The following is a 68913-nucleotide window of genomic DNA, read 5'->3' as shown; positions in this document are numbered from 1 at the left end:
AATGATGCCGTTATATAGGAGACTTAACAGGCTGAACTCTAGACACAAAGATGGAGACACCCTGGATAAAGTGCACAAGAACATATGCGTGCACGCACGCACGCACATACACACACACACACACACACAATAGACATTTTGGAAATGCCAGTTAGCCGGCATGTCTTTAGACTGGTGGAGGAAACCTGAGAACCCTATGGAAACCCACCAAGCACACGGAAAACATGCACACTTCTGGGACTCCAGCTCAGATGTAAAAAAAATAATTGGCTCCCTTCCCCCTACCAAAAAAAAAAAGAAAGAGAAAAAGAGATATCAAGCCCTGGGTGTGTTTTACATGTTTGAAAATAATAAAAAGGATTTTTTTAGGTAATCAGGTAAAGGGTAATTTTGCAGATTACAGTGTTACTGAACCAACAGAGGAACTAAACATCCGACAGCTTTAGAATGAAGATTTAAACAAGACCAGTTTTATTTTTCATGTTAATTATGTTTAAAGAAAAGAAAACATGGCTGCAATTTTGATATTAGAATGAACATCTGGCATGTTACATAGTCTCTCTCTCTCCCTCTGTCTCTCTCTCTTTCTGTCTCTCCCTCCCTCTGTCTCTCTCTCTCTCTCTCTCTCTGTCTCTCAGTAAAAGCTCAACTGAAAGTTTGTAAATGTAACTCTCACACCTTCATGTACAGTAGTAAGTTTTGGCACACTTTCCCCCCTAAACCAAAGTCCCATTTTGTTAAAAATGTTTGTTTTGTTTCTACAGATATTCACACACACACACACACACACACACTCGAGCTGCTTTGCTCCTCCGGGCTGAAACTTTACTAAGAGACGTTTTTAAAACCCCATAAATCTCCCTCAAACACTTTTGTCAAAACCCGAGAAAAACATTCAGCGAGCGCGCGACAAGTCCGCGCTTTTGATCTTTAATGTTAATAACAAAAATGTAACAAACCTGAGGAGTGATCACGAAACGCACGCGCCACGACTCGGAGCACGTGGCTTGTTAAAAAAAAGGGAAGAAAGAAAATCTCACATGCATTTTTTTTTTCTCCGTACGAGTTAAATGCCTCGGGGGCCCGTCCCAAACTGCACACACACACACACACACACACACACTTTGACTATGTAGGATGTGCAAACAACAGGACGTTACCAACGGTCGTGCGCGCTTACAGCCATGTTGTAACAACATATATAACCCATAATGTGTGTGTGTGTGTGTGTGTGTGATATTTAATCTCTTGTGCATATTTGCATCCAGCCCATGAGGAAGCTCCTGCATGCATTAAAGGCACGTGTTCACGAAGGTGTTAAGTGTTTATGTAAAGTGCAATTAAGTTGCCGTTAGTGTAACGTTTATCAAGCACGTGACAAAGGTGAAAAACGCACCACGCTCGCGCAGTTTGCGCGTGACTGCTCAAATGTGTTACAACTCACACCAGTTACAACAGTGAGTAAATAAAACACACACACACACACACGTGTGGAGAGAAAAAGCAAACGAAGCTGCAATAAGAATAAAGGTGAAAGTAGCTCCAGGTCTCAGGAGTTAAGATCAGATTATCAGCAATCGATGTGTATTGGACTAATTGCAGCACTGATGAGTTAATCACTTTCCCCTAGTAGGAATACACACGTATTCACACACACACACACACACACACACCTCATGCATTTAAAAACACACCAGAAGACCAAAAGAAAAGTAAAGCAAACTCACCATGAAGTCCTGTTAGTCTTTGCATATTCTGAAGCTGAATGTAAATTGTTAACTTGCTCAGCAGGTCTCTGAATGCTACAGCAGATTAATGTTAAAGTAAAAAAAAAACTAACAAGTTTCTACAAGGGATTAAAGAATTTCATGATGTCTGGAAGGAAAAAAGAAGAAAAGAAAAGCTGAGTCAAGAAAAATGCATCTCACAGCCAAACGAACCGTGACACTGCAAATTCATTCAAGACTGAAATCACATGGAGGAAAAAAAGTTTCTGTCCATCTGGGGCCCCTCCTTAAGTGTCTATTGCTTTTAGAGTTTAAAAAGAGGCAGAAAGAGGAGGAGGAGGAGGAAGAACCAGGGCTGTGGGGCTGAAGGAAAGTGTGGAGTGGAGTTTCATGGGAGCAGAGGGGTTAAATTTTTTTTCAGTGATGATGATTTTAGGATTTAACAAGAAAAAAAAAACAGATCACACTTTTAAACCTCTACTGTAAAACATTTTTAAAAATGCTTTTATGAAATTACACAAATATAATAATTGACTTAAAGTTATTAGAAATTAATTATATTCTCTGACACGGATAAACATTTTCATTAGTCCCAACACACCCTTTTTCACTTTCAGGAAAAATGCTTTCGATTTTATATTTGAGTTTTATAATAAATATAATTTTTTACTCTTTCATACGATTTTTTTTATGTAAAATTTATTTGAGACATTCATCTTCATTAGAAAAATATCAGCAAATCATTCTCAACAAATAAACATCTAACCATGTCTAATCCACATGCTTGTCTGGTTAAAGGTTCTGCGAGGTGCAGAGAGAGATAAATGCGAACCACCTTTTCTACAGGGTGAGAAAGAGTTAAAGAAAGACTTCCAGCCAGAATAAGCTTAGAGATGCCAAATCAATGGTCTGTAATAGTATTATTATAGAGCTGCAACTTCTGGGGCAAATCTCAAACTCTACAGATAAATAGCAGTAAGTGAATTCAAGGAGAAATGGTTCGAGAGACCAAAACTTGGTCATAGGGCAAATGATAACGAGTCAGAGTAAATACAGAGTCAGAGCTCGTGGAGAGTCAGAGTTTATGGAAAGTTATGTTGGATAATGCGGTAAAACCCTGTCAGGAGGCAGGTTTTTTCTGGATCATCATGGGGGTTTATGAGCTTAGAAGCTTGTAGTGAGTAAGAACTTGTTTTTTATGCAGAGTCAGGGCTTGATTAAGTCAGTTTTATGAAGAGTCAGAGCTTTTAAAGAACTATCATTGATTGAGAATTAGGGCATTAAAGGCTACATTACGTCAGAGCGTGTTTAGTCTTGCTCTGTGCTTGAAGCGTCAAAGCTGGAAACTTTAGGTCAACAGAGTTGAGAACTATCCCGAGTGTGATCTTGGAGAGAGTTAGAACTTCTAAGGGCTTATATAGAGTCACAGCTTGTGCAGGGTTAAAGCCTGCGGGGAGTCAGAGCTCATATTCTAAATTCATGTCAAGTTTGTTGGGAGTCGGGATCTTAAAATAAATCAGTTTATGGAAAAATCATAAAAAAATCAGGGTATGTGAAGGGTCAGAGGTTTGAGAAGGGAGTCGGTTTATATTTAGATGTTGTAGAATACGGAGACAATGTGCAGATAGAGCCAGAGCTAGCGGAGAGGAAGAAGGTACAGAATCAGTTATAGAATACATTTTTATTTGTTGCAAGTCAGAACTGATGGGTTGTCACTGATTACATGCATCAAGAAAATAAAACAATTGGCTGGAGACTGAAGTTGAGTGAAGAAGTGTCCAACGCATTATTAAAAACCTGGAAGGACAAAGCTGAACCGTGAACTTTAGGGAAGAACTGCGGTCATAAAAACAATGAGCGTGATCTGAGTTCACTTAAACAATTGGGGAAGTTGCATCAGAATAAATCAACGGTAGAAATCATAGCCATGTTTAATAATGAAAGTAAGGGCATTTCCATACACACACACAATGTGATGTGAACTCAAACAGCTGTGTGTCCATAAGAAAGCCACTTCACAGAAATCTGAAGGCTAAAAAAAAAGTTCAGACTTTTTTTTTTATTATCATTTATTCTGCATCACTGCAAAAACAGTACAAGAAAAACAAACACAGCAAACAGAAAACATCCAGTGACAAACAACAACAATCAGAGTGTATTTTATTGGTCCATGTGGCCTTAATGAACTTCACCGATCAGTGAATAGTGGTTATGATATTTTTTCTCCTCAGAGATACAGTACATTCTGGATCGAGGACCTGTATACACTGCATGTGTGTGTGTGGTTCGTTGTTTGTAATAAATCAGTCCAGATGTGCCTATAAACTGTATAAGGTCTTTTGATAATGTAGTCCAGGATACCGGCTTGGTAATGGTAGTGTCTCAGCAGTGAAGCCATTAGTAAAATGGAGAGCTAAGTGCATGATCAATAAGGAGGCAGGGTTACGGCGACATGCACCAGACATCCATCGACTAACCGTAAACGTCTGAGTGTAATTTCTTTTTTCCGCCATTTTACCTCTACCGTAGCTTTCGTGTTTGTATCCGGACTAAGATGTACTGCTGCCATCTTTAATCTCAAACTTAATAAATAAATAAAACAGACAATTCCATGATTGAAAATATGTTTGAACCAACATGAAGTAAAATAAATAAATAAACTGATTTAGACAGACAAGGATGTCGTAACACAACGCGATGCACTGATCGGAGCAAATTAGATAGATTTCTCATAAACATTGTCATCTATGCTGGACAAACACGCTAGGAAGGTGAGTGTGTTCTTTACACTGTTTACACACTTACAGCTTGCATGCTTCCTTTTATCAGCGGCTACGTTTCGAGGAATACTTTTAACCTGAGGAATGCTAACAATGCTGTCGCGTACAGGAGCGACGTTTAAACCCACAGCACTATCGGCATTTTCCACCAGGGAACTCCTTTAAATTTTGTAAAATATTTTCCTACTAAAATCAACCACATGTTCTCAGTTTTCAAGCCCCTGCAGATCCCCCCCAACCCTTCACACACACACACACACACACACACACGCTGTAACATCCCGCTGTGCGTTTGCCCTCGTTGGAGACGGCAGGAAGCTGGAGACGAGGTCAGTCTCTAGGTCCGCACCTGGAATTTGCCCGCTTTGGTCATGTACTTGATGCCTTTGAACGGTTTGTATTTCTCGCCGTACATGTCCAACCGATTTACCTTCAGGCCTTTAGGACAAAAGAGGAGAGAGAACAAAGTGTCACCGAGAGTCCGTACTGTATAATACGTTACCATGGTGCCGGGATGTGACACGCATAAGATACATTTGCATGTGAACCCGGACGACCTGCGAAGGACTTAAAGGGGTTAAGGGCGCCATCTAGTGGTCAAGTCAAAGCAATGCGAGCCATAAATTAATAAAAAGAACCTTAGTGATATTGTTATTTTACTGAGCCTCTAGAGAAATATATAGGTGAGGGAGTAAAAAACAACAGGACATGGCACATGGAGGGAAAAAAGATTTGGAAAAAAAATAGGAGGAAAAAAATGTGACTCACGCTTTTGGATCAACCTTCTAGCACTAATATACCGAAAGGCCTCGTTAAAAGAAAAAAAAATGTCTTTATATTTAAGCCCAAGCTGACAGTAAAACTCAGTAATTCTCTCCATGCCTGTTTAATGACGCACATTTAACTCTAATATGGGTACTATCTTTAGTTTATTTTGCCTGTTTGCTTCTTCTTCCTTCCATTTTTTTCTTCCTTCATTACTGCCACCTGCTGAACTACATCAGTACTCTGAAGAGTCAAGTCAAGTTAAAGATCTCGCAAAACATGACTCGGGTCCCATGTCCCTTTTTTTTGTTTTGTTTTTTGCCTCCACCCATGTCCCTTAAGAGGCTCCGTATGATTCTGATTCTTGATAAAAAATTTTTTATAACTGCAGCGGAGCAGAGAGGGGTGGGTAGAACCTGTTTCCTGAACATTTTACAAAATAAAATAATAAATCGGTTTTATTTTAGATACCAACATCATACCAAGATAACAACAGTCCATCCAGTAGCTCCGTCAGTGTGTCTTTTTTTCTACATTTCTTTTGGTTTTTATTGCTTGTTTATATATAATAACCTTATGTCAATAAGGTTCAATCTATTAATCTATTCAATAAATAAAATACTGTTCCTGATATATTCTGAAATTTGTGTTTAAAGTTTTTTATCTAGATTTACCCCAAAAATCTTGGGTTAAATCTAGATAATCTAGTTTCTCATCTCTACTCAATTAAATTGAATTAAATTTTATTCGTATAGCGCTTTTAACAATGATCATTGTCGCAAAGAAAATTATGGAAATCAGTTTAAAATGTGTGAGGATGTGTGTGTATCAAATCAAAATGATCAGATTGTTCCTCATGAACAAGCCGAGGGCAACGGCAGCGAGGAAAAACTCCCTGAGATAGGAGTCAATAGGAAGAAACCCATCACCATCTGGTAACCCTGGAGACGTGAACCATGAACTCACTTCTGAATAGGGTTCAGTTCAAGCAGCTCCTTAGAAGCCGTGAACTCAGAAGAGAAATCATTTCATGTCACCACATGGTTTTCCTGGATGTGTTCAGCGGTCGTACCTGAGATGGCCATCTGCTGGATCTTAAACTGGATGTTGATGGTTGGATTCTCGTCTGGTTTGGAAGCTCCGGCCTGCAGACACATGGTGCCCTTCAGACTGGGCAGCTTCTGAGGGTTGATCTTGCCTACGTCCCACGTCAGGAGCTGCACACAAACACACTCATACAGTTTGAGGACATGTGAAGCTATTCATATATAAATATAAATATTCGAACAAGAAACTGTTTGTGGCTCAACATTTTAAAGAGCCGAACGTGAAAAGACTGTGTGATTATTTTAGAAGATTGGATTAGAACTTTAACACATCTGAGAAAGGACGTGGAGATTTATATTAGTATGAACACCAGCCTGATGAGCAATTCCCATTGGATCAAACCCACTGTAGTGCTGTAGCAGGTGCTTTACCAGTGTGACTGTAAGTTCAAGCGCGGTGCCTAAAGTAATGACACCAGGCGAGCTTACGTTAGGTGTGTGGTGTTAGTGTGTTACCTTGGTGACAGGGTCGAAGGTGTAGGTGCCCTGTGTAGGGTTGAGGCTGGCGTTCAGGACGCTGCGCGGGAGCTGACTGCTCACCAGCACTGACTCCACGGCCTTCCCCATGGTCTGTTTGGGGCCGAGTGTCAGGTCGAAGCGGCCCTGAGAGCTACCCTCGCGGAACGAGATGTTGTGTTTGACGTACACCGGGATGGCCACCAGGCTGAGAGAGAGAGAGGAAGTGAGGGAGAGCAGGAAGTTTAAAGACATCAACATTGTTGATCTGGAGGCATTTTTGTCTTTGTACAATGTGAGACGTGAACACACACGTTACTGGTTTTAATGACAATGCAACAAAAAAAAAAACCTCATTTAACAAATATGTTTTTATCATAAGACATTTGTTGCGTTTGTTAGAATAATTGATATTTTTTGTAATGTAACATTTTAAATTAAAAAAATGTCTTGGCTCTGCTTTGAACTATATTTTTAACTCTTTTTGATTAATTTTTGGCTACATTTTTTTCATTTGGATTTATTGTTGGCTACATATTCTTCTCTTAATTTATTTTGGCTACATTTTTTTATTTATGTTTAGCTACTTTTTTATTTTTATTTATTTTTGGCTAAATGTTTTTATTTTGATTTATTTTTGCCTACATTGTTTTTATTTAAAATTGTTTTTGGCTAAAAAATATTTATTTTTGGCTACATTTTTTAAATTTTTATTTATTTTTGGCTACTATTTTTCTTTTTACTTTAATTTATTTTTGGCTACATTGTTTTTATTTCAATTTATTGTTGGCTATATGTTTTTTATTTTAATTTATTTTGCCCTAAAAAAATATTATTTATTTTTGGCTACATTTTTTAAATTTCCATAAAGTTTTGGCTACACTGTTTTAATTTCGATTTCTTTTTTGGCTAAATAGTTTTTATTTAAATTTATTTTTGGCTAAATAGTTTTTATTTAAATTTATTTTTGGCTAAAATGTTTATATTTTGATTTATTTTTGAGTACATTTTTTAAATTATTTATTTTTGCCCAAAAATTATTCACATTTTTTTATTGCCTACATTTTTTTATTTTATTTTATTTTTGGCTTAAGTTTATTTATTTTGATTTATTTTTGGCAAAATTTTTACTCTGTCTTGTACATTCTGCCATTTAAAGGATTAAATCTAGGATTAATCTGAAATCTTCATTGCCTCATCTCTAAACTTCGCTCGCTGCTCATCCAAACGGCCCTGGTTTAAAACTTCACCTTGTGTTTGAGCTGTACAGTAAATGCTTTGTATAAAGGGCTGACAAACATCTGAAAAAAGAAGAAGGGAAGAAGTTTCTCTTACTTCTGAGAGCTGACGTGGTAGGAGAGAAGCCGGAAGTTTCCGTCCGGCGGGATGAAGGACAGAATACGCTCGGCCTCCCATCGTTTAAAGCGGACACACGGGTGGAAACTTACATCGTCCAACAGCCGAGGATTCTGAGAGAGAGAGAGAGAGAGATAAACAGATAAACCTTGTATACTTCCTTTTCCCGTGTTTAATAAATAATTTTTATATGAAGGTTATAAGTGAAGGATGAAACGTGGCGAGGTGTGCTGCTAGAGAAAACCTAAAACTTCGCTTTGATCATTACCGGCTGTATTACACATCTGAATATTATGATAAAGAAAACATCCAGGGGTTAAACGATATTTCTCTACCCGACTCTGTTTATAAGAAATGGGCGGGGCTAAAGGTGTGAGAAAATGAAGAGAAGTTAAACTGAATGCAAATGAGAAGCGAAGAAATTTAAAAGCAGGTGTTAGGACTGAGGGTCAGTTGTGTGTTTCTTTCTTTTTTCCACTCACATGACGTTACAGCCATGACGTTCGTTCCTATTTGTGGTTCCTATAAAACAGCCGGCGGTATCCGATGATGTTCAGAATGAACAAAGTACGCTGTGTGTGGAACGAACTGCTTCTACACTCATGACTACGCTCCCACTCGTCCCACCAACACTGTCATTAAGTCTGATGATGCAACTCTGTTGTCAGACTTACCATAAAGGAGAGCGTGAGATCCGGCATTCCTGTCAGCTTCACACACGCATCAATCACACCCTGAATCTCTGCCGTGATTGTGGAGCCTGAATGAAGGAGGAGAAGAAATTCTGATTTTACAGTAACTTACTACTACAACTTACTACTACAGCTACTACTAATAATAATAACAGCACGAGGATCACTGAAGAGCACCTCACTTTTGCGAGCACTGAGTCACATGCTCTACACATCCTTCGCGTGCAGTGGTGCACTCTCGCACTCAAGACCACATCAGAGGAGATACTTAATAATATTCTATACATGACATAAATCTCTCACTGTCTATACTGCTTTATCCTATATTCAGGGTCACGGAGACCTGGAGCCTATCCCAGGAGGCTTAGGGCAGGGTACACACATATACACTCATTCAAACACTACGGGCAATTTAGCCTAACCAAAACTGCATATCTTTGGACTGTGGAAAGAAACCAGAGTACCCAGAGGAAACCCACCAAGCAAAGTCCATGCACACAGAGACGGGAATCAAGCCTGGCCGGGAATCGAACCAGTCGACAGTGCTAACCATTACACCACCGTGCCGCCACAGAAGCACGCGGCAGGAAGTGACACAGACAGAGCTAAGAGCTAAATAAAATGTTCAGTGACTGTTCTGATTGATGGAGTATTAGACTGGACAATAACAGAAATGCACTAAAATATCGGTTATAGTGCCGTTTGGTTATAGTGCCTTTAATAGGATATGTTGCTTTACAATGGAGAAGATAATTATGAGAAAGCAGGCAACTGATGGTGAAGGAGATTTTCTTCTGCTTGATTAGAAAATTTCTCAAATAATAATAATAAAAAAAAGCGGACCCCAGAATTAATGATTTTCAATTAAGTAAAAAAATGTTAAAAGTTTTGGCATAACTTTCTGTACCTATATTTGTAATATACTATATATATATATTTTCATATAAAGGTACTTCTTTTGCATTACTGGATATTTATAATAATATCTCAGTTTCAGCAATAATCACACTGGTGAATATTTAACCCTTTAACATCCTGCTCCACTTTTTGGTAGAGCACATTTAAAAGGTATATTAAAGAGTATGCTAAAACAAATGCATTAGATGTTGCTTAGTATAAGTTAAATAGTACGAGTTTTTAAATGCTTCAAGACATACAATAAGAAATAATGTAGATGATAATGATAATGAATTTTAGTTTATTTGTATAGCACTTTTAACAATGGTGATTGCTGTAAAGCAGCTTTAAAGAATCAACAAATTAGGGTTCAAAAACTGTGAGGAGATATCTATATCTACTTATTATATTATATGTTATTATATATGATATTATAATTATAAATGTTTGGAGTATTTGTAAAAATATTGATAAATTTACCATGTTGTGACATCTCAACCGTTTGGAAGAGGAGTTATATGAGACGATACTGCGTTCCCCTTATACAGGGGTCTGTTAAAATAATTGAATGATTGTTCAGTTAACTTTATCCCAAGGAAATAACAAATGAGTTAAAAAGACTTTTTTTTTCTTATTGAGGATGTTAAAGGGTTAAAGATGGTCTTTGCTATTTTATGTCCTCGCCTGATATTTAAACGCGGTATACGCTCAGAACATGACGTGTCGAATGTGACCAGGTTTCGTACCCGATTTGTCGATGATGGCGTCGATCTCTTCCACCACATCGAAGTAAGCCTCGTTGTTGGTGTATTTGACTCCTGTGCGTCGCCATGGCACCACCGAGAGTTGACCTGTGGGGAGCTGCTCTCCAACATTAGTGCTTCCTGTTTAAAACACACAAATAAATAAACATAATCAAGATTTCAACTGTATAGAATTAACGCTGTTTAACACATAAGTGCTGAATTTGGTTGTGATTAGAATTTACTAATACATGTTTTGTGTTTTATCCACTTAAAGTTATATAATGTTGAGTAACATCCCGTTGTCACTGGTGTTATATAACAGTTATCAACTGTCGTTCCTTTACCAGCCTCTCCCTTTTTCCTTTTGAAGTTTATTAGTATACAGTACACTGTACATACAATTAAATACTTAACCACATTAACATTGTACAAACTCCTACTACAGAAACAATAACGATATTAAAATGTGTGAAGCTGTGTTACTGTAAAATTCACTGTTATAGAAAACTCATCAACACCTCCTGACCAATCAGAATTCAGCAGTGTTACAATATAAGGTTGACTACTGGGTCGTGATCCTTACCCGTGATGGTGTTGACGACGGTGCGCAGGATGGTCGGAGGTTTAATCAGCTCTTTCAGGATGTTGGACTCGGTGGCCAGGGGGAAGCCGTTATCCAGCATCTCCTCCAGGAGCTCGTACACCACCACCACGTTGTCTTTAATAGCCGCCTCGGTGCAGACGCCGAAATAGTCCTGGGGATCGCAACAAGGGAATGAAAGAGTTGGATATGATGCCACAATCTACAGTACAAGTTATAGCACAGACATTCTAATTCAGGGTTTCATCCTTATATTTATTATTTCCTACATTGTAGAACATTCAGAATATAAACTAATCCTCCTTGGATGGATGTTAACAGATGAGATGTTGAGATGTTTCTGTTACTGTGAGCTCTGTGAAACTCTCATGTAGGGTTATTCATTGGTGATTTCTGAAGCTGAGACCTCTCTAAACCAACTTCTCATCTGCACCAGATGTAAGTCCTGGACTTTCTTTCCTGGGACGCTCAGGTTGAAGATGGTTTTTGCGACTACACTTGGTGAATTTACTGTACATTTAAAGCTCTTGAAGTTTCCTGGACAGACTGAGCTTCATGTCCTAAAGGAACAATTGACTGCTGTTACTTAATTACCTAATTCCATATGTTTTATTACACAGGTTTGAGGTATTTTTGTACAATGCAAAGAAAAAAACACTGAATTAGAAGTTGCATCCAAACCACTGTACTAAACTGTATAGGAATTAAAACGATCATCACCATCCAAAACCACATGGTGTTTATCTTTAAGAGAACAGCTAAGGGCTGTGACTGGACAGGGATTTCATTTCAGTGTGCACAATACAACATTCACTTTTGGTGTGAAGTTCCAGGAAACTCCCGATACAATATTACCACGACGCTGATTCGATCTGTATTGCGATTCTGTAAGTATTACGATTTTATGTATACATTTTTTGTTACAATTCGAAACAAACTTGACAAATAATTTGCTCCTACCGCACATGCCGTACGGGAAAAAAACTTTTTTTAAAAACGGGACATGCCACATGGGTGGAAAAAAAGCCGGAGGAAAAACAGGACATGGGACGGAAAAAATAACAAACAAAAAAAAAACTGAAGAAGAAAAAAAAAAAAACAGGACATTGGACCAGAGTCAAGTTTCACGAGATCTGGCACCATCTGCAGGACTATAGAAGAACTGCAACATTTTACCACTTTAAATGCAAACACATGAACTATGAAATTATTATTTTTTAAATAAAAAAAAGGTTTTGGAGTTCAGTGTGGCGACACATGATCTCATGATTCCATCTCTAATGTTTTTCACTAAATTCATAAAAACAACAATAATTTTGTATGCTTTTTTTCCTAGCATGACTTCTGTTGTTACTTAGCAACCCGAGATCAGAGGAATAATACACATTCATTTACAAAAAGTGCATCAGATATAAATTTTATCCAGAATGTGTGTGTTTGTGTGACAACTGTAAAAATGATGTTGTTTTTTTACGTAAATATTTACTACTCACGCTTCGACTGTAGAGTACATGCCTGATTGGCTGATTACTACATTTGGTACAATATTTAAAATGACCTTTAACATAAAGTTTTTAATGTATGTGAGCTGATAGAATGTAATTAGATGAAACACACACACCTGAAATGTGTCGACGACGCGATGCAGGAACTCGATGACGAACAGAGGAGGAACCTCGCTCTGGATCACGGCCACGAAGTAGATGCGATGTCGGAGCACGTTGATGAGGTAGTGGTGCGGCGTCGGGATCACCGGGGGAACGTTCTCCGGCTCGCTGGCTCGCTCCTGCGCCTCGAAAAAGTAATCACACACCGAGCGGCTCACCACGCTCTTCCAGTGCTTCTCCAGGAAGATGTCTCCCGTGGAGTTCACCAGGAACAAACTGTGGATCATCTTCGACAATGACGCGACTGTCTGAGAGATGAAACAATGGAACCACGTTTGAACAAACGTTAAACACAGATCTAGTGCTGGGTCAGGGAACTGGGGAAACCTTTTGAAGACTTCAAGCATTGTTTGATCTAATGTAATAAATCATGTTTCCATTCAATGCTCATTTAGTGACAAAAACTCCTGCAAAGCTCCATATCAGGTCAAAGGCCCACAGCTGTGAGAATGAAATAAGCCCTCAGGGTAAAGCCTGTAAGACTGATGTGACACTATTTTGACTTATTTGACTACAATAATAAACAACTTTTAATAATCGTTAACAGATTGTTCTACATTTACACACAGCCACTTAATCATTTATTTTATTTTATCGTATAATTGAATGATGAGTTTAATTTGTATACATTTTTGGAGTTTCTTAAATTTGTCGCTGTTGGTCTTTCGGCTGCTCCTGTCAAGGGGTCACCACAAGAGACTGCACACAACTTAGAGTGCACCACCTGTAGGACTGTGGAGGAACTGCAACATTTTACCACCTTAAATGCAAACATATTGCAAATTAATCAAAAAAGGAAGATTTTGGAGTCAGTGTTGCGATACATGAATTGTCACACAAAATAATCATGATATGTACCTGCACATAGGGGGTCAGGGGAAGTTTAGTGGTTAAGGTGCTGGACTGCTGATCATGAGGTCTCTGTTTGTGTATGAGATTGTACTAAAAATTAATTTCTATATCCTTAATATTAATTATAATAACTGATTGAGTTGGTCTTTTGACTTCCAATTTTTGCTGTTGTTTTATATATATATATATATATATACACACACACACACACACACAAAATTAACAGCCAAAAAATAAAAAATAAAACACTTCAGGCAAAAAAACTTTTATGAAAATATTTTAATGCTAAATTTATTGCTATAGGTTATATATTGATTTTAAATATATATATATATATATATATATATATATATATATATACACACACACACACATCAATAAATCATACTTTTTTTAAGTATGTATATATTTTTTGTTTGACTGTACTTTTGACATTTTTCTGTCTGACTGTGTAATTTCACACTTTTTTTCTTTTTTACACACATTTTTCTTTATTTTTCTTTATCATTTTTTATTATTATTTAATTTCTAAAGATGTGTTAACTTTTTAGGCTGGATTATCATACATTAAAATTTTCTTATCGTACGTCATAGCAATTAGTCCTTACTTTTAAAATACTTTTATTATTGTTATTATTATTATTATTTATTATTATTATTATTATTATTAAGAGAATAAAATATAATTTATATATTTGTTAACAGCAAAATGCAAACTTACACCTAAATTAACGTTTTGAAAACGCATTCAAAGGTCAATAAAAATGTATGCAGGTCCCATTATTAGGTAATGGTAGAAAGAATTTCTTTCGCAATAGTTTTGGCACCCCTGATCTCTCGAGGAGCTTGGTGCAGGGCCCGGGTGGCACCTGCACTGGGAATCTGATACATCATGTAATATTTAATACTGCTTTAAGTTCTCCTATAGACCCTGCAGAAGTGTAGATATAGTTGTACATCTTTCCTCCTCTCCCTGACATCACGGGATGGTCTTGTGACCGCCTGCGTCTCTCATCCTCTCACCAGAACACGACATTTCCCTGTTTTTACCGCTGTACAACACACGCAAAGGTATATCATATCTAAAAAGCGTAAGACTTACAGCAATTCCAGGAGATGTGTTCTGGTTTCCGCTTTACTCTTTTGATCCTCTGCTAAATTGTAAAAAAATAAATAAATATATAATAATAAATAACAAGCGCAGATGGGAAATATCCCTTTCCTTCGCCGTTATTCTGGTTTCGGAGGAAATACATGACAGACAGTTCTCTTCAACCAATAGAAAAGGACGCCGCCAGGTCAGCCCCGCCCCTCACCTAACACGATTGGTGCAAATCACGGAAGTAACTTACAATAGCTTCGTGCCGGCCGCGTCTCAACATGGCTGCCTGTCTCTTTCACAAAGTGTGTGATGTCAAGAGTCTGGTGCTCCCTAAGTAGTGCACTTGATATCTAAAAAGCTGTATATTTGGATTAAACCTCCTCAATTGTGTCAAACCCAGAACATCGACGTCAAAAATGGCGACAGAGATTTAATTACAAAAGAAAAACACCACAGTGCATCATAAAAACAAATGGGTGTTAACAGTACATTTAATAAGATGCTTCATGTGTTACACATTCTGTTTAAAAAAAAAAAAAGGGAAATAAAGTGTATTTTATACGACAGTTGTAATCCTAAAATTGAACAGAACTTTAAATACAGAAACGCATGAGTCATTAAAAAGCAATAAATACCCTTTATTATTATTATTATTATTATTATTATTATTTTATTTTTTTTAAATAAAACAACGTTTAAAGTCGTACATCTACGCATGCGGTACGAGTGCAGCGCTTCTAGTACTGTGAACCTTTTTACCAAATTTTCACGTGAAGACCTGAAATTTTGATCATTTAGCAGAAGAAAAAAAATTCAGCATACGAGCAAAGCACCGAACCGAGCCAAACCCCGGCTGCTCTAAACTTGTCTGTGTCAGCAGGCTTATTTTTTTGTTTTTTTTTACGTTTTGTGTAAAGTTTAGTGAAGACATAAAGCCATGGACTGTTAGCAAGGACGGTAGCAAGAAGAAAAGGGAGCCGCTCTAGGTTTGGTTTTAAAAGCATCTGGTTCCAAGAGGAATTATAAGGTTAAGTGAGCATTAATGTCTATTTATTTTTTATTTTTTTTTACATTTACATATCTTTTCTTAATGTTTTGATTATGTTAAAATGCTCTTTTTCAACGACAGCTCATCTACCTGTCAGTGGATCTCCAAATTCCTAAGTGGCAGACCACATGCAGTAATTAATGGTGGGGGGACATGTCTCAGCCTCCCTGAGTCTCAGCACTGCAGCCCCCCAGGGTTGTGTTCTGAGCCCCCTGCTGTACTCTTTGTACACATACGACTGTGTGGCCACTACCAACTCCACCACCGTCATCAAGTTTGCTGATGACACCGTAGTGGTGGGCCTGATGATGAACATCGACGAGAGGGCCTACCTGGAGGAGATTGGAAATCTGGAGAAATGGTGCCAGAGGAACAATCTTCCTTCTGAACCTCAGCAAGAAAAAGAAGCTGATAGCGGACTTTTGTACAAAGCAGGAGCGGAGCTACCAGACCCCCGTCATCAACAGGGGCCCAGGGGAGAGAGTGGACAGCTTCCGATACCTCGGTGTTCACACCGATTATGACATTGTCTCTTTGCACTCATCCTGGACATTCATGCACACGTACATAACTAAATTAAATAAAATAATAATTTCTTGGATCATTGCACACAAGTCACTTTAATATGACACTTTCATGCATATTTGCACACCCCCTGTATTTTTCTATATTGTTCAGAATATTTTCATTTGTACTGAATATTTTTATTTTATCCTAGCTAAATTTATTTTCTATTGTATTTATTTTTTATTCATATTTATTTCCTATTAATAAGCTTTTATTTTTAAGGTCATGGGTGGTCGTATAAGCATTTCACCGCATATCGTACTGTGTATGAGACAAATAAAAGTTGAATTTGAAGAAGCTACCTGGATGAGTAAGTAGTGAAACGTATCTAACTAACAAAAAAGAAGTCCAGTTGTCATGACTCAACTTTCAGATGACCTCACCTGGATTGCTGAGAATCTTTACAGACATTATTTTTTATAGAAGCACAAGCAGCTAGAAGTAATCTTTCTGATCACACTGTAACTTTAGATGGCCTTTCTGTTCCATCAAGTGCAACAATGAAAGACCTCAGTGTGATTATAGATTCCAGCCTTTCATTTGAAGCTCATGTAGATAATATTACCAGGATAGCATTCTTTCACCTCAGAAATATTGCCAAGATAAGAAATATATTGTCACTAAATGATGCAGAAAAATTAGTTCATGCTTTTATCACCTCTAGGTTGGACTATTGAAACGTCTTACTGTCTGGTTGTTCAACTAGATGCATAAACAAGCTTCAGCTAGTCCAGAATGCAGCAGCGAGAGTCCTCACTAGAACCAGAAGATACGAGCACATCACCCCTATCTTATCCACACTGCATCGGCTCCCTGTGAAATTTCACATCGATTACGAAGTCCCAAAGTTATAGAATAGTCTTCCTATTAATGTTCGGAACTCAGACACAGTCTCAGTGTTTAAGTCTAGGCTAAAAACCTATTTATGTTGCCAAGTATTTTTGTAAATAGATTTGCCTTGGGTAAGGAAGCAGATCTGGAATTGAATTGAAAACTTAAGAAAATGCATTTTGCAATACGAGATTTTGCCCTAAGAATTCGCATCAGGGACGAATTAAATTTGTATGCCGGGGTACAGCTGTATACGAGTAAAACACAGGTTTTTAATACAGATGTAACTCAGAATTGTGGCTTTGTATTTGCGCATGTAGTTCCTTCCATCACAGCTTTTCGGTTTTCAGTTTCGCCCACACACTCCATGCTTAGGTAATGGCAGCACATAGGCATTAGGATCTGTACATGGGTGGGATACCCTCTAGTTATTTATAAACTTTTCAAGACAAAATAGTCAGTAAAAGAGCTTTAGTTGTTCATTCATTTATTCATTCATTGTATGTCTTTAGTGACCTTGTTGTCCTGGACACTGCGGTGGTTAATGTGAGTTCTATTTTAGTAATACTGGATGGAATGCCAATATCTACTGCACGGCCCAAACCGGGAGAAAAAAAATAATTGGCAAAACTCTACATGTATGCAGAAAAAGGCATGTAAACCTATATGTAACCCAATATATAAGATCAAACATGGGAGACTAGGATTTTACCTTTTTTCACGAAATTACACTTAGTAATTCAAAAAAGAAATAAACTTGCACACTTTTCATCTTACACAAGTAAAAGGAGCGATTCTCTTGAAAATCACATCCTTGAACATTCATATTTTTTATTTAATTTCAGCAGTGGAGCTCAGGATCAGCCACAAATAAAGATATGATAGTCGGACAGTCGTGGTTTATCGGTTAAAGCTCTACGTATTGATCAAGAGGTTGAGGGTTCAAGGCTTAGCATTACTAAGAGGTCACGATGCGGTTACATACATCTGCCCGAGGGGTGCTATATTATGGGTGAAACTGCACTCTGACCCCCTGACCTCCTAAACAAGTCGGGATGTGGAAAGGAAGTAACCTTACTGTGCTGTACAGTGTGTGTGACTGACAATCCTTAGGCTAAACCTATCTAGATTTCAACTTGCAGAAAGTTAAATAAGAGTTAGGATGCAAATTTTAGGATTTGCTTTTATATGGTAGGTCCAGGATTTTCCTTAAACTTCCATTAACAGTTGAATCGAACTCCTACATCATTACACGGTGACAGAAGCAATAGCGACGCAGAAACTAGTAAAACGGCTCAACATAATTTATTTTTGTTTCATGTTAAAATGTACAGAGTTCTTTGAAAGTACTTGCTAAGAAAGAAAAAAAATAAGAAACAAATAAATGGAAATACATACAAGGAGAAAATAGAGAGGAGAGAGAAGGAGACGGGCACGCTGTCGCTCGGGCTCTCTCTCTCTCCGTCTACCGCGCTCTCTCTTAGCTTACAACTCACCATGTACAATTACAAAGGATACTAAAAAAGGGGAAGCAATATAAACAGACAAACATACGGAGCTCATTTTTACATGCCTCTTAAATGGAAGTCGTCCTATACACACATGGGAAAAAAAAATTATGAGTGGGGGAGGGGGGAAGAAAAAGGGGAGAAAAAAAAAAGAACGGCTAAATGACCTTTAGATATTCGTCATCTCCTTTTGTTTTAAAATATCATTAATATACTACACAAAGATAGAAAACTCTAGAGATGAGATGGAATGGAAAGGTTAAAGGCATCTTATTCACTAGAAGTGAGCTGCAATTTTTTAGTTTTGAATTTCTTAATAATATTACCCCAAGTTGAGCTAAAAAATATGTAGGATCTTTTTTTTTTCCTGAAACAGAAGTGAAAAATGACAGTACCAATATCCATGTCAATCTTTTTGTTTTATATTATAGAAAAAACATTTTCTCTACAATAAGTTTACTAAAGTCAAAAAGAGTCAGCTTGTGTCATAAAAGAAAGCTGCCCAGTCTGATAAAATTCAGAAAAACAAACAAAAAAACAAAATTGAAGAACATTAACAAAAAACAAAACAAAAAAAGGAATCCACACAAATAATATATGAAAACATCAGATCTTTTAAGAATTCCCATATTGACACTGAATACTGGACATACAAAGGAATACAAAGGAGTTCACTCGCCCCTTGTCCTATACTGGTATCCGTCCCTGTACGACATGCACTTTAACCAAGATGTTAGCACGTGTCTTGGTCTGTGTTTCGCGTGCACGAGCACGCCGCTGTGAATTACTGTCCACCTTTCCTTCATCGCTAAAAGCTAACAGCGCTGTATTACCAGCTGAAGCTTTGAAGGTCCATGATTGGTCATGTGTCAGTAGGCGTCAACGTGTATACAGAGTGCCACTGGTATTAGTGTGGCTTTTTATATAAAAGGAAAAAGAAACCCGTCCACTCTTGTGGTACACTGTGCAGTTTGAAGAACCAAAAAAACAAAAAACAAAAAAACCTTAAAAAGAAAAGAAGAAAAAAAAAATCTCTTTCGATTTGAGTGCCCTCTACTGGACAAAGTGGAGTGTGTTTTTGTGATCGGGAGGGGTGATGACTCGCTTTGCAGATAGGGAGTCTGTGCTGTGAATCAGGAAGTACCAGAATATTTACATCTAGAAAGTTCAGAGGAGCGCTACTGGTACTTTCTTGCTACTTCCGGACATCTACGTACAGTCTTCGTCGTCCATCTGAATCTTAATACATGCGGTCCTATACTGAGAACTGGGAAGACACGGATTACTAGATACGTCTCGTGGTGTCTCCTTAGTAGCTCTGTGTCTCGCACACGCAGAAGTGCCTCCACCTTGACTCTTAAGTGGCTATTGAAATGCGCGTGGGAGTGTGTATGCGTCTGATTGTGTGCATGTGAATGTTCGTAAGAGCAAAGATGTGTGGATCACTTTCCCCCCTGTATAGCTGCACGCACACACACCCACACACACATACATTTATATATTTAAACTAAGCATGAGGCTAGACTGAAACACAAGCATTTTAACGCTCATCCAAAAAAAGAGAACATTTAAAAATAAAAATGTGGTGGTAATAATAATAATATAACAATAATAATAATAATAATAATAAGAGCCAAGTTCGACTACGACTGTTTTTGTTTTTTTTAAGGTAAGGCTTCCTATGTCAATTCCAAAGACTGTGCATGAGCCAGGTTGTGTCCATTAAGAACTTCGGTTTGTTTCTCCGTTCATTTTTTTAATCCTGCAGCTGCTTTGTTTCTTCTTCAACCCTGTGCTAAGCAGTGAACACCAGGGGAAGGAAAGGAGTGCCCGGTTTTTTGCATGATGTGGACAGATTTGTTCCTGCCTCACATCGTTTACCCTGGTCAGCTTGATTACAGCTGCACAGCTTCGGTAGAGAGAAACCGAGTGAAAACATCTCCACCATAATGTACGAGTAAAGACATGTAAAGTAAAACCTCTCCAGTCGCTGCACCGTCCTGTTCCTCCACACTGCAAACACTGTTCTCCAGGTCTTGGGGGAAAGCAGGTGCCCTCTGGTAACACAGAGTATTGTGGGAGTCTGTTTCTGGAAGGGGTTAAATGTCTTTGTCTTTACTCTCCTGTTTGTCTCTGCATATGTACTCCTTTGCTCATCTGCTCATGTAAGGCGACTGTTTGGGGACACCGGCATAGCCGTGGTGCGAGGGACCAGCATACATCATGTTGCCATGGTGATTCGGCTGCATAGGCTGCTGCGGATATGCCTGACCTCCCATCATGCCCATCTGCATTTGCATGGGGTACTGGGCAGGCTGGTTCATGTAGTTGCTGTGGTACCCACTGTTCATCATGGGCTGAGGCATTCGGTATCCAGCTGACATGGCTGCGTTCAGTGGATTCATGTTCATGGAGTTGTAAGTTGGAGTGGGCATGAGGTTGGTCATCATGCCTCTTTGCACTGCCAGGGCTCGAGGGGGACCTTGCATTGAGCTTCGACCATAGAGCTGCTGCTGGTGTGGGGAACCGGCCGGGATTTGGGAAGCCTTGGAGCGAATAGCGATGTGGCCTTTTACAGTGGCCATCTGACCCTGAAGGCGCTGGGTATGGGGTGGAGGTAGGCCAATGTTGGCTCCTGGCATGTTGCACTGGATTAAGGGCGTGCCAAGGTTCATGGAGCTAGAGCTGAGATTTGGAGGTGGCGTCATGGTGGCCTGAGCCTGAGGCAAAGGAGGATGTGGGGAGGAAGCAAGCTGCGCCAAACTGGGGTTGGGCAAAGTGGCGCTTGTGGCATAAGATGTGACAGCAGCTGTGTGCGAGTAAGTCATGGCATGAGGGTCCATGATGGTGTTAGTAAGCTGCTGGAGTTTGGCTAAGCTGAAGGTGGCTGATGGTTGAGCATAGCCGCCTGCACCAAAGTCCTGGCCCATTCGGTCGTAAATGCTCCGACCACTTCCACCGCTTCCTGCACTCTCGGGAATCTCCATGATCATGGGTGTGGAAGCAAAGCTATTTCCCATACTGCACTGAGAAAGTGCCTGCTGCTGAGGGGGAGGAGGTGGTGGTGCTGAGGGTGCGGCCTGGGGTTGAGGGTTTGACTGTTGCTGCTGCTGAGAAACCTTCTTTTGTTGTTGCTGCTGACTTGCACTTGGTGGTCGTTCAATTACACAGCTTTGGGGGGGCTTGATGCCACAGCTTGGGGTGTTAGCTGAAGGTGGAGGAGGTGGAGGCGGAGGTTGAGGGACAGTACTACCACCATTCGACCCAGGACCACCATTCGGACCAGGACCAGCCTGCTGAATCAAGCTGCAGCTGCCCATAGAAATTTGAGATCCGACAGAAGCACTGGAAGACGACATGCCAGGAGTGGACACAAATGAACAGCTATTGCCTTGTGAGGAAGAAGAGGATGGAGTAGTTGACGAAGAAGATGCAGATGAGACAGCCGCTACCGTAACAGACATGCTGCTTCCGCTGCCACTGTTCCCACCACTGCCACCTCCTCCACCCATAGTGGAGTCATAACTACTGGGGTTATCATAGTTCTCTGTGGTACTCTCAATGCTGCCCAAGTCACTAAAACCGCTGTCCACCACCTGTTGAGAATGATCAGACACGGATGGCACGTCCATCATGGGTGACGTTTCCATGTTCTGCAACGATGGTGCTGAAAGCGAGCTAGGGTGCTCTGGAGTTATTTGTGTGTAGCCTCCACCATTTCCACCGGCTGAACCAGACACACCTGGTCCACTTTCAAGAGGTCCTGGAGTCATTCCAGGGCTGTTGACTGAGCGTACAGATTGACTGGCTAAAGGGGGCATGGGAGGGTTGGGCATAGGGCTGCTATGTTGGGAGGCACCACAATCTTCCACCAGGGCAAGAGATTCCTCCTCTCCCTCCCCATGGCTATAGTTCTGCAGGGTTCGACAGGCAGCTAGTGTCTCTTCACAGTCCTGGTAAGCACCGTGCGGCTCAGGTTCCTCGTCCTGGGCCTCTCCTTGTGTGAGGGACTGAACAGCCTGGACCGTCTCGAGGTCTAGCTCACTGCTGTGGTGGTGGTCATGCGAATGTTGGGTCAACTCGTCCTTGAACTCGGAATTTGCATGAGGGTGCTCGGTCTCCATCAGCAGGTCAGACTTGCTATCCATTGATTGCATGTGTGGGGGATCAGAAGGAATTGCAATGGAAGTCACAGTCTCCACAGCAGCAGCTGCAGCTGCAGATTCCTCCTGTTCCCGTCGCCGCCTTTCATCCTGTGAGTCAACAGAGCGGGTCTTTACCTCTTGGACCTCATCTTCCTCATCCTCATCTTCCACCTCTTCCTGCTTGTGGATATACTCCCGTGACCCACTCTCTTGCATGTCTAAAAAACCTTCCCCACTCTGCGGTTCTTCTTTAACAGGTGGCGATCGTGGAGGGGATGACGGTTCCTCCTCCTCCTCTTCTTCCATCTCTTCATCGTCATCCTCTGAGTCCTGGTTTTTTCTCCGTTTGTCAGCATCACTTTTCTCCTCCAGTCGACCATCTCCTTCGTCATCTGCATCATGATCGTCGCTTCGCCGGCTTCCTGAGCTTGGCATTGTGCCTGTTCTCCTGTTGCCCGAATTTTGATCCTCATCCTCTTTTTCCTCATCCTCCTCTTCGTTTGCCATGTCACCATCTTTGTTTTGAGGAACGCGGGAACCAGAGGCCTGGGATACGGTGCAAGAAGGTGAAAGGCTTGGCTTCTCTTCAGACCATGCTTGATCTTCCTCTTCTTCCTCCTCTGGCTCAGAGACGGGTGCTGGTTTGGAAACAGGAGGTTCAAGGTTTGGTTTTTTTGGTGGCCGACCTCGTCTCCTGGGCTTAGGCTGTTCTCTCATTTGATGAGAAAAAGCGCCTTCCTCATCAGAGCCCTTACGCTTTTCGCATTCGAGATCAGATGTCGGAAGTCTCCTCTTGAAAGTTCGGTCCTCTGGCTTTTCTGAATGGAATTGAGACATGTGGCTTCTGTTCAGCTCTTCTCGGGCACCCACACTCTGAGCCTGTTGGGGGTAATGATTCCTACGCTTCCTGCCAGGTTTGCTCTGGACACTTCGTCTCGGAGGCTCTTCTGAGGACTGGGCTGTAAAACTGTTATCAGCATTCTGGTCTCCAGACCCACTTCCTGGCTTCCTACCAAGGCCTGTTGCCCAGTTCTGGGGCTTACGGCTCTTTCCCTTAGGCCAGCCTTTCTTCTTTTTTAAGGGGACCGCCGGTGTCAGGGTAGAGGGCTCCACTCTTTCTAATGATGCCGTCTCCTCCGGCCTTCTCAGGCCACTGACTGGTTTCAGCACAGGAGTGTGATCTGGGTAAGGCGGGAAAAATGCCATTAATTACAAATACAATGAGGGGGAAAAAGAACAAAACATAAACAAACCAGAATACTACTAACCATCATCATCAGACTCAGAGAGGTTGGTAGGGCGAACTGTTTTAAGCGCAGCGTCCAAATGTTTGCGGGCAGGTGGGTAACAGCGGAGGCTGTGACCAAACGGGGTCTCCTCCTCCAACCGGGGCATGGGTCTCTCAGAATCTGAGTCTACGAAAGGCTCATCGAGAACTTCGGTGGTTTCCGAAATGGTTTCTGTCACCACACTGCTGTGCGGGTGGCTACGCTGACGTATGCGCCTTTTACGGGGAAGTTTCTAGAAAAAAAAACAAAAAAATAAAACGTGGAATTTATTTTAAACACAATACACACATCTGGTACACGTTAAACACCAAGGAATGCTGTAAACTTTTATCACGTTATACGAATCCTGGGATTGTTTTAACTAAAATAAAAACCTCTCTCGTATCTAATTTAAACCTTACCTTGCTTTTAAGCCCTAATGTTGGCTTGGTTAGGACAGGAGGAGAGCAGGCACCCATGTCTTCATTGTAGTCAGCATCGTCCTCACTGGTTTCACTCGAGCAAGAACGAGGGACCGGAGACTCGCTCAGTCTAGCTGCCGTGGTTAACGAGGGCACATCATCTCCTGACTCCTCGCTCAGCCTTCGCTTGGGGCCTCCTCTTTTCCGTGCAGGGCGCCCTCTGTTGCGTGGCTGAGGAAGTGAAGAGTGCCTTGAATCCCCCATCAGCCGTCCTGTACAGTTCGATTCCTTCTCAGAGGTAAAGACAGATGATGGAGACATGGATACTGGCGTCATTTTGTTTGGAGATTGATATTCGTCATCATCGTCGTCTTTGGGCCTGGTTTTCCGGGGTCGCCCTGGACCGGGACGAGGTTGATCTTTGACTTTGCCCCACGGCCAATTTTTAGGAGGCCGGCCACGGCCCCGGCGCTCCCCATTAGCTTGAAGGGGCGTGGCTTCAGGGCTCGGCAGAGTGTGGCGTATTGGGGATAAGGTTGGGGAGCTTTGATTCCTGGGAAATGTTGGGAAGCACTTTTTTTCTTCATTGTCCTCCTTGTCTATTTTTGCATTCCATGGCAGCGGTGAACTTTTGCGATTTGATTTCACCTGTGGCGAACAAAGTATTTAAAATCAGCTCTGTACATGTTTAAATAAAAGTGGCTGATAGGCAATCACATGATTACGGTTGTTACTCACATCTTTGTTATTTTCCTTCTCTCCATCTTCTTCTTCATCCTCATCGTCGTCTTCGTCCCCATCTTCATCAGACAACACAGGGTTGGCGACAATGACAGGCGTCCACCGTAGGCAGTCCGGGTCGACTTCCAGGAGCCGAGGTCGGGCACGAAGACGGGCCATGTGAGACGACACCACCTTTTCCCTGCGAACCAGAACCAGTCTGGAGGGACAAGATCAGAGGAGGGAGTTAAAGCAAATGTACATTTTATCAAATCAAGCTGTATTTTTCTGTAAATCTCTACCGTACTCAGGACTAAAATTTAAGAAAATGTGTCCAGTTTTACCACTTTCCTAACGAGGGATTAACCTTATTAGCATAAAATTATACACCGTGTTGGCTCCCACTACTGAGACTAATACTGCAGCTTAAAAATGTGTATGCGGTCTCTCTCTCTATCTCCATCTGTTTCTTACCGGTCCCCTCTGTGCTCAAGCATGTTCAGACTCTGCAGAGTGGCCGTGATGTCCTGAGGGCAGATGCCGGTGATCTTGCTGAGGCGGCGGATGGTGAGCTTTCGGTCTCGCACCTCGTGCAGGCACTCGAGCACAACGCTCCGCCAGTAAGCCATGTAGGACAGGCGGCCCAGATCGGACAGAGGCTTCTCTGGAGACCCGGGCTGGCCTTCCCGCTTAGACAGCAGGTAACCTAGAGAAAGACAAAACAGACAGACAGACACCAAGTGTTAGTCTCAGGGAATGGATTATTCTCATGGAAGAAAAATAAAAATTGGAAAAACAATCACACTAGAAAAGAGATGAAAAAAATAGATCACATAACGATGTGATGGTGAAGAAAAAGAATACTGGGTTGATGAATTGATGGAAATATGGTAGATGACATGGATGAATGAAAAGTAAGCCGACTGGACAAAAGATCAGATGAATGTGAGACTGAAGGGAAAGAAAACTGGACAGACTTTTGTGAGAACCATAACTTCACTTCATTACAGAGCTCAACATTTACTCAAAAAAAAAAAAAACATCTTTTTTCACTCCTCCATGTTCAGAGGTTCAGTAAAACTAAATAAGACGTACTGAAGTCAATGAGGAAGCGTCCGTAGCCCTTGCGCTGGTACTGTGGAAGAATCATGATGCAGGACACGTTGTACTTTTGCTGGCAATGTTTCTCCTGTGAAGAAGTGAAAAAGGACAGGGGGGGGGTTAAGTAAAAACAAACAACTCGACTACACCCTTTCTATTCTCCAGATGATGACTTGAGCTCACCTTGGAGAAGTATCCAACCAGATGACATCCTTTGGAGTCGTTCTGCGTGAGCACGTAAAAAAGGAACGGTTCCACGTCATAGTAGAGAGTCTTGTGGTCCAAAAAGAGCTTGGCGAGAAGACAGAGGTTCTGACAGTATATTGTGCTGACGTTCCCATCGACCTAAACAAAAACCAAATTTGCAATTTTACATGACTATTTTTTACTTCTCATCAAATTTTTCTCTCTATGTGATTGATTTAAGTGTCTACTATGGATTTATCTAGTTCTGTTGTCAAATTATTTTCTGATATACTGAGAACATTTCTTTTTAAATCTATTTTTTATTTTTGTTACTAAATTTTGTTGAGTCAGCTATAAAAGTTTACATCTATGGACAAGAGAAAATAAACATATATATTATTTTACAAGCATTTTCAAGGGGACTTTGCTGCCCCCCTTCTGGTGCTGAAAGAAACAGTACAAATAAGAACTATTATTCTGTAAAAACAGTTTTAAATAACAAAAATATGTATGTACACACACTGCTTTTTTTTTTTTTTTGTTTGTTTATTCGTTTTAAAGGAAAGCATCACTCTAATGCCAACATTAAACACTCATATGAGTAATTCCATCTCAAATCAACCAATGAAAGAGAAATTTTCCACCATCACCTCTCAGATTTTGCTGATTTTTTCACCAATTGTTGATATTGCCATGACAATAAAAAAACCCAATTTTTTTGTCCCAACTCCCACTCGTTAAAAAATGGCAGCCATCTTAATTTTTGGCCTCAAAGTGCTTTAAGACATGCCACGTCCCTTTTTGAAATCCTTTTTTCCTTGATAACTCACTTGCTATATGACATATGGAGATGAAACTGGGTATATTTATGTAAGTTTTTATGTAGATTCAGATTCTGCAATCGGAATTTGGCTATCTGCTGTGGTTATGGAGATATTTCTGAAAAAACATTTTTTGGGGTACCCCTTTTCGACCCCCCAGAACCCAAGGTCTGCATGTATATATGTTACTCAAAAAAATAGGGGTTACTTCACATCACCTTATCTTGAAAATAAATAAAAACCAGGGGTGTGTTATGCCCTGTTTTATAGAAATCATCAAAAATTAATTGTCCAGGTTTTGCAAATGTTTTACGATTTGATACACATTTTGTATACAGAGAATGTACATGGATGTACACAATAGGCCTTATCTACCAGTAAATGTGTCATTTTATGGTGGTACATGTAAGATACATGTATTACTGTCAAACAGTATCCTGTAACTGAACCATTCAGGTTCATACTGATCAGAAAGTTGAATTATCTCCAACCAACTCCATGAGTGACCTCGCACTCAAGGAACTTGGTAATTGCATCATCTTTTTCTTGGTGCTAATTGAGTGCAGAAAAACAAAAGCAGGTGAGTGTGTTTCATTTATGTTAATTTATTAACTGAAGCTTTCCAATGTAGTTTGTTATCTTAATCACAATCTGATTACAAAGACTTGATGGCAAAGCTTGTCTGTTCTTTGGATTCTCGTGACTATATGTTGCACAGGTGTGAGCAGTGCCCCCCTAAATCAAAACTATCTAATTATCTTGATTAGGGCAGGGCAATATGGCCAAAAATATTTATCACGATATATATTTGAAAATTTGCGATAATGATATAACTGACAATATGATTGACACGAGACAAAGCAGCTGTTTGTATGTGCATTAAAGCTATATAAAATTTTAACAGTGCAAATGCAAATTCCACACCACTGAAGTTGCACCATTTTTACAAACCAATTCTGGTTCATCTGTTTCATTTAACGATCCGCTTTCGCCTTTCTTATTTTCCGCCGCCGCCAAGCTTTTTCCAAGCGTTTGGAAACAAAGGCACTGCACATGCGTGTTTTACCCATATTCTATCGCGATATTTCATTTTCTTATCATTGCCTAACATTGTACCGGTATTACCGTGAAAGGTATAATCTGGCCCAGCCCTAATCTTGATGGTATATTTGAAAATGCTAATTTGGACCCAGATGACACTGTTCAGTTCAAGCAGTGGATTTCATTATGAGACTTTGTGAAAAATGTGACTCCTGCACAGCTCATCACTATACAGCCAAGGCCCAAGCTGCTTATTTGAAAGAACTGAAAAAGAAACTTCCCATTGGAAAGGAGGCTGTTATCCTCATGGATTTTGCCGAATGTTATTTTTTATTTGTCAGGATGCTGTTCAAGGTTTCCATTGGGATACATCCCAGGTGATTCTGCATCCCTTCGTGGTTTACTATAGGGGTGGTAGTGAAAACGATGGTTCACTAAGTTGCAAAAGTTTTTGTGTTGTCAGTAATGAAAGGGAACACAATGCTATTGTTGTTCACAAGTTTATTAAGGTTCTCATGAATCCACTGAAAGTTCTTCTACCAAATTTAAATCATGTGCATTACTTCTCAGATGGTGCAGCCAGCCAGTACAAGAATTATAATTTTTTTTTTTTACAAATTTGTGGAGACATTTCCTATCAAAATGACTTTAGTAGCTACAAAGTGCATGCCTTTCCTAGTTGATATTATTTGTGTCACTGCAACTTGACAGGTCTCGTACATGTACATGTACCTTTTTGTCTTATTCCATGAACTCTTTTTTGTGGGCTTTGTTCTTTCAGAATCAGATACCCAGGGTGATGAAAAAAAAAAACTGTGATTAGTCCTTTTAGTGTAGAGAGATGAATAATGTCATTATCAGTCTTTGACTAGACATGCATTACAGAAGAATTTGAGGTAACTTTTACTTTGAAAGGAGCAGATTTTATGAGTATGCATTAAGTTTTCCACAGATATTGCAGTGCATTTCTGTGTGTCAAATCATTTAATGTTGCAAAACCTGGACAATTAATTTTTGATGATTTCTATAAAACAGGGCATAACACACCCCTGGTTTTTATTTATTTTCAAGATAAGGTGATGTGAAGTTACGCCCTATTTTTTTGAGTAACATATATACATGCAGACCAAATATACCCAGTTTCATCTCCATATGACATAAAGCAAGTGAGTTATTAAAGAGAAGAGGATTTAAAAAAAGGGTTGTGGCATGTCTTAAAGCACTTTAAGGCCAAAAATTAAGATGGCTGCCATTTTTTAACGAGTGGGAGTTGGGACAAAAAAAATTGGGGGTTTTTATTTTCATGGCAATATCAACAATTGGTGAAAAAAATCAGCAAAATCTGTGATCATGTGGTGGAACCCTCTGGTTGATTTGAGATGGAATCACCCATATATAAAAACATTTATCAGCATTGTTAGTCCTGGATTTAAATGTTCTGCCATTGAGAAAACATACTGATTTTGCTGCCATCATATCATAAAACATTAGTATTTTATTTAGCGTTTATTATTGTAATCGTGGTTGTACTTAATATCTGGGTGTCTCTGACAGTAGTGCAGGTTTGATCGAATGTGGCTCAATCTATTACATTATCGTATCCATGGTAACAGCTCATTTACATGGGTGGTGATGTAATGTAAACAAGAACAGGAGCTGCCTAGTTTCCAAAAACGTTCTATAACATGAAGTGGAAACGTCAACAGATTAAATATGTGTTATATATGTGCTTGTGTTCTGCATTTACACCACAGTAGACTGCCGGTCTGATTCGATTCAGTAGCAGTAATGTTTGTTTTTATGCGTACTTCACGGTAAAACGTAGAAATTTTTATTTATTCCAAGAATTCAACAGACCGTGCTATATTTTTTTAATGCGCTTACGAGTGTGCAATTAAATTCCACGTGAACGAAGTCGTGGGCACCACTATTATTTGATTAAAAAATTTAATTCTTTATAACTTTTGTTGTCGGATATAGAAATACATGTGGGGAAACAAAATAATAATAATAATAATAATAATAATAAAAACTCCAGTCCAGTAGGTGGCGGTAATGAACCATCTAACTGTTAAAACAAAAAACAGAGCAAGCCGAAAGAAGCCGGGGGGATATTTTCTGCAAAAAATGTAAGGTATCCATCAAATAATTTAACATTTGTAAGGCTGCTAAATAAAGAATTTAAAAATTAATCTATTATAAATTAAAAACTTGCAAATCGATTTACTGAATTGTACTGACCAAAAGAACTGCATCATCAGTTTAATCGTAATGTGGTAAGGTACACGTGTGTGTGTGTGTGTGTGTTAGAGAGATATTAAGCATAAATCATTAGTGCTGTTGTGCGCTGTAGAACAAAGCAGTTAAAAACCATTGTTTCTGGAAGATGGAGGGAGAAAAGAGAGAAAGGGGGGGAAAAAAACCCAGACCTGTTAACACTGCTGAGTCAGAAATTGAAACCTGAGCTTCTTGAAACCAGCCTGGCCAGAGTGTGTGTGTGTGCGCACACATTCAAGGCAGATGGCTGCCAGGAAAAGGAGGAACCACAATTTAAAAATAAACAATACCAAGAGCAGGTCCCAGCAGCCGGACTGACTTTCTAACATCACAAAGAGAGAGAGCACGACCCACTGGGAGGCGCGTTTACTTCTCCTCCAAAGCTGCTTCTGTGCGCTTCAGTTCCACAGTGATAATTATAGAGGACACTTTTAAAATAAATAATTATTTTACATTCTCTCCCTCATATATATATATATATATATATATATATATATATATATTTTTTTTATCCCAATACCGTTTCACCTTGTTACCATCAACTCTGTGACGCGTCATTACAGCAGCCTTAAAGAACAGGATATGGGCGTAGGCCGCAGACAGGGCCCTGTGTGTGTGTGCGCGCGTGTGTGTGTGGTTTGTGGCTGGGAGGAGTTCCCGGAGCCGCACCTCAAACACGGAGACGTCGTCCTTCCTGTAGATCTCGTTGGCGGGCGGGTGAAACCACGTGCACTTGCGCATGTGCTGGTACAGGATGCTGCGGCTCTTCATGTAGCGCAGACAGAACTCGCATAGGTAGAGCTTAGGAAGTCTGGGGGGAAACGCACACACACGTGCACACACACACACAGGTGTTTTTACTAGAAGTACTTATTACAACACTCCAAAACAGAAAACATTCTTTGATGTTCAAAAGCGAGTTCCTAAAGCAATAAACTAAAGTAATAAAGAATAACAACAATAATAAAAATAATAAAAGGAAGACTTTATGAGCAAAACTCCTTGCTTGTTTTCTTGCCACATGATTGCTCGGTATTTATATAAAAAAATAAATAATAATAATTAGACACGGTGTGTGTGTAGGTGTTACCTGCTGTACTCCTGAGGGTACGGTGACGAGTACCACGTCTGGATCTCGTACTTCCCGAACTCGATGACGGACGGACAGCGCATCTGTGAATCCGGAGGCCCCGTCACACCAACTTTCTGCAGAGGTAGAGGGGAAAAGAAAAGGAAATTATATTTTAAAAAAAGGTGAAAAAGAGAGATAAACATACATACACACACTCCTCCTCCTCTCTCACAGAATCTCAAGATTCTAGTATTAGTAGTAGAACTAGTATTAGCAATATTAACAGGAGTAGTAATATTATATAAAGTTATACTGAACTGCTTTGAACTACGAGAGTTAGACGTTTATAATTAGAAGTATTATTATTAATAATAGCAGCACTAGCAGTAAAAGAAACAGTAATAATACAAGTATTAATAGTTGCAGTACTAAATGTGTTAGCAATATTAAAAGTATTAATAGTAGTACTAGCAATAAGTATAGTAACGTGTATTAGAACTTTTACTAATATTAAAATTTTTATAAAAGCAATGCCAACAGAAAAAGTAATAGTACTATAGTAACAAATAGTATTGGTAGAACTAGCAGTAAAATAAGTAGTAATACTAGAAGTAGTAGCAGTAAACAGAGCAGTTGTAGTACTAAAAAAGTTAGTACTAGCAATTAAGGTTGTTTTAGCAGAAGTAATATTTTGTAAGTAGCATCAAAAGTATTAGTGTCAACATGGTTAGTATTCTAGGTATTACTCAAAGTACTAGCAGTAAATGTGTTTGTAGTAGCAGTAGTAGTAATAACGTAGCAGTATCAGTAATAATAGCATTAGAGGTTTACCAGTAATAGGAGTGTTAAAAGTATTACAATTGGAAGTATTAATTGTAATGTCTAGCAGTATTACTAGCAGAAAAAAAGAATAAGTAGTATTAATAGAAGTTTTAGCAGTTAGTATTAAAAGTAAATGTAGTACCAGTTGTAGTATTAGCAATAATGTAGCAGCAGAAGTATTAGTGATGATTAGTATTAGCAGTAGTATTAGTAGTAATAATAGCAGAGTATAAGTGACTGCAATCTGATATCGGAATTTATTTATCAAAATTGTAAAAAAAAAAATTTAACTTCCTGTTTCATGAAACTTTCTTAAATGAAATTACAGCAAGAATTGCAGCTGCTTGAACATGAGCAGAAATTTTTCGATATAAACATATTTATGTTTTATAATATTTATGATGAGTGAGATTCCTTTGTTGTTTGCTTTAAGCAAAAGCTCGTTATGGAGCTCGTTATCAGAGCAGCGGCCATGTTGTAAATATCACTTACGCACAGTTCTATTGTGCGACTGGTGTAGTGCCGTGCGGTCTGTCTGCCAGCTGCTGTTGAAACGAACCTTTATAAAAGGCCTGTGTGTGTGTGTGTGTGTGTGTGTGTGTTTGTGTATAATGTTTTCTCCATGGAAGACCTAAAGCCTCAGGCAAATTCACAGGCCGTTCCTGCGACTTACATACACACACACAAAAACTCAGCTTTGTATACCGTGAACCTTTTCTCGGAGGCAGAAAAGATCAATCAGGTGGACTTTAAAAACTCCTTTCCAAAAAAAAAAAAAAAAACTAGTTTTAAACCTGTCTCAGGGGGGCGGGGCTGTCTACAACTTTGTGATGTCAGAAAACCTAAACAAGCAAGCAATTACATTAGTGACCAAAAAAAAAAGGTTGTTATGGCAACGCTGGTGCAGATCTCCTTCTCCTCGGCTCTCTCTTTATTCCTCCATAGTTTTTTTTTTTCTTTTCCTCCGTACCTGTAGTGCCAGCTCCTGGATGTGTCTGAAAAGCTCCACGTCCTTCTCCGTCAGGTTCTCGTGTCCAGGCAGCTTCTCCTCGTCCTCCTTCCAGTCATCGCTGCAATCTTGATTGTCTGTGGGTTCACCAAACACAGAGTTAGTCGTGAAAAGCGACACTAAGAAGCTCCTGTTTGCAGTTGACGCTAACACACGCCCTCAGTGTGGCGCTGCTATAGGAAACTAATCACCACTTCCCTGCTGTGCCATATCTGGAATACTAAATAATAGAAACGACCACGTTCTCGTTTAATACCGCAGTGGTAAACATGTTGTTGTTTGCGGTGGTGCTCACCCCCTGTGCGCTGGTGCAGGTCTGATTTCCGGCCGCTCTTCTTGCGGATGCGGTGCTGCTGTGCGTAGTCGAGCGACTCGGCGCGGGATTTGCGTCCGTCCGGCGACGGCGTGAAAAACTTGCTCAGGGCGTCGATCAACCCTTTGGTCTTCCTGTTAAATCGAGCCGAGCCCTGAGACTCGTCCTCCTCGTCCCGCCGCGAGAACAGGAGCCGATCGTCGCCCGGGTAACCGTCGCCCAGGTAGCCGTCGCACGACGAACTCGAGGACGAGTGAGGGGAGGCGGAGCCGCGCGAGTGACTCGGCCCCATGCCCCGCCGCCGCCGGCCACGCCCACTCCCTCTGAGTTTCTTGAAGGGGCGACCCGGTCTACAGTTTCACACACACACGGAACACACACTTACTAATTATTGACACAGTCAGGGTCATACACACATCTACAACATGAGAAATAATATAAATAATTAAACAAAAACACAAGTTGCTAATTGTTTTAAACGAACTAATTCCTTGGGAATTAAAATTTACTTCAACTAGTTAGAACAACGCAAACTGAACACGTAAGACTTAAAATATTATTAAACAAGTGGTTTTGTGTAATGTAATGATGTAACGTAAATAACTAACTGTGTAATTACATTATATTTATTAGTTTAAAAAATAAATAAATAAACCAGACTCAATTAAAATTTTAAACAAAGAACCAAAACTAATGAATGTAGCTAGAAAAAAAATTAAGGCAAGCTTATAAAATTAATCAATTAAATAAAAAAAATAATAAAAAACTAACGGATGTCCATGAAAAAAAAAAAAAAAAAAAAAAAAGAGATCTTTATTTGCATTTATATAAATAAAAACAAAAGAAAATGTAACAGGAATCAAACCATTAAAAACTATATATAATCTAATAAAAGACAAAAAAATAAACACTTTTAATTTCATAGTTCTTAGTTTTCTTATTTGAGAATATAAATAGAGAAGAATTTTGATTAATTGATAAATTAATCAATGAAAACATAAGAGAAAAAAATTATTCTATGGTATAGAAACAAATGACTTGGGTCAATATCAAAAAAAAAAAAAAAAGCTTATTCAAAACTAGTCTTAATTGTAAATACTTTGTATAAAAATTCCTAATTAATATTCAACACCTGTTCTGCTCATGACTGGACATCGCTTTTATATTTTAATTCCATTTTATCACTTGTAAACTTTACATAGTGTAAACTTTACAAATTAAAGTTTTCTATATTTTCTATCATTTGTATTATTATTTTATATTTTATATTCTTTAACTGCCTATTTGAAACTCGACTGAAAACTAAAGCAATAAAACATCAGATGAGGAGGAGACGCAGTGAGAGGGCGTGGCGTGACGTTACCTGCCCTTCTGTCGACTCAGGGGGGCGTTGTACCGCCGCTTGATTTGTGCTGCTTTCTCGTGTAAGACGTTTCGCCCCTTTTTCCTCGGCCGACATATCTGACAGATCCACATACCTGAGGAGGAGGAGGAGAGGAGGAGAAGAAGAAAAGACGATAAAGCTCAGGTACGAGTCGGCACAACAGACCAACACGTAGAAATAAAATGTTCATGTACAGAAGAGACAGGAAGAGAGAGAGAGAGAGAGAGAGAGGGTGTGTGTGTGAGTGATGTGTGTGTACCTTTTGGCATCCGTGTCAGTGGGGGGTCGCAACACTCCATGTGGAAACCTCGATCGCAGGAGTCACATAGCAACAGATTTTCCTACACACACACACTTTATTCAGTTTCTAATTACAACTTTTGCAATTAATCACCCATCATCTATAAATCAATTCAAAATAAAACAAACAAAACAAAAAAATATATACAGTGGTGTGAAAAACTTTTTGCCCCCTTCCTGATTTCTTATTCTTTTGCATGTTTGTCACACAAAATGTTTCTGATCATCAAACACATTTAACTATTAGTCAAAGATAACACAAGTAAACACAAAATGCAGTTTTTAAATGATGGTTTTTATTATTTAGGAAGAAAAAAAATCCAAACCTACATGGCTCTGTGTGAAAAAGTAATTGCCCCCTGAACCTAATAACTGGTTGGGCCACCCTTAGCAGCAATAACTACAATCAAGCGTTTGCGATAACTTGCAACGAGTCTTTTACAGCGCTCTGGAGGAATTTTGGCCCACTCATCTTTGCAGAATTGTTGTAATTCAGCTTTATTTGAGGGTTTTCTAGCATGAACCGCCTTTTTAAGGTCATGCCACAACATCTCAATAGGATTCAGGTCAGGACTTTGACTAGGCCACTCCAAAGTCTTCATTTTGTTTTTCTTCAGCCATTCAGAGGTGGATTTGCTGGTGTGTTTTGGGTCATTGTCCTGCTGCAGCACCCAAGATCGCTTCAGCTTGAGATGACGAACAGATGGCCGGACATTCTCCTTCAGGATTTTTTGGTAGACAGTAGAATTCATGGTTCCATCTATCACAGCAAGCCTTCCAGGTCCTGAAGCAGCAAAACAACCCCAGACCATCACACTACCACCACCATATTTTACTGTTGGTATGATGTTCTTTTTCTGAAATGCTGTGTTACTTTTACGCCAGATGTAACGGGACACGCACCTTCCAAAAAGTTCAACTTTTGTCTCGTCGGTCCACAAGGTATTTTCCCAAAAGTCTTGGCAATCATTGAGATGTTTTTTAGCAAAATTGAGACGAGCCTTAATGTTCTTTTTGCTTAAGTGGTTTGCGCCTTGGAAATCTGCCATGCAGGCCGTTTTTGCCCAGTCTCTTTCTTATGGTGGAGTCGTGAACACTGACCTTAATTGAGGCAAGTGAGGCCTGCAGTTCTTTAGATGTTGTCCTGGGGTCTTTTGTGGCCTCTCGGATGAGTTGTCTCTGTGCTCTTGGGGTAATTGTGGTCGGCCGGCCACTCCTGGGAAGGTTCACCACTGTTCCGTGTTTTTGCCATTTGTGGATAATGGCTCTCACTGTGGTTCGCTGGAGTCCCAAAGCTTTAGAAATGGCTTTATAACCTTTACCAGACTGATAGATCTCAATTACTTTTGTTCTCATTTGTTCCTGAATTTCTTTGGATCTTGGCATGATGTCTAGCTTTTGAGGTACTTTTGGTCTACTTCTCTGTATCAGGTAGCTCCTATTTAAGTGATTTCTTGGTTGAAACAGGTGTGGCAGTAATCAGGCCTGGGGGTGACTACAGAAATTGAACTCAGGTATGATAAACCACAGTTAAGTTATTTTTTAACAAGGGGGGCAATCACTTTTTCACACAGGGCCATGTAGGTTTGGATTTTTTTTCTCCCTAAATAATAAAAACCATCATTTAAAAACTGCATTTTTTTGTTCAATTATATTATCTTTGACTAATAGTTAAATGTGTTTGATGATCAGAAACATTTTGTGTGACAAACATGCAAAAGAATAAGAAATCAGGAAGGGGGCAAATAGTTTTTCACACCACTGTATATATATATATATATATACATACACTTTTTTTTTTTTTTTTTTTTTTACAGTTTATCAGCATCCAAAAATCCATGAACGCCTCAATTACCACAAAACACATTCATACACACTCCCGCGGGCACACACACACACCTATGTCGCTGCCTCATGACCCCTAAACACATCTTTCGACAGAAAGAATCATTTCAAGGCTAAAACAACGTTTACTCCGCAAGAAGGCTTCCAGGGCATTTCAAAAACCTTTATATGACTGTCAATCATTCTGGATCCATCTGTCGATTGGCTCATCTGCTGTTTGCTTACATGGAGAAATAAAAGACGCCTCGAGGGCCATGACTCTGGTGTTAAAGGCGAGTCGGGTAAGGTTAGTATGATTAAGGTTTTTTTCTAAAGATTTTAACACTTAAATGATTCTCGTAGCTCCGCCCCCCTTGATCTAAACTAGTGCGTCTCCAATGACTGACGAGAGTTGCATGCAATCATGTTTCCTCGACAATATAATACACTCCTCGGACTTTAGACAGTAAAGAACTCCAAGTTCATATATATATATATATATTTATTTATACCGCGTTTTTGCCCTGGTCCTGACAGCTGCTGCAGGTTTTACACTCGATGCACTGCCACCACAGGGCCTTCACTCGGGCCGTCAGCTCCGGGGAGAACTTCAGACAGGACGGATGACCTGAGAACAAGAAAACGCCGCCGTCACACACACATACTCAGATCATCATCATCCAGGACTTTACAACATGCTAAATGTTCTGGGTTTCTCTCTTCTCACTGGGCACACGAGGGGCGTTCAAAGCGTTAACGCCTTCGTTCTGAACTTTTTAAACTTTACACATTGTCTTGCTCATGACTGGACATGCGCTTCTACATCCCAATTCCATTTCAATTCTATTTTATTTTATTATGTGTACATATTGTACATTTTTTACAGCTTAAAGTCTTATAGATTTTTTAATATTTGTATAATTTCTCTTTTATACAAATATATAATCTTAATAAATTTTTTTGAGTCGTCATACAAGCATTTCACTTCACATCACACTGTGTATGTAACCAAAAAAATAAAAATATTGAAATTACCAGAAAATGCCATCACGAGTCCCGGTTTGACTTGAACGCCCATCGTGATTACCTACATCCTGAGCTCTCTGCCAGTGGTGCTTCTGTTTATTAATAGGAACGGCTTACAGAAATAAACTTCACCGTGGTGAGCGCTTGATAAACATTAAACAGCTTTTTTTTATTATAATAGTTAATATTTGGAGGTGAAGTTGTAAAAAAAATTATAATCAAAACTAATTTAGCGCATGTTCCATAACGTAGCTATAAATGAATAAAAAGTATCACAAATTTTTGAAAATAAATAAATAAATAAATAACTCTTTAAATAAAGAAACTAAATCATAATCTGTAGCGCTGTTGTATAGGAGCAGTGTGACACTCCAGGCCGTGCTGTGAGGCTGATTATAGCGCGGATGTCTATAGTGACACCCATGACCGCCTTGCTACATCCAGCCGTACAGCACGGCCTCCCATGCGACGTTGCTTCACTAAACATTTCGAGACGTGCTTATAAAGCGATGACAGTTTTTCCGGGAAACAGGTCGTTTTACTTCTTGAGATGTTGAAGGTTTTGCCGTTTACTCACCGCTGTTTCCGCAGTCGGCGCAGGAGATGAGCTCCTCCGGCTCTTTGACCCGATTCTGCTCCTTGGTCCCCAAACAAAAGCTGCAGATGGGAATGGGCTCGGCCACAGGCTGAGAGAGAAAGTGAGACAGACAGATAAGTTTAGATCTTTAACCTACAGCTCGCCTTTTTTTTTTTTTTTTAGCAAAGTGAGTTAAAAGCAATAAAAATTTATCCAACATCCATCATTAATCCAACCCGATTTGATTGACACCCAGGTTCTAGGTGGGTGGAGCTTACTCCCCCCTCCCCCCACCCCACTCAGTCAATCACAGAGACCCTAGCCACGGATGTAGAAGATGGCGGATAGCCATAGTTTTCTGAATTTTGACGAAGCAGATCAGAAAGAAAAAAAAAAAAAAAAAAGTCCAAGGTCAAACCGCTGGGATGCGGTTTAGGCCACGCCTTCATCCTAAACACGATACACCCACACAGCACACAGAGGCGCCGCTCCGACTCGGCGATCCGGGGCCGAACCCGAAAGTGCGAACGTCAGACACGCAGCGCGTCCCGGATAGACGAGCGGAGAGCGTTTATTTATAGCTCCGGGAAACGAGCCGCTGCATTTAGATCGGAGACGAGAGCGATGCGTTAAAGCTCAGTGTTTGCACGTTCGCATCGTTCAGAATGGGGATGCGCGCACACACACGCACGCGCACGCACACACACACACACAGTGATCTGTCTTAGAGACACCATTCCAATCATCAACCTGTACAATCTGTTCCTGAAGGTTCACATCAAATTATTAAACATAACAGAACAATACAAATAAATTTTTATTAGGAAAGAAAACAGGAAGATAAAAGAATGTAATTAAAAATATATATAAAATAGAAATAAGGACAAAACTAAGAAAGAAAAAAACAAAACAAAAAAAGACAGACACCAGTCTTCTACCAGGAACATTTACACGGTATTAGAGCACTTTAGATAATAATGTGTGTCTACTGCAGTGTGTGTGTGTGTGTGTGTGTGTGTGTGTGTGGGGTAAGTAACAGAGGCTGCATGTGGTGAAGACAGCATGCTATTTTTAGTTCACTGCAACAGGAAGTAGTGATGTGTGTGTGTGTGTGTGTGTGTGTGTGTGTGTGTGTGTGTGTGTGTGTGTGTGCTGTAGCGTGCAGCAGCCAATCAGAGCGTCTCTCCGGTCCGTTTCCAGCCTCAGACTCTGTTCTTCCTCACAGCGCTGATGTTTTATCACACTGATGATTTTATCACCCGAGACGAAACCTCAACCATCACCTGTACTCCTCACAGGGCTTCAATAAACACTGTGTGTGTGTGTGTGTGTATGTGTGTGTGTGACAAAAAATGTCTAGACTCATTGCTTCCTGCCTGATTGTGAATATTTTCCTGCACAGCACATAATGAGTTTTAATTCAGAAGGCGTGGACCCCCCCCCGGCCCAGACAGTCGGCGGGTGAAAAAGGAGGCGTGGCCACCCGCCCAGACAGTCGCCGGGTGAAAAAAAAGGCGTGGCCCCCCCCGCCCAGACAGTCGCCGGGTGAAAAAAGAGGCGTGGCCCCCCCGCCCAGACAGTCGCCGGGTGAAAAAGGAGGCGTGGCCCCATTTAACTTAACAAAGAAGAGGGTGTGGCCCCGTCTAACCATAACAAGGAAGGGGCGTGGCCCCATCTAACATCACAGAGAAGAGGGTGTGGCCCAATCAACTGTCAGAGCCGTGGGCTGAGAAATTTAGTAAAGGGGGCGGTCCTTGGCCCATCCAACAAAGAGAAGGGGTGTGGCCTGTCCAATAGTGGTCTGCCCAGCGGTCACATAAAAGGAGGCATGGCCAGCCCATTATAGTAAAGAAGGCGTGGCCGACATGCAACCATACTGCTGTCAGTCCTTATGAAGGAGGTGTGGCCTAAATCTGCATTAACGCTTAATATCTTCACAACAACACTGAAGTGCATTTGAGCCATCAGTGTGTGTGTGTGTGTGTGTGTGTGTGTGTGTGTGTGTGTGTGTGTGTGTGTGTGTATGTACAGCAGTGAATAGTGAGCAGGTCTGGACATGAAAAAGACAAAAGAGAGGTTGCGTCTATGAGTCAGGTCATTGGACAAAGGATGAGGAGGAGTGTGTGTGTGAGAGAGAGAGAGAGAGAGAGAGAGAGAGAGAGAGAGAACACCAGGTGTGTGTTGAACAGGTCTAGGCAGCGAAGAGACGGGACACAGAGTGATTTATTGGGTTCATTTCTTTCGGAGTCAAACACACACACACAGCCTATATAAAGCAAGATGGAGGAAAAAGAGAGAAGGACGACAGAGAGAGACAGAATCGTCCTTGGCTCGTCTCCAGTCAAGGTCTCTCATTAACATGTAAAGCTCATCACCTCGCTCTTCTCCTCCGTCTCTATCTCTCCATTTTCACCCGTCTGTCTTTACACCACATACGGCAGAGGTGCCTTCAACACACACTCGTTTAATCAACATGGTCTTCACACACACACACACACACACACACACACACACACACTTTCCCCCTCGATCTCTCGCTGCTATAAACACCACTAAACTATTCACACCACGCCGCTCACACACTTTACACTGCAGCGCTGCCCGTGTCTGTTACACACTAGTTGGTGATGAAACCATATCAACAGTGCACGACACGTGCGTGTGTGTGTGTGTGTGTGCGGGCGTGTGTGTGAGAGAGAGATAAGTGGGACACGCTGCATTACACATTAGTGCAATTTGTTGAGGATTTGGTGTTACAGAGTCGGTTAGACGTTCATCCGCTGTCACACTACAGAGCGTAACTTACACGGCTATCAGGAGGTAATGAACCTCGGAGAGAGAGAGAGAGCGTGTGTGTGTGTGTGTGTGAGAGACAGTCAGATCATGCGTTCAGCTGCCATCCTCATATCCATCATGGTGGGTTCACACAGGGGTCTGTGCAGAGTGAGGACGAGTCACAGGCTGGGTATCAACAACACTGGAGCCATGATCAGGGGTGCCAATACTAATGACGCACATGATCTGTCTCTATATCGCTCTCCTTCATCTAGATCTCCCTTTCCCCCCTTCATCTCAATCACTCGCTATCCCTCTCTCTCTCCTCAATCATCTGCTTTCCTTCCATTGCAACTAAATCTCTCTCTCTCTCACATCTCTTCTCCTTCTCTCTCTCACTCCTTCATTGCGCTCCCCTTTTCATTTCCTTCCTTCTCTCTCTCTCTCTCTGAAACACACTGATGGTAGCCGTGATCTAGTTTGAGATGAGATTTATTAATGAGTTATAGATCAGGAGGCTCAGAGCGGTGATGGTGATGTTCCTGATGATGAAGCCGCGGCGCTGTTACGTAACGTGGCGGTAATTTATAATCGGGACTTTCTCACGTCCGGAGATTGACCCGGACGCCGGCAGCTGTGAGGGGTGAAGCTGAGGTTACAGACGCTCACACTGATGACCATTACTGCCAGCTCCACGCTCTTAACATCTCACTCACTCACACACACAACAAAATCAGCTATGAGATTTTCTATGTGCATCCATGACCTCCATTTGACTCGTCGCCCCCTCCCTCTGCCCTGGCAATGACCCTCTTATAGAGACCGTGAGTAAGAGTGTGTGTGAGTGTGTGTGTGTGTGTGTGAGAGAGAGAGTGGGGAATCAGAATTGAATAAAGGGGTATAATGGAATAATTCAGAGCTGAGTACACAAATCCCACGACACTCTGGGACAGAGCGGTGTTTATCCATTTATTCAGTGTGTACAGTGTGGCTCTCTAGATAAACACCACACACACACACTTACACACACCATACTGTATACTTTCACGTACTATAGCAATATAAAACTTCTGTTCATTTTTCATTCTGTTCGAGTGAAATCAGAACCAAACTGAACCATATCAGTGCTGAAGTGAATCATATTGGACATGAACTGAGTCAAATTGGTGCTGAAGTGAATCAGAATCTATGTCGAACTGAATCATTTAACACCTGAAGAAATCACATCAAAGCAGGAACTGAACTACATTCAACCTCAATCGAGTCGCATCATCGCGGAACTGAATCATATTCATGCCGTAGTAGACAAGCTTCCTGTAGAACTGAATCATATGGCACCTGAATCGATTCATACTGGTGTTGAAATCATAATGGATCGTGGAACTATATTGGACCTAATTTCAGTTATATTAGGAGAAAAATGAAGTGAAGCAAATGAAACAATCTAAACTGAATTGTAAAGGGATTTTACATAAATCAATTCAGCTCCAATATAAATCAATTAAGGTCAAAGATAAATCAATTAAGGTCAAATATGAATTTATCAGGGACAGAATTCCGTTCAGTTTGAATACGACTCAGTGCTGTTCAACTGAATCTAATACCTGCTAAACTGATTCATACCGGACCCGTCATCAGCGCATCTCAGAACTGAATTATATTAGAAGAGCAGTGAATCAAACTACACAATCTTGAGAATGAACTGAATTATAAACAGTCCTGATTACAGTCATATCAGAATCATATTTAACCCGAACTGAATCAAATCACTGTTAAAGGGAATCATGTTAGTGCTGAAATCAATCAATTGATTCAGTTCGATTCAGGTTCAATCCAATTCAATTCAGGATGAATTTGATTTCGTTCTGGTTGAATTAAATCATACTACATTTGAAATCGATTCATATTGCTGTTATTTTTAAAACAGCACTGAAATCATCTTCAACATGAATCAAATTCTACAATCTTGCGGTTTGAACTGAATTATAATGAAAGTCAATCATATGAAATAACACACAAAACTAAAACACATTTAAAACAAATAGAATCATGTGAAACTCATCATTAAAGACATCGGCAATGGCGTAAGTAAAAGCATCAGACGTCTGAGTTTATTTTAAGAACGTGCCGGGTTTCCCTACCGGTGGAACACATTTGCATGTTGAAGCTCCCCTAACGCGAGCATCTTACGAGTGAACAGAAAATGAAAACTAGATGCAAACGGAGGTGAGACGTCTGCACGGGCTTTATTAGTAGAAGTGTATGCAGGTAAAAAAAAAAAAATTTAATAATAATAATATATTTTTTAAAAACAATATGGTGAAGCAGTTTACAGCACCTTTAACTAAAATTGTCGACAGACTTCAGACCGCACCTTTAATCTGATTGAAACCGTCTGTAAAGCAGGAAGTGAAAATTCACTGCAGTGCGAGTAAAACGAAACAAAAAGCCTCTGTGTGTAGGTGTGTGTGCACGTAAATGATTCAAGGTGTGTGTGTGGGAGCCAAACACCACCCTACGGACGTCTCTGCAGCTCTCGTGTGATTTTGGAGCAGTTGCCGTTTCCACCAAGAGAACGAACGGGAAACATCCCTAAAGTTCTGTATAGACGATTATTGATGTTTAAGAGGGAGGGCTAATTATTTTGCATGCGGTAACGTTAAAACACCAGCTATATGGTTCGTCCGTGATCCAGGATCAGAGCTGAAGTCACGAAAAATACAGAGCGCTTCGATTTAACACATGCAAGAATTTTGCAACCTGATTTGATTTGATTGACTCGCCAGGTCAGTGTCTGATATCAATAACAAAAACACACACGGCATTAACAGTGTAACGAGTCACAGGACAGTCGCTGAACCCAATCATCCTGGGCATGAATAAAATCATACCAGTGCTAAATCATCAATTAAAAACATCAATTAACATCAGCTATTATAGCTGAACTGCCTCCCACCCTACACACTGTATAAATGCAGATCATTTACTGCTTTCTGTTTCACCCAGATGAGGATGGGTTCCCTGTTGAGTCTGGTTCCTCTCAAGGTTTCTTCCTATTACCATCTCAGGGAGTTTTTCCTTGCCACTGTCGCCCTCGGCTTGCTCACCAGGGACAAACTGACCATCTTGATTCATACAAATTCACATTTCATACAAACTTAAATAATTCTTTTGACTGTGTAAAGCTGCTTTGCGGCAATGAAAATTGCTAAAAGCGCTATACAAATAAAATTGAATTGAATTAAATCTAAATTAATTGGGCTTTAAAACCAAATTTTTACTCGAATCCATTCTGAACCGGATCATATTGAGACTGAAATGGACAAGATTATGAAACACAATGGGCTTAAACCAAATAGGTGCTTAAGCAGATTATATTGATCTGCACTACACTTAAACTAATTCAGATTGGGCCTGAACTCAATTAAATCATATTGATGATGAACCGAATCAATAACCAAAGATCTGAACCAGATCAACTTGCGCCTCAAATCAGGCGCAAACTGGATTTTATCCAAATCTGTGGTAAATCCGATTATACTGGGTTTAAACAAAATCAGATCAACTTGTGAATGAAGGGATGTTAATACCGAATAAAACTGGGCCTAAGCTGGGTTTTAACCAAATCTTTACCAAAACATGAACTAAATTAAGTTAGTGCTGAACCAAAACATACTGGGCTTGAATTAAATTGGGCATCGAAACCGAATCAATTTGGGCAATTTTCAATCAAATCTAATCTGAACCATCTAATAAAATATCTAAACCTTTTCATCCAAACTAAAAATCGTATTGTGTGTAACTTGCTTCCCGTTAGCACTATAAGTTCCGGCACAGACAATACAGATGTAACTGGAAACCCGTCACTCTGCGCGCGGTTTGTTTATTTCCCGCTCTTACCCGATCTTTCTCGTGAGGCAGCAGACGTACAGGAGGCAGAGACTCCAGCGCCACACGCCCGTCACCGCCATCGCTTCCATCGCTGCTGTTGGCGAGTCTAAACAGCGGGCCGTGTTTCAGGACACGCCCATGCCCGACGGCCCGTTTCAGCGCCAGCCTGAGCTGCTGGTGGAAGATCCTGGGGGCTGTTGCGCCCGTCAGCTGACTCGCCACGTCCGCCTGGCACTTGAGAAAGCGTTCGATGCTCCTGAGGGACGAGCCTCCGGACTCATGCAGCCCCTCCAGGGCGCGCCGGATTAGCTTGTTCCAGTCCAGCGCGGCCTTCTTGGATGCCCCGCTCCCGCCTCCTCCCGTACCGACTCCACCCTTGGGCTTGGGCGGGACGAGCCGTCCGGGGTTGTCGGGGTCCTTGTAGGAGTTGAGGCCCTTGTTGGAGACTTTGAGGACGGTGCCATCCTGAACGCTGAGTTCCAGCTGCTCGAGGACGGTCTGCCGGTCGAGGCCGTGGGACGTGGACACGGCGTTACAGATGCGCTCCTCCGACGGACGCTGCTTCTGCTTTTTCACCTTCTTGATGGCCTCCAGGATCCAGGCCGTGTACAGCGGGTTTGCCAGCTTCACCATGACTGTGTTTGGGCCTGGCACACACTTAAAGACAGAAACACAAACACACTTGCACACACTCTCAGAGGCCTTAGCAGCCCTGGAGCCGCCTCTTCCTCCTGTTCCTCCTCCTCTCTCGTCTCTTTCAGTTTACTATCCTTTGTCCCGTGTGGTGAATCCCTCAAAGCCGCAGCGCAAAGAATCAGAAAGGAGGCTGATCACCATAGCATAAACTCCGCCTGATACCCCCCCATCCCGGAGAAATTATCCTAAAAATCCCAGAAAGCCCCTCGTTCCACGTCAAGACTCCCAAGATTTTTTTTTTTTTTTTTTTTAATCAGAAAACCTGTGAACTCCACACAAAACTCCACACCGGGTCCAGAACAATCTTTTAATCTCTCCGGAATTAGGTTTGTAGTGTTATCATCCCAAAAACGTCTTCAGTTACGATGTAGTATAAAAAAAAAAAAAGAAAGGAAAAAAAAAAAGAAAAGACGAAGAAAGAAGAAAAAAATTTAAATCCAGCAGTTCCTGCTTTCGGTGAAGGATTTAAAAGGTCCAGAACGGAGCTCTCAGTCCCGGGTGCGACGATGGACGATCGCCTTTACGGCAAACTCATCTCGGCTGCTCTTGAACCCTGAAAAACATGGGGGGGGGGGGGGGGGGGGGGGGGGGCGGGGGCACACAGTTCATTATAAGTGAGAAAGTGACAGATCCAAACGTTCCAGTCTTTTCATTTTATTTTTAATTACCATAAAACCACATCTTTTTAAATGTTAAAAATTATAGGCTTATAGAATTCATTTAAACGTTAGAGAGAAGCGCCAACGTGGGAGACTTCTGTACAACCACATGTACACCTGGATGCCCCTGCACACACCTGGAGGCCCCTTTATGTCTCTCCCTACACACCTGTACACCACTGGACACACCTGGACGCCCCTTTTATCTCCCTACACACACCTGTACACTCCTGGACGCCCCTTTTATCTCCCTACACACCTGTACACCACTGCACACACCTGGACGCCCCTTTATGTCTCCCTACACACACCTGTACACCACTGGACACACCTGGATACCCCTTTATGTTCCTGCAATAACCTGGACACTCCTTTATATCTATATATACACCTGGATATCCACAGACTCCCCAGGACAGCTTTGTATACACCTGTATCTGAAAGGACGTTCCTTTATAGACCTGTACAACCTTATACACCCAGTTACCCTTTTTCAGGACGAGCTCCCTGACTGTTCAGAAATATAAATATGAATATCACAAACTCAACTGACACCTCTGAGACAAAAACATAACTGCAGCAGGACGGTTTCAGGGAGGAAAAAAATTTAAAAACACCTGAATAAGCTTCAAAACTCCATGAATTTTGAGCCATAAACACTTGCTTAAACTTGTCTCACTGAGACATCGCACTCGGACGCTTTCCAAAGAATACCTGCAACACCTGAATTACATCCGTGTGCAGCTTCAGCTTCGACATTCAGAAATAAATCGCATCCCCTCACATCCATAACACGCATCAGTTATTAACACGGCTGATCAGACAACGAGCACGGCCTACGCGAGTCCGTCCTGGAGATATCTGAAAACATAAACGCACAGTTTAACTGCTGAAACTCCTTACATACTGTAAACATTAAAGGAACAGCATCTAAGAGAAAAGACACGATTACACACGTTCGGAAGTTAGCGATCACGGCATTCTCTCACACATTGCCAGGATGAACGTATGAACGAATGCGCGAAATCAGTCAGCAAAAATGCGAAAGATTCGATCAAAGCTCTGGAGTTTGGGTCTATTTTTGGCTTCAGATCACAGAGGTATTTCCTGTAGAATGGACTCTACTACAACAACTACAACAACAACCAGGAACCCACACAACTCCACACACACACACACACACACACACTTAAACAGCCTTAATACCCCTCATTATTGAATGAGATGATGATGATATTGTCTTGAAACTGGTTTCTGTCACGTTCTCACTTTGTTTAGGTGTAACTACAACATTATTACGTGCAAACCCCAAAACGTGAAAATATCTTGCAGTTAAAACGTGATATTCAATCAGAAACAAGCACAAAATCTGTGTGTGAAAAAAAAATGAAACTTCAGAACTGAATCATAAACAATATATACATTTGACCATAGCATTACAAAAACGATAATACACGCTAGAATACCTCGTTTTATAAAAATGACGTACGAAAGGAACGTTTAAAGCGTTCCACACACCTTAAAAATGAAGAATAATGAGTTATAAGTTGATATAGTTTACGTATAACTTTTTTTTTTCCGCGCTAGCTAACGCTGCCTGTTATGCTAGCAATCTGTTTACATCCGCGTGCCTTCCAGAAACACATATATTCATTCATATGACTAAATATGGCTTTAAAACCCTGAATGAAATGAATAAAGACACGATTTAATACCATTGACTCCTGTTTAAGTGTGTTTTTTAAATCCCTTTATTCCAGCCGTGTAGTTGTCGCGATGCTAAGCTAACACACACACACACAGAGCTAAGATCTCCCACAGAGAAACCCGCGGCCTGGGGAAAAGCAAGACAATACAAAAGCAACGCGCAAACCTGAAGAAAATATAACAAAATATTTTTTCCCCTGTTTGTATGACTTACGCTTTATGAATACACACACGTCACCTGGGTTTTAAACAAACACAAACAGGCGAATCGCGGAGTCGTGTGAGGCGGAGACAGCATTGTGCAGGCTTGACGCAAAGCGCGGCCGCATCCTCGCGTTTTCCTACTTCCTTCCCCCGCTTTCCCCCTCCCTCCCTCCCGCAGAGCGCCCGCCGATGGCGCGGTAGTGGCGGGGAAACGCTGAATGATCTCGTTTTCCCACATTCCTGAGGAATTCATTTGCTCATTCATATATTTTCTCACATTAATAGGAGGTGCTGGTGTAACTTATAATTTTTTAGCCGTTCATTGTTATATTTTTGTGTCCTTGTGTTCCTGTACGTGTTTGTTTTTGTGTCTTTTTACGTCACAGTTTATCTAGAAATGCCTACGAGATGTTCTAACAATTTATTAAAGAAAATTAATAATAATAATAAAACAGTTAAAAGTTATATTAGTATATCATCATCATTAGCATCATCACTCCAGCTGAGGGCCTTCTCCTCTCCTTTGCCAATAGCAGCCCCTATTTATACCCTCCTCCCGACAACGGCGCGCGCTCTCCATCCATCCATCCATCCATCCATCCCACCGCTCGCTTTTCTCGCGCGCGCACGCACGCGCACACTTTCCTGAAAGACAGGGCGCGCGTGTTTGTGCGCATGCGCGGTCCAGTTGGCTTCTAATATATATGTATATATAAAAAAAAAAAACCGCGGACTGGAATGGAGCCCCCCCTCCTCCTCGTGTCTCACACGCACGCGCATACACACATACACACATATATACACACACACACACACCTTCCGCCATTAAACACCAAAACAGCGTTTTCCAAAAAAACAAAACCCACCCCCACATACACAGCAGAAACTCCGCGCTTTAAGCCGCCGCGACTCACCGGAATCCGGGGCCGAGCCGCCGGGGAGGACGTGGCGGGGAGCACGGGAGACGCGCGCGACGACAACGACGAGCCCGAAAGCGCAGGCGGAGAGAGCGGAGGCTCGCGAGCTGCCGCCATCTTTGAGTGAAACAGGAGCGCTTGTGCTCGCGCGCGAGGGGGAGGGGCGGAGACTCGGGGACCGTCTGCATGTTCCCGCCCCCTGACCGCAGCGCAGAGACTCGCACACACACACACACACACACAGAGACTGCAGGGATCAGCTCGGTCACATCAAACACACACAGTGTGAGGAGAAAAGATTAAATAAAATAGAGAATTCGAGAATGAAAAATGGATAGAGTGCAAAAATGGACACCAAAATTCAGTGTGTGTGTGTGTGTGTTTGAACCCTAGTGAAGCGTGTGCAATGCCAGTGGAGCTGTATTTAGGGATCGTCTCAATTTTCCAAGCTTCTGCTGTCAACGTAAAATAATGATGCAAAATAATGACTATAATATACTGAGACTTAGGGCACAAGGTGAACAGGGTGCCAATCCATCGCAGGGCACACTCACACACTCATTCACACTCTACGGACAATTTGGGAACGCCAATAAGGCTAATCTGCAAGTCTTTGGACTGTAGGAGGAAACCGGAGTACCCGGAGAAAACCCATCAAGCATGGAGAGAACATGCAAACTCCACACACAGAACGGGGGTGGGAATCGAACCCGGACCTAGAGGTTTAGCACTGTCACCTTGCACCTCCGGGGTCGAGAGTTTGATTGCTGCCTCTGTATGCACTGAGGCTCTGTATGCACCGAGTTTGCATGTTCTCCCCATGTTTGTGGGTTTCCTCCGGGTTCTTTGGTTTCCTCCCACAGTCCAAAGACACGCGGATTAGGTGTCTAATTGGTGTTCCCAAATTGCCCATAGTGTGTGAGCGTGGTAGGACCAGAGGTTATTTGAGGAAGTAAAAAATGGATAGATAAAAAAATGTAGATATTGGCATTCAATTTTAAGTTTTAATTTAGTTTAATCCTTAAGTGACTAAGTCTTAATTCCATTTGTGTGTGTGGTTTGAACCCTAGTAATTGTAAAGTGTTGCTGTATTTAGGGACTGTCACAATTTTCCAAGTTTCTGCTTTCAAGTTTAAAAAAATTACAAAATAATGACTATAATATAAACCACATATGGTCAAAAGTTTGTGCACCCCTCAGCATAACACAGCATAGGGCCAGGGGTAACTCAGTGGTTAAGGCATTGGACTACGGTTTGGAAGATCCCAGGTTCAAACCCCACAACCACCAAGTTGCACTGTTGGGCCCTTGAGCAAGGCCCTTAATGCTTAAATGTGTAATAAGATAAAAATGTAAGTCGCTCTGGATAAGGCGTATGCCTAAAAGTAAATAAAGTAAACCTTTTTAAGCATCTCGTTCCAGATTTTCAGGAAAGGCTTTTTACTATACTTTGAAGCAGCACAGTTTACTTCAGACTCTTATCCAAAGCAACTTACATTTTTATCTTATTATACACTGAGCAGTTGAAGTTTAAGGGCCTTGCTCAAGGGCCCAACACTGGAAATTTCTTGGTGGTGAGGTTTGAACCTGGGACCTTTCAATCACTAGTCCTAAAAAGTGATTGGACATGTCACTAGTCCGAAGCCTTAACCATTGAGCTTTTCTTTACCCTAATGTGACACTGATCTGATATGGTCTGTCTGAACGCACAAATCTGTTGTCACTTTAGTATATGGTCCTAGATCGGTAGTCATGTGACGAGAACAGGCGACTTTGTGCCTCTTTGGATGCGTAGAGCGCTCGCTGACGTCATGAGTCAGCACTGACAGCGGCGGGATTTTATAGCAGAGCAAAAACAGCTAAAGCGAGGCGTCTGGTGCATACAGCCAACTAACTGCTCGGCCGTCTCAAGTGTCATGTCATGTTAGATTTAGTTGTCCTCTAGGGGCGCTAAACTGGGAAGTGGTCCGTTGTGAAGTCAGTCTGTGGAAGAGTGTGTGACAGTCACGGGTCCGCATACTTTTGGGTGTATAGTGTAGAAAAACGTGAGACCAAACTGAAAACAAAATTGAGTTTTACGCCGTATATGACTTTCTTTATGTTTCACAAAAATGTGTAATCAGTCGAGTGAATATATCTGTATGTTGATTTGTGTGTATGTACTTATTTAAATGTAAAATGTGCATCTCGTTTCAATTCACTGATGATGCCCGGAGTTGCCATGTTGATCTGATGGCCCTTGCTAAACTCGGAGATGAGGACACTGTCCAGAGTTCCTGAGTAGGAATTTCAGGTTGAGGGAGTAAATTCTTTCTTCTTTTTTTCTGTAGTTGATCGCAGCATTATGTTCTTGATAAAAGCGCATGTTTTGACAACATGATGATGATGGATTTTATCAGGTTTTACAGTCAAGTGTCTCAAGTGTGCGGTGTCACCAAATGCAGAAAATACTGTATAACATGTAATGACGCATAATGCATTTTTAAAAAATCCTTTGGACATAACGGCCGATTTGAATATATTTTCATTATTGCATTCTACACATCTAAAGCTCTAGCAGCATCAAGTTCATCATCATACAGGGCATCGTGAAGTGTAGGTGGAGTGTATTGCTTTTTTTTTTTTATCAATGTAGTATGAAGGTTAAAATAATGTCGTTTTATTACCTCTTATTAAATTGTCACTTGAAGTAAAAATTTTTAATTTTTTTATTTTACCAGTCAAAAGTTTGGACACAACTTCTATCTCAAAAAGAAACAATAATCTCCTCTGAACAGTTGATATTGAGATGTATATCTGCTACTTCTGCTCTGTAAAGCTTTATAACGGCTCTAATCTGAGCTGCTGGTTGTTAATTGGTGATTTCTGAGGCTGGTGACTCTAAATGAACTTCTCCTCTGCAGGTCACTTTTTGTCTTCATGTGAGACAGTTTCATCATGGAGCTTGATGGGATTTACAGGAACTGTTCCAGAACAGCTGACCTTCATGTCTGAAAGTAACAACCGACTGTTATTTTGTTTGTTATTGTTGTTACTTAGTTACCGAATGCTATACGTGTTATTCCATAGTTTTAAAAATTTCCAGTATCATTCTAGAATGTTTAAAACAAATCCAAATTTTTGTCCGGTACTGGAATCACAAACAATTATAACTAATGTCCATTGAAATGAATCTGAAATAATAATAAAAACATGGAAGTTATATAATATGATACAAAGCCCAGTGTTTCAAACTGGACAAATCTGGACGAGTGTAAAGGTCAGGAGTGAAAATAGCTGGAATAAATGAAACTTCATGGTACATCTTCATTCTTGAAATGAAAGTGGTCAAATCTGGAAAGCATCCCTGGCTGCAAGAACAGTAAAAAAAAAAACGCTGCACATGAAAACCACCACCAAGTCTCAGTGGACAAATTCCTTGTGTGCCAAAACTTTCGCAAGCTGACAACAAGTTCTTATTTAGCCCGTAAGTCCTTGCTAAGTTTGTTTAGTTTAGATTCGGTGTGAGGTTTTGGGGAATCTAAAGCTTTTGGCCGATGTGGAAGTCACTCGAGGTCTTATATAAGACACGCTCTCTCCCTGACTTTCTTTTAAAAAAGGAAAAACATCAACACACAGAATTAAACTCGAGATGCCGCGCGGTGGCTTGAAACGTTGGAGGATATTTAAAGATCAGAGACGAGTTGTGTTGTGCGTTATTCATGCCTTTTTCCACAGGATGCACCGATAGAGCGTGGTGGTTTAAAAAAAAAAGAAAAAGAAAGAAAGTAATAAGGAAAAAAAATAGTGTGTACCCACACACACACACACACACACACACATACACACAGTACATTCAGTACAGCTGCAGGGTCAAAGATTTTATTAGCCAACAATAAACCAGTCCATAAACAATCATGACTCCTTTTACTACTACAAACAAGCCACAGAAATAGATCCACTCAAGCATTTGTGAATCATTTTCCCCGGCGCAGGATAACTGATTAACTAATCACTTACTAATCTGTTTATTACCCAATAAACCACAGTAACACTGAGCCATAACCTGAACGACTCACACCGCTCGCAGGCTATAGTTATTATTCTTTTAATGCTAATAATTAATGGCTCAGGTTGAGACTGTCAATTTTACAGCTACTAATTTATATCCTTAAAAAAATAACAATTTCATAATTAGCTTTATAATTGATCCAACTTTAATTAGATTATGATATGTCTTGTTTAAACACTGTGAGTATTTGATCAGGTTTTATTGTTTTACTTTAAACACCTGTAATTAAATTCAATTGCTCATTTACAGTACACACACACACACACACACACACACACACACACACACACACACACACAGGCTGGTACTTATTACTTTTAGTAATGCTGCATGAAGGTTATAACCCTTATTATACATTGGAATTCTTTATAACTTTGTCCAGTAAAATCCTTTGTGTTGTTCTGCTTGAAAACGATTTCCCACAACAGCATGATGGTCATTAGTTCTATTCCCCTTATACCACAGTGCTTTTAAAAAATGATGTATTTTTTTGTAATTAAAGGTCCCACATGGTATTATTTAACACAGGTCTCAGAGCACCGCCAAAACGCCTCTGTTAATGCCTGCAAAGAAATACCCCTCAGATAATGTATTTTTCATTCCTTAAATTCCAATTCAAAATATAAATGAGTTACTGCTGAGCCACGCCCTTCCAGAGAACAGCAGGGCTGAGAAAAAGCCAGGGGAAGGGGCGAAAATAAAACGAATAATAATAAAAATAATAATAATACATTTTATTTATAAGCACCTTCCAAGAACCCAAGGACAATTTAAATTGCAATATAAATGGTTAAAAAAACTAAAAAAGAGCAGTTAATAAAGAATTTAAAATAGAATCAATAAAAAAATAAATAGTAGACAATTAAGATCCACAAAATAAAATAAGTCAATCAGTAATCAGAAAGTAGAAGTCAATAAACAAACACATGAATAAAAAAATAAATAAATAAATAAATTAATTAATTAAACTAAACAGTGTCGGATGTGAAGAAGCCTTGGCGCCGCCCTAGAGAACGCTCTAGCACCCACTGTTACCTGGTACACGTTTGTAACGCTTCCATCGTCTATAAAAGAATTTAAAAATGAACATGATCAGATACTGGAAGCTGAATTAAAAAGCATGTGATGTTCTTATGTCACAATAGGCGAAAAAAATCTGGTTGGTTTAAGACACGCCCCCTCCCCCAAAAGGTGTGTACATACACACACATACTAGAGACCTATCTGAATGTCTGAAATTGCCTAAAAAGGATTTTGTATAACCTGTGCCCTTTATTAAATGACATCATATTTTTCCGCCTTGACTTAGCCGTGTCCAAATAGCAGACGTATTATTAGCGCACTCCCTGATTAACGACAGCTAACAACCAGTGATGTAACGCAGCCTAACGTGCTTCCTCTGAGTCAACGAATGCATCTTTTTGAAATGCACCTCCTGTGTCATTAGGGGGCGTCGTTTCACACACTCGGTGGAATGTGCTATCCACCCACTTCTGCTTGCGGGAGCTCGGAGATGCCCCTGATTCCCCCGCCCTCCCAACCCCCCCCAATGATGTCGTATTTTTTATACTTACTATTAATCTGTGAAACAAGTTAACATTAACTTTCATCTACAGTATAAACAGTATAACCTCCTCCGTCCTGGAGATGCCAGAATACTGAAAGAAAGTGACTGTTAGAAAACGCTGACACTGGAGACTCCTTCTGTAAACGTCATAGAAATGATTCTGTACAGAAAACATTCATCACACACACAGAGTCCTTATGAACGAGCTGTTGCTATAGAAACAATGATGCGAATTCATATACACTTGTGTTTGTGTTGTAGAAGAATTGCACTGTTAAACACTCAGATCCTCAGGTCAGGACTTTGGTCATTTTTCATCCAAATGTAAATATTGTGATAAGAGTTAAAGCGCAGACGCAGGTCACGGCCAGAGATGATAATCCCCGTTTGATGGATTGAATTATCTGAAGCTGCGAGCGGGTCTAATCTGATTAGCAGCTCAGTCCTCTGAGAGGGATCGGCCTAACCGGCGGCGTTAAGTGATTACCATCATTACGCCGTTCCCATGGCATTGCACATTATACAAACAATGAAAACACAACCATGTGATCGGTACAAAGTGTGACAGTTTTATACAAAGCACAACAAACTGACAATGGAAATCAAACACGCCACTTTAATACGCACTCATATCATAATATTGTCAGGGATCTTTGGGTATTTTTTTTTATCCTTTTGCAATTATATTGCTCATATAAGCAGAAAACCTATAAAGTATAGGGTTTAAAAACATATATGTTGTAGAAAAGACATATTGATTTATATAATAATCCTGAATGTGAGTAACGTCTTTATATAGACCTGGAATACGGCCGTGCCATCAGGGAAGAGAAGAGAAACCCTCCATAGATGTGATCCTCTGGTGATTCAGTACATTCAGGTGGTCAGCTGATTTCATTTTATTGCCCCATAACGTTACTGAGTCTAGACCTGAGTAACTGATCAACCCTTCAGAGGCTCCAGAGGCTTGTACAGTGGACACTATGCATGATGGGAGCATCGCTTCATGTCCTTCCCTTCTTACCCTGACACGCCCATCACTCTGGAAGAGTTAGTTGTTTTCTGTGCTTGATTCAGGACATGAGATGACCTTCCTGAAACATTTTGAGCTAAGCAAAGCATTTATCTAAGCACATAAAATTTTGAAAAAAATGAATTGAGAACAAAAAAGAATAAAACAGTTAAATAGAGAAAGAAAGAAAGAAACATAAAAAAAACAATAGTTGATAAATAAAAACAAACAACTTTATAACTTTATTGTCACTTTCAGTGTCACAATTCTGGAAAAGTCTGTTGAACATCAGAGTTAAAAGAGAGAATTTATAATGAGTGTTTTAATGTGACTCATTCAACCACACACACACACACACACACACACACACACACACAGGCACACAGGAATGTGTGTAGTGTTGGGCAACATGAGGGAACTTGACTCATAAAGCATGAAGAATGTGTGTGTCTGTGTGTGTGTGTGTGTGTGTGTGTGTGTGTGTGGTTATGCAGAGCCAAGCTCAGTATGTGTTATGAGTTACATAAGAGAGATAGTAAAGCCCAACCATGACAGAAACTATAAAATATAAAAAGTAATATAATATAGAGTTGTACATATTTGGATACTGACACAATTTTTGGGGATTTCTGCCTCAGTACAGCAGCGCAGTGGATTTGTAATGAAGCAATCAGGATGTGACCGAAGTGTTGAAGGGTTTAATTCAATTTAATTCAATTTTAGCACTTTTAACAATGTTCACTATCGTCAGGCAGTACATAGAATCAAAAGAAAAATATTGAAATGTGTATGAGATGTGAGAAAAATGTGCATCGATCATAACGATCAAATTGTCCCTGATAAACAAGACGAGGACAACAGCGGTAAGGGAAAACTCCATGAGATGGCAATAGGAAGAAACCTTGAAAGGAACCAGACTCAACAGGGAACCCATCCTCGTTTGGTTTATAAGACATATTGCATAAAGTTCCTCCATGCTCAAACGTAACAGGGCAACTGACTGATAGACAGATGGATGGATAGATGCATAGAGACCTTACTAAGTTACTTGTGCAAAACATATAATCATTTATGATCTGTCATAAATGCATAAGCATGAGATAAGTGCAGCCTCGATGTGCAATTGTATTTATGACAAATTTATGACAACAGTGCAAACACGATGTGGTCAAATCAAAAAGTTTTGAGACTGGTTTTGTAAAACGCCAACAGAGGGCAGCACAGGGCTGCACACACTCACAGGGAGCACCCTTCATAAGTCAGTGTGCCAAAAGGCGTCATCCAACGTACATCAGGAGCTGTGCAACTGGTGATACTCTGACCATTTGTCTGCTATTTCATCAGGAAAAAAGGTAAAATTCTGTTCAAAACTGGGCAAATTCGGCACAGAAACGTTGAACATGCTTCAAAATGTTTATTGCTGTCGCAATGAGTCGTTTAAGGTGTTTTAAGTGGCAACCGTGCTTCAATAACACAAGAACATCACAAGAAGATGACATGAGATCAGGAAGATCCTAAACAAGCTCAACCCTTGAAAATGTCAAAACCATTTGGCAACTTGTGCATGATGATCGTCGAGAACAATCCACAACATTACTGCTATTGTCATTGTGTCATAAGGAACAGTCCAGGTGATCCTCACATGTGATTTGGACATGTTGCTGCCGAGTTCGTCCACAGGCTGCTGACCCAGGAGCAGAAGGAACATCGTGTCAAAGTCTGGAAAGAACTCCGTCAGCGTGCTGTGGATGACCCGTCCTTCATGTCGAGGGTCATTACCAGTGACGAACCTTGGGTGACCCTGACACGAAGAAACAGTCTTCAGAGACCATCATCCCCACGACTAAAAAAAAAAAAGGCAAGGCAGGTCCGCAGCTCCAGCAAGTGCATGCCCATGTCATGTCTTTTTTGACATTTGCAGCATTGTGCATCGAGAATTCGTCACTAGGATTTAGAAGTTTTTTTTTTGGAATATGTAATCCTGAGAGTAAGTGAGAAGACCCTGAAGCTGAAAGATGAAAGTGTTATGTTTGTAGCAGCATGAAGACAAGCAGTGTGATGGCTGTTTTTTTAGTTATTTCTTGACAAATAGAGGCTGGGTGTGTGTCCATCACCTGGGGACAGATGGCACCAGGATGCACTATGGCGAAAAAGGCGAGCTGGTGGAGGCAGTGTGATGCTCTGCTCAATGTTCTACTGGAAAACCTCGAGTCCTGCTGTTCACATGGATGTTACTTTCACATCTACCTACACATTGCTACTGACCAAGTTACACCCCTGAAATGTCCTCTGTCAGCAGGATAATGCCTCTGACACGCCGAGGAAATGGATCGAGAGTGGTTTAAGGAACATAACCAAAAGGATTTCCATGTGTTTACTTTGTCTCTAAATTCCCAAGATCTCTAAAGGATCTGCTGCTAACATCTTGGTAGCAGATGCCAGAGCACACCTTCAGAGGTTGTGTGCCTCAGTGGCTCACAGCTGTTTTGAGGGCACAAGCACAAGAAGTCTACTCCACGATATAGACGGTCAGAAACCATCAGACCAGTTTTTGTTGTAGTAACTATTATTGTTGTAGTATTCAAAGTACATAGTAGTATACATGGCTTTTATAATCATTATGACAATTAGAAAAATCATTATTAGCATTGTTATTAATATAATAATGATAATAATGATAATAACAACAATAATAATAATAGTAATAAAATTAATAATTATTATTATTATTATTATTTCTGCTGTTATTTATCACATAAATATGTAATTGTTGTAATATTGATAATTACATTGGTTAGACAATGCATAAGAGAAAGTAAGAAAGAAATGGATAAAGGAATAGAAATGGACAGTGAAAAGGAGAAAGAAAGAAAGAAAGAAACAAAGAAAAAACACGTGACAAAGAAAGAAAATTTAAAATAGAAAGAAAGAAAAGGTGAAAAAGAAAGGAAAACTAAAAAAGAAAAAGATAGAAAGAAAATGAAAGGACAACAGAATGAAAGAATGAAAAGGAAATAGAAAGGTAAGACAGAACAGGTGAAAAAGAAAGGAAAACAAAAAAGAAAAAGAAGGAAAAATTAAAAGGAAAACAGAAAAAAAAGAAAGATAGATAGATTGATAGAAAGAAAAACTAAAATTCAATAAAGAAAAAGAAAAGAAGAGGGAACAGACCAAAGGAAGAAAAGTGGGGGAAAAGGCAGAAGTACAAGAGGAAGAAGAGAGAATGGAAGAAATGCAAAGGAGAGAAAAAGAGAAAGGATGGAAGAAGGGAAAGACAAAGAGAGATTCTGTTTTGAGGGAGGAGTTACATCACAGCCGTTGTTGTCCACCAGGGACGTCCATAAAACCGGCCATTACTGCTTTTGTCCATGTGAACTAGAGAGCATCCTGCTGGGGCTGGCACTCAGCCAAAGCCCCGGACCCAACCCTGAACACACACACACACACACACACACACACACACACACACTCCTTTCCTGGAACAGGCTGAGGCTTACAACAGAAATTTCCAGAGCCCCCCACCCTGATCACCCACCTGTGTCTCTGTGTGTCCACATCAGGGAGGTTTGGCCCTGTGGGGACACCCTAGGCTTGTCTTCTGTTGTCTGTTCACACATCAACCCAAACACTTCAAACACTTCTCAAACTGAATTCCACTTTAAGGAATTTGCATCCCGAGCTCCTGCGTCAGCCCTGGACAAATACAAAGGACACAAAACTGACGATTTTAGCACAAAATGGTTAATGCTATCTGATCAAATATAATGGGTTTGACTGCAAAATTAGAAAAATCCGTTCTATAAGTTTCAACAAAAGCAAGTTCCTACAAACGATGCAGAAATAATATATTATGCAAAAATTGTTTAGATTATATCAGTCAGATTTTTGTATGATTTTTGCAAAATGCTATAAATCCACCTCATACAGTTTTGTCATGTTGGATAAAGCAGTTTCCATTAAGATCATTATAGCAATCTCATGCTTTGATTGGCGTTTTGTTGCAAGTTACTGGCAGCAAATTGGAACCGAAAGGTGTTGAGTTTTTTTGCACACAAAACCTTTAATTACATGAAGATCATGAGAAGCATTATACACATAACAAAGCTCATAAGTTTATATCATCATCAGCCTCATCCTCTATCGGTTTCAGTTTCGCTTTAGGAGTTAATGAAAGCGGCTCATCTCAGAAGTCCATGACTGCAGGGGAAACTGTAATGTCACTCTCCTTTTTTTCGGCTTTATTATTGTCTAAAACATCCATTGAATGAATTGATCAGTGATCAGTTGCGATGCGAGTGAATGTTGTGGTTTAATATATGGTTGATGTATATGTACTAAAATTTCAAAAACATGTCTGTGTGTAGATAACTTCGTGCCCCTGGGAAAACTAATTTAACTAATTTAAATTAAATTAAACATTTAAATTCAAATGGATTTATCTCATTTTGCAGTGAAACCAATCAAATATATTCCCAAAAAAAGGAACAAACTTGGATTAACTTGGTTTTACAAAGACAAAGAGAAAGTCTAAAAGTCTATACACACCTGCTAAAAGTAGGTGGGTAAGGAAAGAAGGAAAAAGTGAAAGAAGGAAGGAAGGAAGATTAAAAGAAAAGGAAAAAAGAACGAATAGAGACTAGATCACCTTCAATCTTGGGTTCTAAACATGGTTCAATTGTCATCAGTGAAATGATTCTGATTAATCAGTGGATTCAGCAGAAGTTTCTTTTCACCTTCTTTGTTTCTTCCGACTGCTAAACCAAAGAGCTGAGAAAGTCTGTACAGTATCTTACTGTCGAAACAGTAAATATTAGATATCCCCTGGAACACCGCGAAGGACATCGTCACCAAGCGGATAAAACAGAGCACCAGGGTGACGTTACCAAGGATAGGGCGTCCATCCAAAACTGACACCAGGACACGAAGTAAACAAAGCAGGGATGTCTGGAACGTTCCAGTCTTTCCATTATCATCAGTCAATCACTTCTTATCACTTTTCCATCGGCGACTGGGACACTAGTCACGGTAGGGGGGATCGAGGGTAGCGCTAAATACCAAACTAATTTGCAGCCTGAATACGATGATACATTTTATATCCACTATATAGAAGAATGTAATGTAGTGCGATAAGATTCAACAGTGATAAGGGATTTAAGCCTTACATTTAGCATGTTAGCCTATAAAACTCAAGGAGTATAACAAATTCATTTGAAAACTAGTCATAAACACGATTAACACATGAGATGGGATTGTACTATATATTGTACAGTAGATAGTATTTTATTATAACTTCTTATAGAAGAACGGTCTTGCTAGCTAGCTGGTGATGTACTGTATATAGCTAGTTTTTTACTAATACCACTATTGGTATCACCTGATATACCTATGAGGGTGGTGCATTTATATTATAACTATGTTATGAATAAAATATTATAACATTTAATTATTCAAAACATACCCTCAAGGTACCATTTATATACTTCTATCCAGGAACCTACTCAACTAGCTAAGCTAGGTAGTTCTAACTTAAATGTGTTACTTTAACACTTACAACCGCACTTTGGGACTAAAAGCTTTGGTGCCTATTACAAAAAAAAAAAACAGTATTCTTGTCAGAGAGTACTTGAGGAAGAAAGCTAAGAACCCTTGACCACCCAAAGCACCCTTGAGAAACTCTTTTTTTCCTATAGTGCACTTCATATTTGACCCTCAGATTCACACTGCAGGTTCAACTTTCCGAAAAAAAAAGAAAAAAAGTCCTAAATGTTCTGCAGACAACAATGAAAGCCACAAGACCCTCTCGCATTCTTCCAGGGTTTGTTGGCGGGATTTTTCTCCTTTGAGCCTATAGTAGACATTATCTACCCCCTCTGCTCTGTCTACCTCCCACTCTCTCTGTCTTTCTCCAACACCCCCTTCCTTCTCTCCTTCATTCCCTCACTCTAGCTCCAAGACTCAGATATTCCCCTCCCCCATTCTCTCACTCTATCTCTCACTCTCTCTCTCTCCCTCTAGCAGTTCAGACCCCTTCACCTAGGCCTCCAGGAGCTGTGCTCCAGTTGTGGTTCCTTTTCGGTTCTCCTGTCGCTTTCTGGAGATGGATGGCTGCACGGGTTGGCTTGCATGATCACGTTGCCATATGCACTTTCCACAACAGTCGAGTTGAAAGCTTCAAACCCCTATTTCATGTACACAATAAAAGATTTATTTCAGATCCTATTCAAAAACGTTAATCAGTTTGATTGTAAGTCCATTCGTACTCTTGAAGCAAATCCAAAAATAACCTTGAACCAACAATTATTTAAAGAGAAATGACTTTTGGAGATAAACAAGAGAACTACTCACTGCAACACACACTGTAGGAATTTTGAAAACAAGTACAATCTTCGGTACCTCACGATAAATCAGTACAAAATCACCTGCAAGTAAATGTCATGGCAGTTCCAATATAAAAAAAGAATAATAAGACCACTAATGAAAGCTCTCTCCCATGAGTTATGACCACTAATCAGATGACGTACAGTCTCTCTGTGGTTTCTGCAACTAGTGGTCCTGGCCCTCAAAGAAAACAAGAAATTATTGCCGTAGCTCACGTAGTTTGAACTTTAAGACTGACTACAGGGCTCCTGAATTTCTCTGGTTGGACTTCTAACAGTCAAACTTGGAACTCTTATGAATGTGAGAAGAGTATATAATCTATTATATGTCTCCTGCACCACTGACACTTGAACCCTAACAAAAATCCCTACATTCAATACAGGCATCCCCAATGAACCCACCAATTAACCCAGAAATTAAATCACCAAGCAACTTACAAATTAACTCACACATTACAACACCAAATATCCCACCATTTAACCCCAATTAAATCATAAACTAGCTCACCTACAAGTTAATTTACCAATGAAGCCACCTGGAAATGTACCAATTAACCCACCAATTAACTCACACATTAACACGCAAATGTAATCACCAATCAATGCACCATTAAATCACCAATTAACCCAACAATCATCACACCAAATAACTCTTCAATTAACCCACTAATTAAGTCAACACTTAACCCACAGTTTAATCCAATAATGAACCGACCAGTTTAGTTACCAATTAACCGACTCATTTAATAACAAATTAACCAGTTAATTAACTTACCAATTATCCCAACAATTACATAACTTAATAATTAACCCACAAATTAACCCATTAATTAATTCACCATTTAACTCATCATTTAACCAACCAATAAAATCACCAATTAACTTACCAATGAACCTACCACTGCCCCACAAGCAAAAGCCAATCAGAGACCAGGCGGCACATCTCCAAAATAACAGTCATTCACACACTTTCTCTTCAGGTTACCTAGCACAACCTCAGCAACTCAGCTTGTTACAGAGAAACCACAAAATGCAAAATTTACCTGTCTTTGACAAAACACTGAAACGGGAGACTCCTTCCATAAATGTTAAACACCTCCTTGCTTCTTCATTATGGGTTTTTCAAGTCTTACATCATTCCAGAATTAGACTTTGACAGACAGACAGACGAATAGATAATCTTAGTTCCTAAACGAGTGTATAAATACAAACATTATCACAACTGACAAAAATAATCCAAAATATCCTAAAAATTCTATAATGTTTCTGTATATGTCTAGAATTCACTTTACAGGGATAATTATAACTTTTACACACATACAGTACTTGAAATAAAATATAAATATCCTTCCACAGCTCTTACGTCGTGTTTTAAATTTAATATGTAGTTTATGTCTGTTAGTTCAGATTTCTTGGAAGGCAACTTGTCTGGTAAGAAAGAAAGAAAAAAGTGGACTGGGCTGAATAAAATTTATCTAGATATAGTCTAATTTCTTTTGAAATGTTCTTTAAACACTGGTGTTTTAGTACCTAGAGCTTCAGTGGAAACGATGATGATGATGATGATGATGATGATAATGATGGTTTTACTGTGACTCAGACGGATTGTTTTACTCTTCTCCAGACTTGTACACACAGTTAACATTTTTGTGGTTTTCTGTCCACTCGAAACGCCAAAACCTCCACAACAATAACAGAGTGTTGCAGAATTTTGAGAATATTATGAATTATTATTGAAAGTATTATTTAATTCATATTGTGAAGCATCTATAAAATAATTTTTGATTTGGGTAGTTGTCACGGTCTGCCTGGTCACCCGAGGAGGACAAAAAAAGCGCCTATAAAACACACAGAAAGAACATAATGCACGCTCAGCATTTTGCTGCGGCAAGCAGAAATGAAATAAATAAATAAATAATAAGAACAAACGCTGTAAAAATAGAAATATCTAATGTTTCCATGCAGCAGGGACTCACGAAGGAAGACGTGACACTCATCTTTCTTAAGCCGAATCACTGATACTATAAGTACAAATTGGACTGAACGACACAGATAAGGACAGTTTTGCTTATTTTTCATTTTTTTTTTATTATTTAAAGAAATAGCCATTGATTTACAGAAAAAGATTGTTGCTGAGACCACATTCACCTCACAGCTTCAGCACCAACTTAAAGATGGAAACGTCTCATGGAAAAGTAAAGGGAAAATTTAAAAACTAAGCAAAACTGGATTTCTTTGCAAATCCTTCCATTTAAGCACTGAGTTAACATTTCTGCTCGTGTGTGTGTGTGTGTGTGTGGAACTTTGTATTCTCATTACCGCACTTGCTAATCAGCACGAGTCCTCTGAGGATCCGCCGTCACTCTGATGAAGACTAATTACTCAGAAACTGGAGTTAAAACACACCGAGATGCATCTTTAATTTAATTGCTCCAATTATCAAAACGATCGGGCCCTGACACGAATGTCTGAAGCGTTAGCATCGACGTGATGCTTTTTTTAAAAACAATTGATTTTTTTTTAACGAAACCAAGGTTCTGTGATTTTAAAAAACATTCTTCTGTAGCTCAGAGATACGTTACATAATCAACACAGAGCTAATTAGAGAACTCGGTAATTACGGTGACGTAGAGCAGCGCCTGGATGATAACCACGTCGGCGTAGCAGACTTTGTTTTGAAAGCTTATCGTTAAATCTCTTTCTCACAGAGACAACCAAGCCTGAGGCACAGTGACCTTTGATCTCTGCAAATAACAAACCCAAAGAGTTGCTTTTCCATACACTATCTGTCTGTGAGATAAATCCATTTCCAGGACGGAAGTCGCGGTATAAAAATGATCACTGTGCTCACAAGTTCTAGCTACTCATCAATGCTAAGTTCAAGTAAGTTATACTTTTTATAGTACAACATAATTTACCAACACACCTTAGAAACATTTTGATATTCTGTATGATTTTTTTCCCACATCTTTACTATCAATTAATCTAGACTTTCTCCATATAAATAATTTATGAGCTGGCTAGCCGTCAATGCTAAGTTCAAGCGAAGTATAATTATAGTTGTATAAATGCTTTTCCTAGCAATCAGACCAACAAATCTGAGGTAAATGTCGATGATTTTATCTTAACCATCAATGAAAATTTTACTCTGTCCATATAAAGACTTACAGTATGAGCCAATTCCTTGCTACTAATCAATGCTAAGTTGAAGTAAGTTATAATTATAATAGTAACATGTCTTTTCCTGGTAATTTACCAACACATCTGAGGTAAATGTTGATGGATTTCCACAATCATTAAGATTTTACTCATCCATATAAAAGATTTAGCTGCTATGTAATAGCTTTTTTAACTGCTTTGCCAACACACCTGAGGAAACTTTTGATATTCTGGATGATTTTTTTTTTTTTCACCTCTTGGTCATCAATGAACCTCAACTTTCTTCATATAAATAATTTATTAGCTAAATCCTAGATATCAATGAATACTAAGTTCAATATATACAGGTATAATTATAGCTGTATAAAACCTTTTCCTAGCAATTAAAGCAGCAGACCTTATGTAAATGTTAATATTTCTGATCATTTTGTCATATCTTAACCATCAAAGAATATTTACTTTGCCCATATAAAGACATACAGTATGAGCCAGGCCCTAGCTACCAATCAATGCAAAATTCAAGTATGAAGGTATAATAATAATAATAATAGTTACTAGACTTTTACTGGTACTGTAATTTACCAACGCATCTGAGGTAAATGTTGTTGTTCACAATGGGTTTTGACTTTCACTGTCGCAAAGGGATTTTATTAAGTATTTTAACATATTTTTGGATTTTCTAAAATGTTGAAATTGCTGATGGGTTTTGTTTCATTTTAAGAGTTACACAGCTTTTATATTATCATTAAAAAATCAATAAAATTGGTGAAATAATTGCTAGCAATCAATGCTAAGTTTAAGTCAAAATGTAACAGGGCAGTCTTGTTCTTCTATGTTACTAACATTTCTGTGTTTAATGTTGACATTCCCAGCATTTTTGTCATATTTTTACCACCATTGTTCCTTCACGCGGCCCGTATAAAACTCTTACTAGCTGGTGATTGATGTTAAGTGCAATAAATCTCTCGTTTCAATGGTACAGAGCCTTTTCCTAGTTATTAATCAACATGTCTGAGGGAAAGGTTGATGGATTTGTTATGACTGCGTCTCATTTCACTTGTTACAGTACCTATAATTATCTATACAAAGGACTTATTGGTAACCATTTATGACTTTCCTATAATAATTTATACTTCCTTCTATCATATGTAAATGCTTACTTTATGCGATTATCATTGCTCATTTTTAGGAGGGATGCTAATCATTTTTGAGAGCACTAGAGTGAGCACTGAGATTGATCTCGATTTCAGACGCAACACGTAGCACACTTTGGTGCGTTTTTACTGTGATAGACCTGATTGGTCATGTAAAGCTTTGATCACTGAAGGAAAATCTTTCAGCGACCAGACAAGACACTTTAGGAACGTTCGAAACTGTTAGCAGTAAAGCATTTGGCGTTCTCACATTGTGTCAATCCTGTTATTGGAGGCTTGCATTCTCCGTTCCCCTCGAGAGATCTCTACTTCCATCGTAAGGGTCTGCTCAGTTCTTTATCAGCTCAAGTTAAGTTTGTTAAATGAGCCCTTGGAGGATTGAGCCCTGGGGCTGTTATTAAATTAACATCAGTGTCTTAAGAAGACAGAGCTTAAAGTAATAACTTGTCTCCAGATTAAATGCACAAAGTGCCCATGAAATTAAAATAGCTATTTCCAAATTGTTTGCACCTACCCCTTGGTGTTACAGGCACCACATGCTATAGTACGCATATCCAACAAAGGGATTCTGTTCTCTTTTCCAACCCTCGCTTACTTAAACAAACAAAAAAAAGGTTAATGAGTTTAGACAAACATTGAACAAAAGAATTTCTCACACTGCCAGAAATTTGATGCGCTAAGTTCAACCACTGCTTCGAACGTCACATAATGAGTTTTAAGACCGATGATCTCATCTGTCTTACAATACATGGCTTCTGTCCCGGGGTGAAAATTACTTAAACGTACTTTAAATCTCACAGCAAAACGTCTGCGAGAACTACACGTGATCCAGATATGTAAAGAAATAAATTTGGGTGAGACAGACTTTCATGACAAGTGAGAAGATCAGTGCAGTTGATCTTTCTCTGAGTCACTCCTTCGATAAGCAGATGAGACGAATCAGGTGTCTCTGTCTAAGGCGGGGGTGGGGGGGGGATGTCATGAGACAGAACAAAGTGGAGGACGCTCTTAGTGAAAGCGACTCCATTTTTGTCTCCTTCTCCAGCTGTCAGCTAGCACGCCGTCCCATGAGGGGGGTCGAGGGCTGGGACGGTGCTTGTTGCCACGGTGACTGGAGGCCACATGTCTTGAGGGCTTCTCTCCGGTCAAAAGGGCTCATTGTTCTGGCGCTAAGCCGCCTTCTCCCTCCCTCACGCCCTCCTTCCCTCCCTCTGTCCGTCCATCCCACTCTGGATCGGAACAAACAGTTAGTACAACCATTAGGACTCCAATGGTGAGACACACACACACACACACACACACACAGGCAGACGTCTCCTCAGAGGGCACGCAAGGCCAGGCGTCTCAGGGAAAATCACACTGTGAACAATAGAAAATTAATATTTAATGAATGAATTAAATACCAATGAGAATAAAGTATATTTAATATAAAAATCATTTGCATGATTACAATCTACAAGTTTAAAGAAAATTTTAAAACCCTCTAACTTTATACACACTGTATTTTACAGTATTTAAAACCGATTGCAAGGTTATAGGTTCAAGTCCCAGAGAGCCTTGAGGATCTTTCAGTCCACTAGATGGCGCTCTTCACCAACCACAAATGAAAATATTGATTTGCCCAAACAATTCTTTAAACTAAAGTTCTATCCATCCACCAGATGGCAATCTTACTCCGTCTTCAAGGTGAAAACAGAATTTTGTCATTCGTTTAGCCAATCCCGTCCAAAACGTC

The 68913-nt window shown here is 40.1% G+C and overlaps 2 protein-coding genes across 4 annotated transcripts; both read right to left on the bottom strand.

Moving 5' to 3' along the window:
- Nucleotides 1–3406: 3406 nt before the first annotated feature.
- Nucleotides 3407–14891, bottom strand: ap3m2 (adaptor related protein complex 3 subunit mu 2). 2 transcript variants are annotated; one of them, XM_053481675.1, is made up of 9 exons: nucleotides 14748–14891; nucleotides 12748–13041; nucleotides 11109–11280; nucleotides 10526–10663; nucleotides 8865–8950; nucleotides 8170–8303; nucleotides 6835–7042; nucleotides 6345–6489; nucleotides 3407–4945 (listed from the first exon to the last, which is right to left on the bottom strand). In XM_053481675.1, the coding sequence occupies exons 2-9, from the start codon at nucleotides 13018–13020 to the stop codon at nucleotides 4845–4847; spliced, it is 1257 nt and encodes a 418-aa protein (XP_053337650.1). In that variant the 5' UTR covers nucleotides 13021–13041; nucleotides 14748–14891; the 3' UTR covers nucleotides 3407–4844. The 2 variants fall into 2 exon arrangements, with proteins under 2 accessions (XP_053337650.1, XP_053337651.1); XM_053481676.1 differs by having other exon boundaries at nucleotides 12748–13037; nucleotides 14748–14881.
- A 3588-nt stretch (nucleotides 14892–18479) lies between these two features.
- Nucleotides 18480–49988, bottom strand: kat6a (K(lysine) acetyltransferase 6A). Of its 2 annotated transcripts, none has more exons than XM_053480601.1 (17): nucleotides 49856–49988; nucleotides 45685–46924; nucleotides 39010–39118; nucleotides 37919–38034; nucleotides 35542–35623; nucleotides 35262–35376; nucleotides 33881–34248; nucleotides 33547–33662; nucleotides 31773–31888; nucleotides 31352–31493; nucleotides 26541–26702; nucleotides 26352–26445; nucleotides 25731–25962; nucleotides 25275–25476; nucleotides 24537–25184; nucleotides 24115–24367; nucleotides 18480–24027 (listed from the first exon to the last, which is right to left on the bottom strand). In XM_053480601.1, exons 2-17 carry the CDS (start codon nucleotides 46306–46308, stop codon nucleotides 20855–20857), a joined length of 6552 nt encoding a protein of 2183 aa, XP_053336576.1. In that variant the 5' UTR covers nucleotides 46309–46924; nucleotides 49856–49988; the 3' UTR covers nucleotides 18480–20854. The 2 variants fall into 2 exon arrangements, with proteins under 2 accessions (XP_053336576.1, XP_053336577.1); XM_053480602.1 differs by lacking the exon at nucleotides 49856–49988 and adding an exon at nucleotides 48952–49058.
- Between the last annotated feature and the right edge of the window lie 18925 nt (nucleotides 49989–68913).

The sequence above is a fragment of the Clarias gariepinus genome, chromosome 21, assembly GCF_024256425.1.
Source record: "Clarias gariepinus isolate MV-2021 ecotype Netherlands chromosome 21, CGAR_prim_01v2, whole genome shotgun sequence".
Taxonomy (NCBI): Eukaryota; Metazoa; Chordata; class Actinopteri; order Siluriformes; family Clariidae; genus Clarias; species Clarias gariepinus.
This window is presented reverse-complemented; position numbering and strand designations above follow the sequence as displayed.

Coding starts and splice junctions, on each gene's coding strand:
- ap3m2 (XM_053481675.1), bottom strand. CDS start 13,020: ATGATCCACAGTTTGTTCCTGGTGAACTCCACGGGAGACATCTTCCTG. Junction 6,490..6,834: donor CCTTCGACCCTGTCACCAAG/GTAACACACTAA, acceptor GTTTGTGTGCAG/CTCCTGACGTGGGACGTAGG. Junction 4,946..6,344: donor CCAGCAGATGGCCATCTCAG/GTACGACCGCTG, acceptor TTTGTCCTAAAG/GCCTGAAGGTAAATCGGTTG.
- kat6a (XM_053480601.1), bottom strand. CDS start 46,308: ATGGTGAAGCTGGCAAACCCGCTGTACACGGCCTGGATCCTGGAGGCC. Junction 31,889..33,546: donor TCCAGGAGCTGGCACTACAG/GTACGGAGGAAA, acceptor CTACCTCTGCAG/AAAGTTGGTGTGACGGGGCC. Junction 24,368..24,536: donor CATTAGGGCTTAAAAGCAAG/GTAAGGTTTAAA, acceptor TTTTTTTTCTAG/AAACTTCCCCGTAAAAGGCG.